This window comes from Ambystoma mexicanum, chromosome 6q, assembly GCF_040938575.1.
Source record: "Ambystoma mexicanum isolate Mex_15411 chromosome 6q, UKY_AmexF1_1, whole genome shotgun sequence".
In the NCBI taxonomy this organism is placed as follows: Eukaryota; Metazoa; Chordata; class Amphibia; order Caudata; family Ambystomatidae; genus Ambystoma; species Ambystoma mexicanum.
The window spans coordinates 149658644-149730732 of record NC_090937.1 but is presented as its reverse complement, the minus strand read 5'-3'; positions in this window follow the sequence as shown (position 1 = coordinate 149730732).

Sequence of the window (72089 nt, the reverse complement as noted above, 5' to 3'; positions counted from 1 at the left end):
TTAAAATGCTAGTAACGGCACCGCCCCAGCAACGCATGGCCATTCTGTGCTCGGCTTCTGATGATCTAGTATCGGCTATAGCCGAGATTGCCTTCAATACCGTCAGGGGGAACGTACCGCTATCCGGCCGTCAACTAGGTGTCTTAAAAAAGAAGAAGCTAATCCTCAAGAAGCTGGGTAACAAGCGTGCCTCCATAAAAGTTAAAAGAAAGCTTTTAAAACAATCCGGTGTTTTCATAGGAGCGCTCCTAGGACTTGCATTGCCTCTGATCACCAGACTTCTAGGGGGCGGTTAATGGAGCACAGTCAGAAGATGTATCTGGTTGACAAGCGTCAGCTGGATGGGCTGAGCACCCATAACAGGGAAGAACCTGATATTCGAAAATCAGCAACCCTGCGAATCGATTCTGAAATGCAAGATGTCCTACGCCGGCATGATTTATCAGACTACGACAAGGTTACCCTCTATTCCGCGATTCTCCAGAAATACTTTAACACATTTTAGACAAGCCACCAATGAGAAGAACAAACTAACATTGTACATGCCCCCTGAAGAGCCTACGAGTCTCGGCAACACAAATCCGGACACTCCGTTTCTGATCCCCTGGTCTCTGAAATCCTGAATACCATTAACCCCCGTTATCGTAAGAATGCGGAATTATTGTTGAACAAGATGACCGGTGAGCAGGGGCTGGTACCCTGGAACGCAAAGGGGGAGTTTGTATATAAAGGTACGCCTGTCAAAGGTTCAAATGTCCATGATTTAGTTCGCAGCATTACCAACCCACAGGCCTTTGGAAGACACAAAAAGCCTAGAGGCTGGGATCTGTTCATGCAATCTGCTGCGGACTTAAACATTCCTGCCACTTTAGTGGGAAACATGGGGCATCGTGAGCTGCTTGAGACATTGAAAGACACTGGTGTTAAAACCACGTCCGAGGATGTTGAGTCCCTAGATATTTCCGTAAAGAGAAGAAGAAAGAAAAATAAACCCAAACGCGAGGCCTGGTTTAGTGTGTAACTGTGTTTTCTCTTAATTTTAAGAACAGTTTTTAACCTTTGTCATATGTATATGTATATGGTTTATGTATCTGTTTTTTATAAGTATACGCACACCTGTTGATTAAACAAATGCGCTGTTTGTAATAAAATACGTGTTTATGTAAATGTCTTTATTTCTATACCCACTATAGCCTGTATAAACAAAGGTTCTGTTTGTAATAAAAGAACATTATTATTTATACCAACCATACGTTTTGCGTCTAATTAAACATGACACAAGTAAGAAGAAGACGGTTGTTTAAAAGTACAAGATGTTTTTTTATTTAGCCCTGTACACATATCTACTGATTATTAACACACTTACATTTCTGGAAAAAACTATATACATTTACAGGTGGCCGGCGATATTTACGTTTGTTCACAAAAGCCGTCACCATCCGATCATTCTGCCTGAGATCAAGAGAGTAAGTTTGCATAACAGCCCGCAGTGCCTGTTTCTCAGACATTTTAGATACAAAGTAGCAAGCATGCTGCCCACATGTCACGGCTTCAGAATGCTGCACCTGTGCTCTATTATAATGTACTATGGGTGCTATATGTTTAACATAGTCCAGTAGATCGCCGTCATATATAGGGTGGCTTGGGAAACACCCCAGACTATCAAAAACAGTTATTGCAACAGCGTCTATAAACATAGCTATCCAATGTGTTCCTTCTTGATGCTGGGGGTCGGTGTTCACAACAAAGCTGATGGGCAGCTTCCCCGGTATACCCCGTGGAATGTTATCACACGAATACACGCCTCGAAATGTTTTCACAGCATGTTTGTCTTTTCGCAGGAAACGCATGATCTGGTAGGTATCCATTACATATCGTACAGCACCTGTCGCTGGTTGTTGAGTTCTATGACAGAGTCAAATAGGGCCATAATAATGAGATTCACAGTACTTGGTAAATTTGCAGCAAACCGGACCTCAAGTCGTAAATTACCATTCCTAATCAGATTATAATGTCCTGATGATGCATTATCGGGTCTCAAATCAAAAGCCATCAAGGTGTAGCCACCATCATAGTCATCACGTGGTATCACAAATCCTTTATCGCGCATGTGCTTGCCGCTGATGGAGACTAGTCCCAGATACTCCCTAATTGTATTTTTCTGTTGAAAACTAGGGCTGTAGGCTTTGGCGGGGATGACAACCCCATCCTTAAAAAGGGCGGCGTAGTTAATGTTGTAATGTTTAAAATTAAAAGGTTTGCTTGCGTAATCCCCTGAAAAAGCGGTGTTATCCACAAAGCCAATAACGATTGTTTTAGGTAGCTGTCCCAATAATAAGTTATCTTGACTGGCGACACGGCTGCCCGCTGGTACACTGAAGATTTTCAAGGAGGTCCTCTCCACAGGGTATTTCAAGTTAGATACTTGTAGAGCATCAGCATGCGCGAGTCTGACCGTGGGTGACACGTTGACCCTTTTAATGAATAAACTCGCTGATACTATTACCAGTTTGTAGGCTTCGGCATCATCACTGTTCAAACAGAAAGCATCTTTATTTCGCGAGAGTTTAATTTTCAGATCAACACCATTCACCATCAGCTTCTCCTGGAAAAACAGATCCGAGTGTAGACGCCCTAGTAAATCAAAGTTTCTGCTACCTGTCGCATACGCTGATCTCTTTATAAAGCCCTTGTTGTTTCCATTTAGAGCATAATCCTCCATATGCCCCGCCGTGTCCTTATAAAAAAGCCCTGCAGTCAGCTGGGTGTCCAAAGTGTCATTGCTGTAGTTCAGAATGCTTTCAATATACGCTCTATAGGCATACATATTGTCGCTCTGTGTAACCATGCGATCACCTAGAGTGATGTCCACCTGGTTGAAAAGGGTGGCCACCGGATAGGCAATCGTGGCCACCTTCGCCGCTGCACCGATAGCTGTCCCATCCTCTTTTGTTATTCTGCAAGTTAGGTAGAGCAAGGTGTCATTCAAATCTAGGTACGTCTCTGTTGAGCCCAATATGTAAAACTCTATGGGGGCTAATGGTGATAGTGCCGCTAGGGGCGCAACTTCCATGAAAAAACTGTTTTCGATGCTTGTCTGTGTCGGGGGCACGACAAAGAGATCTAGTTCCGATTTCACACATTCCCCCGAGGCACAGTGGATAAAGGCCATCTTTTAGAAAATATTGATGCCGGGTCTGTTTTTATTTCGCTTGACCCGTCTGTTCTTTGACGTGTGCTTTCTCTTCTGAGCGGCTTTGGTGGTTGTTCTTCGTTTTTTATGCGGCTTCGGAGGCCCCCGCCGGCGCGAAGCTCGCCTTTTTCTTTTTGCAGGGCTTTTACCCACGTAAACCAGACCAGAGCCCTCTTGTGCTGGTTGGTTGAAACGATTTGCGATGGAGGTTGCTGCAGTAGACACCACATCCTTAGCAATGTTTGTAGCAGCTGTTTTCATATGCGGCTTGGCTAATTCAAACCCTTTGCGCAGGAAGGGCATGGCTCTCCGAAAAAGACTTCTAAAAATACTTCCTAGCCCCTCACCATACATCACAGGCGTACCTTGGAAGTAGGGCTGATTTCCATAACCGGCCTGTCTGCGGTAATAATCCCTATAAGCGTGCGGCTCCCCGTAATTCTTCATGATTACCATGTTCTAATTGTCTCTCTCGCGTCTGGGGCGCAGGTGTAGTTTCACCAGGACCTTCCCGTATTTAAATGAGACCAGATCTCCCTGATTGTCCCTTATCTGGATGTTGATGGTATCAAAATGACACTTAGAAACAGGAATATAATCAGGCTTCATGTTTTGTATATTAACAATGCCGTTATTTTCGCCCTTGACTTGTGCGGTCCGCATCAGGGGGGCGTATGAGTCACCAACCCTTTGGTATTCTACTATATCGCTGTAGATCATGAGGCTGTAAAATCCACCATCAATATCTGCACGTGTTTTGTCCGTATTTTTAGTATTATTTTTTATATGCTGAACGTTCCCCAACACCATCGAGAGTTTCCCGCTACATATAAACTACACGGTAAGATCGGGTGATCTTACAAATACTTTACGGCGTGAGTTATTTAGAAACAGGTGTATATCTGCATAGCGCTCGAGACTCGCGATTGATTTGTTGATAGTATCTAGCAGCGCCTGTATTGTGGGGTAGAAGCCGTGAGGAAAACCCACATTTATCAATTCAGCAGGTTCTCCACGTCTGATGGTGTACCAGGAATCTCTTTTGTCCAGGGGGTCAACCCCGCTTCCCACAGACCTTGTAAATTAACGGGTTTAGCCAGTTTAACAGAATAATCCGATATTTCGTTTTTGGGGAATATATCTAAAGAGGCGTTACTGGGCAAGGTGATATAAAAGCCGGTGTTTTCCATCTTCTTCTTCTTCTCAGGGATCGTCTCTGCTTTTTAGATCCTCTAGAGAGGCCGCGTTGACCCAACTGTTGAATTTCTCAGGCCATCCATGCCATTTTACCAGGTGCTGTTTCTTAGACCCCTTACCTTTACTCTGAATAATTTTCTCAACCCTATAAAGACGCTGGGGATCGTCGATCACCTTTTGTAACTCCTCTGTGTAGAAATTACCGCTTACAACTTCACCAGCATAATCATTCAGCTGATATATGTATACCCCCTCTTTCACAGATGCTTTTGCCACTATGAAAATTTGGTCAGTAAAGGACTGTTGGTAGCCTTTTGTAAAGACACCTTTTAACTTGGATACTCGGACGTGGTCCCCTACGCGAAAGGATGCTTTCTTGATCTTCTTCGATAGCCGTCCAGCATACAGGTTTCGCCACGCTGATAATGAGTTTTCAGAGGTTACAGCCCGAGGAGGCATTTTAATAGACCGGTGGTAGCTGTCATTATACACATCGATAAAAGTCTGTAATATATCCACATAGCGTTGTGTATTATAGGCTGTGAAATATCTCCATAGTTTAGATTTTAGGGTTCTATTAAAGCGTTCAACAACCGCCGCTTTAACTTCCGTGTGGGTTATAAAATGATGCACGCCGTGGTGCTTTAGAAGGTTTTGCAGGGGCCTATTCAGAAATTCTTTACCGGCATCAGTTTGCAATTTTACAGGTACGCGACCCTTGCTGAAGATATGTTTGAAGGCCGCCGCCACTCTTGAACCAGTCTTATCCCGCAAGGCCTCTGCAAATGCATATTTTGATAAAACATCTATCACCGTCAGAATGTACCGCGCACCATCTTTCTGCTTTTCAAGGTTAGAAACATCCGCCAGGTCTGCCTGCCACTGCATACCTGCCGACGCGACCATGGTCATTCTTCTTTTAAAACGTTTTCTAGCATTTTTATGAAGGGTATACGTCTCCTGGCCGGATAGCCATGTCTTAATAGCTCCACGCGTGATGGGGTGTTTATCACGCTGTAATTTTCGATAAAGCGCATCAACACCCCCATAACTCCCAACACCAGATTTATCATAATGGCATTCATGCAATCTTGAACGTGTGTTGTTAGCCATTGATGCACTACAAAAAAATAAGCAGACGCAGGGTTGGCGTATGGCGTTTTATTTAATTTTTCTTTATATTGTTTGGTATACATGTATGGGGTGTCGAACAGTTACCACCCCTGATATTTTATTGGTCGCATCATATAACAGGCTATACACATCAACGTGGTTACCCCGCCTGTAACTCTGTAGACACCAGACACTTGTAGCATTTAATAGTTCAGATAGTTCAGAGGCCTGTAAAACAAGACCTTTAAGGCGTAGGAATCTTGCATACATTTCAGCCACGTGGTGCCTCAAAACGGTTCTAGGGCCCATGTATAAAGAACCCCAGTTGTATCGGAATACAGAACCGTATTCATCACATGCCGACATCTTGATGGTGCTACAAATTACACTTTGACACAACCATGCATCTTGAAATCTCGGTACATCAAAACGCCACAGCCGGGGTGGGGTGTTTACCGCTATTCTCGCCTTCCGCATAGCGTATAAAAGTTTTTCCCCACACAGCCGTACAGGCATCAGATAGCTCTCCACACATTCGGTTTTTCATCCAGAAACGTTACCCTAGAGACAACGGTACACATATAAGGAGCAGTATTTTTGTGTTTTCATCTTTTTAAAAAACAAGCTTTTGCGGAAACGGACACCTCGGCGGGTTACTCCTCAACCTGTACAGGTTAGAAAAGTATCTCTGTATTAAACGGGTTATATGGTTTCTAAAAATCACGGGGCCTGCCAGGCGTAAAGATTTCATTTTTTTCTCAGGCTTGCGACACGTTTGAATTTCCAAGATTGTTTTTGTTAGCAGGCCCCCCACACTCGCATGTACACGCATACCCATGGTTTTATAAACCCTTTTAAGCATCTGATAAACGTTATATGACTTCAACATCTGACATATCGCCCTTATTGCTACAGATTGATAATTCGGGAGTAAACAATCATGAGCATCCTGTTGCGGGTATCCGTATTTATGCCCTTCACACCATCGGTAATAGTCCCGCTTCAAACACGTTTTCACAACAGCCGGCGCAAACGCTTGAGCCGTTACAGTCTCCAAAAGGGTTATATCCTCATCAGAACTTTCAAAACGTTTCAAAGTATCGCATTTCTTACACTTATCACCGACTGGGAATGCTGAACTTTCGATCCTTTTTGAACAGCACACGCAATAATAATTGACGGCGTTAAATGAGTTGTTCAGGCCCACAGCTCCGTTATGGTTATCTGCTGTTTTCTGCAATTCAAAAAGGAAAGAAGTTTAGCTCTTGAGCATGTGTTTTCACAGGTTTTTTTTTTTTTTCCACACACACAAACACCCACATCGTCATACTTCATTACTTACCATAGCCAATGTTTCAGAACCAACATCTTCCAGCATAGAGGAGCTAGTAACGTCCATAAACAGCTTGTCTTCATCGGATGCTGTGTCTACCGTCGAGGTTATTGCAGCCTCTGGAAACAGTTGCTCTAAAACATTCAGATCTTCATACGGGGTCTCCTCCAGAGCCTTAACAGCCTCATCCATATCCACATAGTCTGCATCGGTGTAGGCGTCATCCACACCGGAGTCGATGACACCCGACTGTTTCCCACTCCCAAGATTCAACATATCAAAATGCTCACATAATGTATCCATAGCCGCTGCGTCATCAGGACCCCCATCGACGGATAGCGCCGGTGCCGGCGGACTTTCAGGGCTGTAATATTTTTGAAGGGTTTTCAAATCCTCAGCAGCTGTATTGTCCTTAGAGTAGTAGCTGTAGAGCTTCATAATTCCTGGTATTGAGGTCTTTTGAGTTTTCGTTTTTTCCAAGGCTTCAGGAACGGCTTGTACATCCCCCAATACGTATCTGTATATATACACCCTGCATGCCACGCCCCACCCTTCAAAACCCCGCTCCACACTTCCGGTTCTTTGGGGGGCATCCGGAGGAAGTCCCCTTGGGGCCCCAACCCTTGGGGGGACCTTCCCGATAGCCCCCATGATGTCACATCCGGTGGGACACCCCCGCTAAGGACCCAGGGCCTGTTAAACACACCTACATCACTTCCGGGACAGGATTTTGCCCAGACAGAACTTCCGGGGGAAGCCCCAGGGGGCCACGCCCAGGATATGACGTCATAGGGACCGGATATCCCGCCCTAAAGGGGCGTGGAAAGCTGTCAAGGCTTGTTTGATGAGGAAAGGTATCATTGTACACTACTTATGTGCATTGTGGCGAACCAGAAGAAGGAGTTATGCTTCAGGATTTCATTTCAATGGGATTTATTTAAATAAAATGGAAACATTCCTATCTGTCCCTATCGCTAAGAGGGATTTGCCCTGACTACAAACTAATCTAAAGGTGCTTGTTGCATGTCAATAGAAAATGAGTCCTCACTCCAATAACCTTTTTACTATCTCGCCCTACCACATTAGAAAAAACAACAACATTTCTCCTTGGGTCTATCTCTGGGTATTTGTCACAGATCAAATCAAAGTTCTTCACATTTCACCAAAGAAACATGTCCAGCTCTCTCTTTAGGCTCCTCAGGAAAGGTTGTACATCTTTATATATATTAAATGTCTCAAGGTTTTTGAGGGGAGGAATGACTCCTTTAGTCTTTCTCCACCAACATAGTCATTTCCTTTCCACTACTTTTATGTCTTGAACACACTGATTGAGCCCTGTAGGTTCCCTTCTTCTTGCAGTTTAAAAAATATCACGTAACTCTCCAGGGATCTCTATACCCCTCCAGCTCTCTCGCTTGTTTAACTTTTTTGGTTGTATCTTTGGCCTCTGCCAATCTTCACCATTCAGAGGCCTAGGGCTCTTGTAACCCTCCTTGTCATTTCTTCCCTCCACCCGGGGCAACCCTGGTACCTTTGCTGTCATCAGGTGTGCTCCAGTGGAGTGGTGTATCAGTGGGGACGAGGCCATTCGCCCCACTTTTGGGCATGCCCGTTTCATAAGGATATGCTTTCTGCATACTGCCTGTGGAAGCACAGTCAGCTGTGCTTGCCCTAGGATTGGAGGATCTGTTCCTCTGTTGCCTGCTTGTCTCATCGTCTGTGTGTGGGCCCCCTGCTCACCATAGCTGCAGCGTGGTCATTCAACCAGGTAAGACGTTCTGCTTTCTGTCTCCGTCTCTGCAGTATCGGCCTTTCCAATGCCGGCCTACATGTGTCTCTCGTCTCTTCGTTCCTCCACGCCACTACTAGCTCTGTGGTGTAGCGCAGCTCCATCCCTAAAGGTTGTTCTCAGGTCAGAGGCTCAACTCCGCGTAGGATTCTTCTCTCGGCATTCAAGGTTCCATGTCTCTATATTCTCACTGCTGTGCTTAAAGGGGTGTTTTTTTCTCCATCAGCTGCAGGGTTCATGATGATTTTAGCATTACCTGGGGCCAAGATTAGGGAAGTTATGTTGGTGTGTTCTGAATGCAGAGCAACTGAAATGGCATCAGTCGTTTCTATTCCCATATAGACAGGCAGGCTATTCTTTATAGCGAGCTCGGATAGGTATGGGCGTCCTTGGTCCGTAGAGGGGAGTCAGTGAGGTCTGACTTTCGCAAAACCTTCGGGAGGGTTTTGCTGAGCAGGCTCACATGCCTAGCTTCAAAGGGGGTGCCCCCTCTCCCCCCTGGGAAGAAGGGACCCCAGATTTGTCACAGCATACAATATGATATATGCAAAACAAATGCAATAAAACCACTAAGTGATGTGAAAGTGTATATTCAATGTAACATTCTGAGGGAATGACCACTTACAGTGAGAGGTGTTCAAATGGGCTTAGTTTAGTGATCGCTGATATGAGTGTACAGTTTTCATCAGAAAAAATGTAAGCCAAAGAAGGGATGAGAGATTGTATTATTGGCTGGCAAAACTTTCAGGGAGGCTATTGCTAGTGTGGTTGTGCAACTACATCAGAACCGTCTTGTGGATGTGTGATGGCCATCAAGGCTACTAATCAGATAATCATATTGGATTCCCTTCTGCTGATAGCGGATTGGGGTTCTTGTAAAGCAGAGCCCATTGACAAAGGGTGTTAGAGCCAGGAATTGGATGTGTGAAAAATAAGACCAGAGTATCACAAAATGAGAGTTTGATAAAAGGATCTCTCCCACCCGAGCCTTTCAGAGTGGATTGACCTCTATTGTAAGTGATAGAAGGAGTGTTGAATGTGCATGTAGTGAATTGCTAAATATGCTCCTAGAATAGATGTAACTATGAAAAAACAATGCAAGGCATGCTGCCTAGATCAAAGGAAACATTCAACATTAATGTCAACACTATAGGAGGGCAATTTACAAGGTCAACGTGCATGACCTGTCTGGCACTTTACACAGGCCTAGGAGACTTTTCTACACTGCACAGTTCTATCCAAACTGGCTGATAAAGTAGCTAACGTCCACACTCTTTAGCTTTGTCACTGGGTCACGTACAGCCAGGTTCTATCAACAGGAATGCTGGGAGAAACTAAGGGAAATCTTAAATGAGGGTGGCTTTTGATCTGTGGCTCCTTTGGGAGTAGAGCAAGCTGCCCGCAAATTCTCGAGGCCTGCTAAGAACTGTAAGGGGATGGGAATGGTGGTGTTGGAAGTTGGATTCCTATTGGGATAAGTATGGGTCCTTCTGGGAGTTAATTTGCATAATCAATCCTTGCATACCGTTTTAAACTTTGGATAGAGTTACCATCTCATAATAGAAGGCAGTAGGGCAATGTAGGGTTCAGAAGGAATGAAAAGGTTGCTTTTTTTAGTCTACAGTAGGTGGAGCGGGGGTGATGTGGCCCTTGTCCTGAACTGAGTGCTGCTAACATGTATTATTTAATTATTTGTGGAATGTGGAGTGCTACATGTCACCTCCTGCTGCTTCATAGCCATTGTCGGCCTTGTACTACAAATATGGCCTATCAAAAAATGACATCATATAGCATAATATAACACAATGTATCAATAAAGGATCGTATAACTAACCCACTGCCATGTCCTAATATTAATGGGAGGGATTAGTGGGTATACTTGTAGATGAAACGAACAATGAACAAAACTCCTTAAAGAGAAAAATGGCCATTGGTGAGAAAATTTAAATTTGGAAGTGAGCATTCAAATGAAACACAAGGATGGAAAAAAGTGGAAGTCCAAAAGGAGTGTGTATTTGTGCATTGCTGGGGTAACGCACTCCTCAAGGCCGATACAGGTCTACACTAGAAAAAAATTGGGGTAAATAAATTAGGGGTCTCACTCCTTTTTAAGATGTATGACTGTCAGCCACCCGGATTGTATTACAACCTGTCAAAATACAAATCAATTTCCTACAAAGCAGACTCCCAAACCTGCGTAATTCACCAGCAGCAGCATGACAGAGGAAGTGGGCAGTACCTAGATAGGAAAACCCTTGACTAACTATTTCAAAACCCAGGAGCTTTTACATTAAAACATGTGGAAGCCCAAATTCATTTGCACCAATACCAACCCCCAGAATAGGCATTTACCAAGCAGCATGGAGAAGTACATTTTGGTTCATTCAGTCAATATATTTCCAAACACCTCTTTCCTTGAGAAGTCAATTTGCAGTGCTAGGGTGAGGATATCAACCTGTCTTCTTGTGCTGAGGCCAGCCAGTCCAGCATGCTTAGAGGAAGAGGAAGGTTTTCACAGAAACAATGAAAGGAAGCAACTGTTGTTCTGCTGCTTACATGCCAACAAGGTTCTGCAGCTGTTTCAAAGCACTGACCAAGTCTGAAGTGGAAGGTCAAATAAGCGAACAGAAAAAGTTCATGTCAGAGGTGTTCTGGGCGGCACTTGTAGTTAAGATCTTTTCAAATATAATTTGGATGAATTTGGGAATTTATTTTCTTCCGCGCCAGTCGTCGCTGCAGTGTTCTAAGAATGCTCAGGGTTGTCTCCAGAGATTACTGTGACCCCTCGAGGGGTATCCAAACAGTTTCAAGTTTTCCACAGGGTGCACCCCGGAATTGGGGCTGATGCAGTCCAGCCTAGAAATGTTTGCGTGAATGAAGAATGTAGTTCGAGGAGAAAACAGTGGGGCGCGCTGCTATGCATCATGGGACGGGCGCATTCCTAGCTGTGTTATGTGCCTTGTGCTCAGAAACAGAAATGCATTATGCGATACCCTGATAATATATTGTCTGAGAGTGCAGTCACTGCACAGCTCAGGGTTCCTGCAATGTGACACTGCATTGATAACATGTCTGTACCACATAATGATATGACATGCATATTGTTAGTGTTGCATTCTATGGCATTATAGGGCTACCAGACAGCAGCACTGAGGGGATGAGGGGAGAGGGGAAGGGATCCTCAAGCAACAATGCAAGCACCAGTGACCCTCAAAGAACAATTCTAAAAGGCCCTTCTGCACCCACTTAAAACCGCTACTTCGATAGTAGGAAGAGGTGTGTGACCAGGATGACTCTTTCAGGATAGGGTGGTTTTCAGTATGCAGGCTTCCCTGCTCAGGACACAGCCCTGAGGCTGCTTCCCCAGTCATCATGGTCCCCTGCCAGCATATGTTTGAGGATTCCTGAGGTGTTCACAATGGTTGCTGGTCTCCTCCAGAATATCTGCCTATAAATAACCCTTCCCCCCCCCCCCCCTTGCCGGAGCAGCAATCACCTAGAAAGGTTAACAGATTAAATTAGGGTGAACCTGAAAACAGCTCAGTTACTGGAGACCCTGCTCGTTGCACAGCACGAGGACAATCTTCAGTTTCTTGGAAACCCTTTAATAACAGCAGGCAGGATTGGTTGTAAATAAAGAAATGCAAACGGCCCAATTTTGAAATTCCATGAAGGAAATTGAAAACATTTCTGTTGTCTACTTTGGCACAATCTTCTGTGCACGCTGCCCATTTCCATACCGTCATTATTTGTCTTAATTTTCCTTTCCTTTCCTTTCCTTTCCTTTCTTTCCTTCCACACCCAAACACGATTGTCACACCCACTTCACGAAAGTTGCGCGCTGGTGGCTCCAGCTTCCCCACCCAAGCAGCCACGCACTGGAACGCACTGCCACCTCACCTAAGACTGATTGAATCACACCTACATTTCCACAAGGCTATTAAAACTAGACTCTTTGTCTAAACAGAATATCTATCACGAGTTGGTTTGAACAATTCCCTGCATATTTGTTCTCTACCCTGTAACCATGAGCCCATTGGGCACCCGCCTGTAACTCAAGTCTGCTTATTTGTTCGCTACCGTGTAACCATGAGCACATTGGGCACCCGCCTGTAACTCAAGTCTGCTTATCATCTGTAACAGCGCCTCGATGCCTTATGGGCTGCAAGTGCGCTTGATAAATGCAAATACATAAATAAATACATACCTATGGTCAGCATGGAAATCCATCAGAATGTTATGTTATTTGTATTTTATTTTGCACACATCTCCACCACAGCTGTCTTAAAGTGACAAGCGATTCCTGTGTAGAGGCGAATGGTAACCCCGACAAGTGTTGCAGCAAGACCATGCTTTGTGGGGCAAAAAGGAACCAGGGCCAAGGAGAGTGGGAAAGGAGAAAAGTCTGGGAGGAAAATGTACATACACAGACTTGATTCACAACATGTAGGGAACTGAAAACATAAAAGTGAGTGAAGTTACTTCATGGTAGATTACTTAAAATTTGTATAGTGCTTTACAGCCATTGTTGTGGTTTTGGTGCACTCTCGAGTGAATGGCCCTTCGACAGAGTATGGTCTGAACAGTCATGAAATAAACAGAGCATTACATTGAATGTAATGTAAATAGTATTTATAATGTCAAGCAACGGTTCAATTGATAGCAGAGATGTTTAGTGAAGAAAATGTAAATAGCTGTAGTATGAAGTGTTTTCATGCATGGCACGGATTGGTGTGTCAGTGATTATGAGGCGCAGCATTACATGTGGAAGGTGGAATGGTGACGAGTATACATCAGTCTATCAACCCCAAGGGCAACTGTCGACGGCTGAAGGCTCAGTTACACTTTACATGCAGGTAGAGAGGGCCAAGTTAACGATGGTAAGGTATAGTGGGGCCCTTGCTAGGTTCACCAATGAGCAGGGCAATGGGGCAGTATGGGTTTTTGTTGGAGGCTTATAAAGCACAAGCCCGCCAGGCAGCATTGTACGGGGCTGAACTCTAGGGTCATGTGGAGACTCAGCCCCTTGACGTGGCGGAGACCAAATTCTTAAAAAACATCCTGGGATTGCCCATTTCTGCCCCGAACATTCCAGTGCTTTTGGAAAAAAGGGCTAGAAGGGGTTGAGAAAATCTGTAAATTGCGCTTGTTGCTTTACTGGGCCCGTTTATGGCCAAATAACCACCTGTGCAAATATAAAGAGGCGGTTATGGATGTGCCGTCCCAGGAAGGGAGCAACTCTTTGCAGTGGGTTGTCCACAAGAAAAGCTATTTGGGTCACCAGGGCTTGGGGGAATATTGGTCTAACCCCATCATAATAACATCAATATCCAAGGAGGTGATCAAGATTGCAGTGGGGGCTATGGCCCAGCGTGATATTCTGGTGAAATCCAGGGCCTCTGAGCAACTGGCACGATATCTTGCTATTAAGAAACGGGACGGCCACAAAGAGTACTGGATCATGTCACCTCTAGGTGGGAAAGGGCTGGGTACTTAAAGTTCCGTAATGGAGTCCTGCACACAGCCGCTCTTTGGCATCGATGGAATATTGCCATTCCCGCAACATGTATTCTTTGCGGTGAGGTGGGTGAAACTGTACAACATGATTTATTACTTTGTCCGGTGACTAAGCCTTTGAGGAAGCATTTTCTGAAGTCACTGTTTTTTAATTGCACCTGCAGCACACTAAGCAAAGCTATGGCTAAATGGTTGGACACTGCAGTGCACTGGTTGTCGCTGCTACCTATATATATCTGAGCTGGGCAGGAAAAATCCACTTCAGAAAGGACAAGGAACTAGCGTACATAATGTTGTTGAGGAACCCATTTGTTCTTAAGCTGTTTTTATTTGGCAGCTGATGAATTGGCTCTCGGTTGGAAGTTACTAATGTTCCAAGTGCTTAGGATGTTGCTGCACTTACTTTTTAGTGTGTACTGCTTTTATGAATTTCTTGTTGAAATAAAGTTGAAATTGAATTGACTTAACATGCAGAACACAAGCACAATGTATAACATGCAGTCACATGAAAACTACATGTACATATACATGTGGGCGAATGTCTCAAAAGGATGTGTGTACCAATTGCATTTGTTAGTCCCGGTTTGTGTGTCTGCACTCAGCTACCCTCTGGGGTTAGCAGCTCTGAGTGTACTCAAATTTCGGAACCAGTGTAATGGCAACTCAAAGGAAACTCTTGTGAAACACTGCAGATGTACTGGGCACCAGAGAACGTATGCCCTCTGGCTCATATCACATGCAGACTGCATCAAAGGGCAACAGCACAAAGGCAGAGGAGCCTTGAGCAAGGTGCGCCAAAGCACTGTCAGAATCAAGAAGCATAAATCCCAACTCAGAAGTTTTCCATCAGGGCAATGGTGCGTACAGAATATCCAAATATTGAACAACAGAAGGCCAGGCAACTCTCAATGTGGTAATGTGAGGCAGTATCAGAGGCAGAGCAGAGGGTGGAGGCTAGAACCTGTGCCCCAAACAGCTACACTCCTAATTCTGTTGCATGCACTGAAAGACCAGTTAGCTGACACTCATGCCGCTAAGCACATTTCCAAAATATCTGCCCATGTTCCAGAAGCCAAACATCTCCAACAAGGTGGAAGAGGCCATGTAGAGTTAGGTGAAGCAACAATGTGGTCTCATCTGGGGAAGGGGTAAAGGAAACTTACAGGTAACTGAGAGAGCCAGGGTCTGGCTAGTCATTTCCAGAAAGGTCAATATGATTGGACCATTTCCAGACAATATAAAGCACTACAGCAAGAGGTGGTACAATCTGTATCACTCCTCCTGGGGTAAGGCAACACATCATCACCATTGGGAGTGAAGGCTTTACAAGTGGATGAGTCAGGACATGAATGACTTATGCCAAGCTAGAAGATCTCCATAAATTGACACCAGAGATATACTGCAAGGTTTGCCATCTTGAGTGCCCACAACTTGTTGAGCAAGGGCGACACGCCCATAATGGGCGAGGGGGCATCGACCCACCGGGTATTGCCCCCTCTCAACTATTATGGATGAGCCAGCCCAATAAAATCCGAGCACTCCCTCAGCTATATTTTTCAGTTGAGGGAATGCTCTTAACTGTGAAAGGGAAACCTAGTTTCCCTTTCATAGTTACATTTCCCCAGGCGGCAAGCTCAATGAGCCATGCTGGCTGGGGAACTGCACGTCTGTATGTGCAAGAAGGCGCTCCTGCGCCTCCTCGCGCATACAGACAGAGCAGGCTGGAGTGGGTCGTTTCCGGGTCCATGCTCAGGCCCCTTGCACACATGTGTAGGAACCAGGAAGATTCCTGATTCCGGTTCATGCTTGCAGGGGGCTGGAGCACTGGAACCTCAGGACCTGCAACAGAAGGTAAGTTTGTCTATATTCTTTTTTTTAAAATTTAAATTATGTGTATGGACGCTTGCATGCTTGTGCTTGTGCTGTTAGTTGAATGTATGATGATGGATTCTGGAGTGAATGAGAGAGTGTTTTCTGTGTGTATGTTGTGTACATGTGTGTGTTTGCATGTTCGTTTATTTAGTTTTTACATATATGTATGCATACGCGTATGCTTGTGTTATGTGTGAATGCATGATGGATGCTCGTATGAATGAAACATAGTGTTCCATGCATGTATTTTGTGTAATGTGTGCTTTTATGTTTATTATTTAAATCTGTGTATGGAAATGTGTATGCTTGTGTTTTGAGTGAGTGCATGATGGATGTTTACGTGAATGAAACAGAGAGTGCTTGCTATGTGTAGTATAAATATGAGTGTTTGTATGTTTATTATTTAAATATGTGTGTGGATGCATGCAAGCTTGTGTTATGAGTGAGTATATGATGGGTGCGTGTGTGAACAAAGGAGTGCTTTGTAACGTATTTTAAGGCACGCCACACTCCAGCACAATAAAACATGCCTTTTTATTTTTATTTGAACCCCGGATTCTTTCTTGAAGAAGCACACAACCCGTCTCACACCCACCTTACCAAACACCCTGTGTCACAACAGACCATGAACCAGGCCGGTGTGTAACAAATAAATATTTTTTTTAATTTTAAAATTCAAATGAAAATCAGAGCAAAACAAAGTTTAGGGCAGCAATCACCAGTGTGGTGACAATATAACACATAATGTTATAATACAAGTAATTCAACTTTCTAACACCATCTACATAAACGTTACATAGAAATGGAAATAAAATCACTTTTCTTCACAAGCATAGATGACACATGAGTTATGCACTCCCCCTGCAATACTCCCCCAAACACCTTATAACTAAAATCTATGTGGATGGGAAGCAGTGGCAAGGAGTCAGCACGAAGAGGGAAAAGTGTTTTTTTAAATTCAACCCACCACTCCAGAATGGGAGGCCAAAAACAAAAAAATGAAAACCTTCAAAATGAGCAAAATAGCATACTCGGATTTCACTGGTTACTTGTACATCAGTTTACACTTGCGGTCGGATAGGACAGAAATACATGTGGCTGCACTAAAGAGACAAGGAAGCTTACAGGCTACTAAGAAGGGTACTAAAGCATCGTGAACACAGGTGAGAAGATCGATTTTGGGAAACAATACAACAAAAATCACACGCGGCAGAATTGCAATTTCGTATTTCACACAGGCTTTAAATTGGCAAACAGCTAAGAAAATGGGCTTAACAGTCAAAATCGGAAATCGTTTTTTGGGATGGGAAACACAGACACAGAACAGATAGGATACTGAGGGGAAGGAATGACTCTTTATAGGATGGTGATATGTTTTTTTTTTAATGGGAAACGCAAATCGGATTTTTAAGAAAGCAAACTACACGGGCAAAATCGGTTTTGTTAGCACAATGATTAGTTCTACTGAGACTATTTTTTAAAGACTATAATTGTTAAAGAAAGGCACTTGTCATGAGGAGGTTGAGTTTGAATTACAACCAACTCACTGTGAATCTCTTTATAGGGAAATTAATTGAGTTATTCCAAATGATAAAAGGGACTTACACAGGTAACTGAAGGAAATAGAAAAGGCATGTGCTAACAGATATGTTCAAAGATTCTTCAAAGGAAAAGGTGAACAGAGGATACTGGCAACTTGGGAAATGACTAGGGTTTTGATGGGATATATGATATGATATGATATGGCATTTGTAACGCGCCTATACACAAGTGTTTCAAGGCGCGATGAGGCAGAGAGGGGGGAACAAGGGGAGACAGTCAAACGATCCTACTGGCCAGGTGTCATTCAGATCGCGCAAGTGCATGGGTAGAGGGGACGGGAAAAGTGCAAGGGGGAAAGGGAGAGGGGAAAGTGCAGTACAAAGTGATTAGTAAAATACAAGATAAATAATAAGGGCCAGCTGCTGGCAAGTGCAATATAAGTGCAGACAAGTGCTGGGAAGGGGGGCTGTAGGGATACAGAGACAGTCCCGCAGTGCAGGGGTTGCCAGGGAGGCAGTGCAGGGGAGAGTGGCTGTGCCAAGGACCGAGATTGGTGAGTGGCCCAGTTGCTGATTCAGTACAGTTTCAGTGATTTAGCAAGGGAGAGGGGGGGAGAAAGCAGAAGCAAAGAGGCTGGTTTTGAGGTGCTTCCGGAACCGGAGATGGTTCTCCACAAGTTTCAGGGAGGCAGGAAGGCTGTTCCAGAGGGAGGCCCCTGCTGCGGAGAGAGATCTCCCCCCAACTTGTTGCTTGGAGAAGCGGCTGACCCTGAGGGAGTTGGAGGCGGATGAGCGAAGTGCTCGAGAAGGAAGATATTTAGGAAGAGAGAGTTGAAGGTATTTTGGCCCAAGGCCCCAGAAGGCCTTGTGTACAATGCATAGGGTTTTGAACTTAATCCTCGCAGCCACAGGGAGCCAGTGTAGCAATTTCAGTCCTGGAGAGATACGGTCCCTGGGCTTGAGGTCAAGGACAAGTCTCGCAGTCCTGTTCTGGATGAGTTGCAGCGGGCAGAGAGTAGAGACAGGCAGATTTAGATAAGGCTGTTACAGTAGTCCAGCTTCGAGAGAACCAGGGCTCTGGAGACAGTGAGCTTCTGGGGGAAGGAGAGGAAAGGAAGGATACCTCTCAGGAGGTGCAGCTGGTAGTGTGACTTCTTAGAAACATCAGAAATGAGAGAAGAGAAGGAGAGTGTGGAGTAGAAGATGACCCCGAGGTTTTTTGCCTTGCAGGTAGGAGCAGGAAGAGGGCCAAGAGAGGCCGGCCAGAGAGCTGCAGGGAAGGAGGGAGTGGGTGTGCCGATGAGTAGAATCTCAGTCTTACTGGCATTAAGGCAGAGGTCGTTGGCGGCACACCATTCCTGGATAGCAGAAAGACAGACAGAGATGAGGGAAGGAGAAGAGGAGGCCGAGGGTAGCCTGAAAATGAGCTGGGTATCATTCACATAGCACTGAAAGTTGGGGCAGAGAGCAGAGATGCGGATTATAAGATGTACCAGATACTGGTTGAACAGCCAGGGAGAGAGGTTAGAACCCTGGGGGACATGAATAGGGTTTGAACAGGAAGCAAGGTAAAATAGCGGTATATGCAGTTTTTGGACACTGGGTGATGGGATACTTACAAGCAAGCTTGGGTTTGGTAATTTGGACAGCCAGCCAGTAAGCGGCGGGGCCATGGATCTGGTCATGAGCAGTGGGGTCAAGAGATCTGGTTACTGGGTCAGCTGGACTCTCCTCGTGGGGAAGAGCTGGGCAAAGTCTGGTCATTGTGGACAGCAGGATGGGTCAGCTGGGCAAAGGGTCTGGTCACTGGATACTCCTAAAAGGGATCAGCTGCCTTTCCTCCTTTCTCCCTGGATTATTGGGATGAATATGGTTCTGGATAGGTGGTTCTGCCTGGAAGGGTTCAGCTGCCTCTGGACCTGGTTCTGGAGTCTTGGAATCTTGCAGGGTGAATTTTGATAGTTGAATCTCCTTGTGTCTCCATTACTACCCCTTATATAGGCAGAGTGACATCATAGAATGTTACAATTCTGGGCAGAAGTACTCTGGACGTACCCCTTTAATTGAGAACTCCACTCTCAATTAAAAATTTGAACCGTGCAGAGCCCTTCGCAACAGCACGGCAGCACACTCATTGAACAGGCTTTTTCCACAACTCTCTTGTCGTCCTGATGAAGACCCATACAAGACAGGCTCATTCAGTAGCCCACTAGGGCCGAAACACACCTGTGTAGACCACTTTACCTTTTGTGTGCCATGTATTCACACTGTTGTATTTGTTGTCTCATTCTCTTGTTTTGAAATTGCATGAATTGTCACAACCTCTGTTCTCTACAGCAGTAGGTGTTCATGTATCAATGTCAATATGTACTAACAAATTCGAACTACCTTTCTCAAATATGTATTTTTTACAAGCAACATGTACTTTGTCCATGTCCAACCATAAATAATATGTTCTGTGTATTATGTGTGCCATTAGACCAATAGGTCTCCTCTTGAACATAAAATATTTGTTGAAGAAAAAGATATGACTACTATGATATGTTAATGAGTCTGTGGGGATATTCATTTAGGCAAGACTGACCCTTTTCACTTTTGTTACTTACTATAGAGCCCTCCTGGGCAGAATAGGGTCTCAACCAGGAGCCCTTCTAAATTCTAGTGATGGGTGCTTAGGACTGTGAATGAGACAGCAGGTACTTGCTGTATGTATGTTGTGTAAGTGTGTGTGTGTGTTTGTGTGCTGGTCCGAGATGATTTTGGCGGGTGGGGGTATGAAGTTTGTACAACAAAGGAATTTTAAAAATGGCTTTGTTGCACAAACCGCTTCCCCACCGGCCAAAATCAGTTCTCTGTCTGAGGTGCTGTGGGGCTCAGGGGACAGGAATGGTATTTTTTTACTGGACATTTCTGATAGATGTCTAGTAAAAAATACCATACCTGCCCCCCCTGTTCCGAACAGCACCTTGCATACACAAATAATCCCTTCATGTGTGTGTGTGTGTGTGTGGGGGTGTTTGGCGCTGTGAGACCCAGGGGACAAGCATGGTATTGTTTTACTGGGTATCTATGATAGATGTCTCGTAAAAAATACCATACCTGCCCCCTGATCCCCCAGTGCCTTGCATACACACATAATCACTTTGATTGTGTGTGTGTGTGTGTGTGTTTGGTGTTGTGATGGCCCGAGGACAAGCATGGTATTTGTTTACTGGTCATCTATGATAGATGTCTAGTAAAATAAACCATACCTGCCCCTGCCCCTCAGCGACTTGAATACACTCATAATCACTGTGATTGCGTGGGTGTATGTTTGGTGCTGTGAGGCCCATGGGACAGGCAGGGTCTTTTTTTTCCTGGACATCTATTATAGATGTCTAGTACAAAATACCATACCTGCCCCCCTGGACCCTCAGCACTCTGCAAACACAATTAATACCTTTGATTGTGTGTGTGTGTGTGTTTGGCGCTGTGAGGCCCAGGGGACAGGCATGGTATTTTTTACTGGGCATCCATGATAGATGTCTAGTGAAAAAAGACCCTGCCTGCCTCTGCCCCCCCAGCACATTACATACACACATAATCCCCCAGTGCCTTGCATACACACATAATCACTTTGATTGTGTGTGTGTGTGTGTGTGTGTGTGTTTGGCCCATGGGACAGGCAGGGTATTTTTTTACTGGACATCTATGATAGATGTCTAGTACAAAATACCATACCTGCCCCCTGGCTCCTCAGCGCTTTGCATAAACACATAATCACTTTGATTGTGCGTGTGTGTGTGTTTGGGGCTGTGAGGCCCAGGGGACAGGCATGGTATTTTTTACTTGACATCTATGATAGATGTCTAGTAAATAGTAACATACCTGCCCCCTTGTCCCCCCAGCACCTTGAATACACATATAATCACTTTGAGTGTGTGTGTGTGTTTGGTGCTGAGATGCCCAGGGGACAGGCATGGTGTTATTTTACTGGATATCTATGATATGATATTTTTTGATGTGGCACTTATAGCACGCCTGTACACAAGTGTTTCTAGGCGCAACACAACAAGGAAGGGGAAAGAGAGGGAGGACAAAACAACAATCTTACTAGGTTTGAGTCATTCATATCACGCAAGTGAAGGAAGTGGAAGGGGAGAAGTGCAGAGGAAGGGTGGGCATGGAAGAAGTTCAGGTAACTCAAAAGTGCACCCAGCGGGTGGCTCAGTGCAGGTAAATCAGAAGTGCAGCCAACGGGTGGCTCTTAGGTGCAGAGAGAAGGGACTGTAGGGTTGCAGATACAGACCACAAGTGGTGGGGAGCAAAGAGGCAGTGCGAGGAGCAACTGGATATGCAGGAGCTGGGGCCCAAGTTCAGAGGGTGGCCAGGTGACCAGTGAGTGGAGCAGTCGGGACATCAGCAGGGGAGAGGAAGAGAGAAAGCGGAAGCAAAGAGGAAGGAGTTGAGTTGCTTCTGGAACCGGAGGTGGTTCTGCTCAAGTTTGAGAGAGGCAGGAACCTGTTCCAAAGGGAGGCCCCAACTTTCTGCTTAGAAAAGCGGATGACCCTCAGAGAGTTGGAGGTGGATGAGCGGAGATCTTGAGAAGGGAAATGTTTAGGAAGAGAGAGTTGGAGGTAGTGCGTTCTCAGGCCCCAGAAAGCCTTGTGGACGACGCAGAGGGTCTTGATCGTGATCCTTGCCACCAATCGGAGCCAATGAAGTGATTTTGGGGCTTGAGGCTAAGGAAACGTCTTGCAGTCCTGTTCTGGATAAGTTGCAGAGGACGGAGGGTAGAGGCAGGAAGATTTAGAAAGAGGCTCTTGCAGTAGTCCAGCCTAGAGAGAACCAGAGCTCTGGAGACAGTGAGCTTCTGGGGGAAAGTGAGGAAAGGCACAATACCTCTGAGGAGGTGCAGCTGATAGTTTAACTTCTTAGAGATGCCAGAGTTGTGAGGAGAGAAGGGAAGGGTGGAGTCGAAGATGACCGCAAGGTTTTTAGCCTCACAGGTAGGAGCAGGAAGAGGGCCTAAAGTGCGCGACCACAGAGAGAGAGCAGAAAGGAGGGAGCTGGTGTTCTGATGAGGAGGACCTCAGTCTTACTAGCATTAAGGCAGATATTATTGGTGCCACACCATTCCTGAATTGCGGCTAGACAGTCTGGAATGAGAGAAGGAGAAGAGGTGGCCAAGTGGAGCCTGAAAGAAAGCTGGATGTCATCCGAAGAAACACTGAAAGTTGTAGCGGAAAGCAGTGATGCAGTGGTGCCAGATATTTGTATTTATTTGTATTTATTTATTTATTTATAATGCGCACCTAACCCAGGGGTAGCCAGGCGCAAAGGCAGCAAGAGGGTTGCAAAACTTAGTTACATACAGTAGGGTGAGGTCCAGCTGCGGTTACAGTGCCGGACGTATCATGCCAGATAGGAAGGGCAGAACATATACACTATAGGCAATACTATATACATATTTACATTCAATGAGGTAAGGAGCCACATGGTAGTGGAACATCTGGGCATCGGAAGGTCGTTATGAGTCGAGAGATTTGAGCCAGTGGATAGTCCTGGCTCTGAACTGGTGGTAGGGTAGGTCCTCCCTGCAGGTAGGAGGAAGGGAGTTCCAGAATTGCGCTGCTTTTACTGGAAAGCTATTGCCTCCAGACATTGTACGTTTGAACCTGGGCACCAGAAGAAGGTTGGAATTGGCTGTTCTCGAGGGGCGAGAGAGGGTGGGTCTAGTAAATCTGGCGAGGGGGTATTGAGGGGCTGCTTGGTGGAGGCATTTATGAATCAGAGATACCGATTTAAGGAATATATTGTCCTTGGTGGATAGCCAGTTGATATTGGTTGAACAGCCAGAAAGAAAGGTTAGAACACTGGGGAACACCACAATTCGAGAGAGAAACAGACGAGAGGAAAGACCCTAGTTGGACCTTATAGAGTCGAACTGTGTGAATGGAGGTCAGCCAGGCCAGGGCCTGATCAGTGATTCCCATGTTATTACGGAGGCAATTGAGCAGATTGGCATGGTTGACTGTATCAAAAGCAGAAGAAAGATTGAGGAGAATGAGGATAGAAGGAACGTTAGCAGAGCAGGTCTTCATGGGTGTTCAGGAGAGTAGTTTCCGTGCTTCAGGCAGCTTTGATGCCAGACTGGTGGTCGTGGAGACAACCAACAGAGTCAGTGTTCAGATTAAGCTGGGAGATGGACAGCTTTTCCAAAAGTTTGCCCAGGAAAGGAGTGATGGAGATCAGGCCATAGTAAGCCAAAGCGGAAGATCAGCAGAGGGCTTCTTTAGGAGTGCTTAAGGTAGGAGGGGAAGGTTCCATTAGCAAAGGAGTGATTGCAGAAATGGGCCATTGCTGGAGCAAGGGTGTTGTTGTGGTCCTTGGTGGGTCTTGATGAACAGGGGAGAACTTGTTTTGACGAGATTTGCATAGTTCAGACTTGTCTAGAAACATTTTATGCAGTGAACAAGGGAAAGGAAGAGAAGGGAGGAGGAGAGACAGCCACAGGAGGGCCAGGAGTGGAGGAGGAGAAGGACAAAGAAGAGGAAGGAAGGGTGAACAGGATGTCCTGAGTTTTAGTGGTGAAATGAGAAGCCAAGGCAAAACAGAGAGACTTGGAGGGAACAGGAGAGGTTGAGACGGCAGCAGGATACATGTCCATTAAAAATACCATCCCAGCACCCTGGTCACTCAGTGCCTGATATACACACACAACCACATTGATTGTCTTGGGATCCAGAGGACAGGTGTGTCATTTATTTACTGGGCATGTATGATAGATGGCCAGTAAAAAAAACATGCATTTTTTACTGTGCATGTTTGATAAAGCATGCTTGATAAGTGTTGTTATGTTGCTAAAATTTCATTTGAATGCAACCAGTCTAGCCATTTCTTAATGAGGCATGACATGTTGTATTGGGCATCTTTGGTAAAACAACCATAAGTGTTATTATGTAGCTAGACTGTCATTCCAAAGCAGCCAGTCTAGGCATTTCTTATTGTAGTATGATATTTTGTATTGGACTTCTTTGGTAAAGCAAGCATGATAAGTATTATTACGAAGCAAGACTGGCAATTTGTATGCTAGCAGTCTAGCCATTTCTTACTGAGGCACAACATTGTGTATTGGGCATCTATGATAAAGCAAGCAGGATCAGTGGTAATATTCTTACTGTGCCATGACATTTTGTATTAGGCACCCTTGGTAAAACAAGCATTAGTGTTATTATGCAGCTAAACTGGCATGTCAATGCAGCCAGTTAAGTCATCGGTAAAGCAGGCATGATAAATGTTATTATGAAGCAAGACAGTCACTTTTACGCACTTATTCTAGCCATTTCTTATTGCCGTATGACATTTTGTATTGGCATCTTTGAGAAAGCAAACCTGATAAGTGTTATTTTGTAGCGCGACTGACATTTTAGTACAGCCAGTTTGGACATTTTTTCATACTTTAGCATGCATTTTAATCAGGGCAAGACTGAGACAAGAAATAGGCCCGGACAACGAAGAAAAAATGGGCCACCCCTCGCCTCAAAAATGTGGCCCACCCCTCGCCTCATGACCCTTGACCTCTGATGACATCACCGGAAGTGATGTCATTGACCCCACCTGAAAGGGACATCCCGGGAAGCAATGAAACATGACCTTTCACCACTTGACAAAACAGGAGGTATTGTCGAATAGCATTGTTCCTAAGTACACTACGAAAAATATGGTTATGATTTCACTAATGTGATATACATTTCATACAAGAATGGATCACCATATGTATAATTAATATCTGTGTGTAGAGACACATATCGTCAAATTACTGTGAATGCAAGCAGACGTCCAAGGCCAAATGATAATATTTTATTGTATAGGATTTACGCTTAAGCTCTATGTTTTATAGAACAAATATGCACACAATATCACCCAACCTGTGTTGGTACTCATTTATCGACCTCAGAAGGATGAAAGGCTGAGATGGTTTTGCTGGGATTCAAACCTGCAACCTGCAGATCACACACACATTGCCGCAGCGAGCGCTCAACCCACTGAGCTACCATATCGGGTGTAGAAAGTGAGCAATTATTCTGTAGTGGATACCATTAAACTGGTAACTGAGATTCAACAGCAGACCAGTTAAGTTCTGGTGCAAAGTTGGCCGCTTGCTGCAGCAGCATGTGAATGATGCATGCCAATCAATCATCAAAGCAAGGTAACATTTGTTACCTTGCTTTGATGAAGTATGCCGTTGCGGGTGCTTTTTGTTTGTTTAAAAAAAAAATTTTTTTTTTTTTGGGAAACCGGCCCAGGCATGGCCAGAAACCAGCCCCCAGGCACTACACATGATTTCGGCCCGGCCACGGGCCGAGTGGCAGATGGGCCAATCCAACCCTGATTTTAATGGTAAGGCCAACTGGAGTATGTTCCTATGTGGGGATGGAAGAACAAACATGGATATGTTTTCTTATAGTTTCATTACTGGGATTATGCACAAAGCAAACATGAGTATGTTCTTATATGGGAATAATAGGGTATATTGTTGCAGTCAGCATGGAAATGTATGGGCACAGTCAGTGTGAACATGTTCTATACTGACACATATTGTGGAAAAAGGCATCATGAACATGTGTTGGAGAAGTGCACCTGTGCACTGTTGGTTACTTGCATCTATTGGATTTTTTTCATGAGTTACCGTACACAACCCAATTACAAACTGTTGGGCTTTTTACCCAATTGTCTACAATGTGTGCTCTAATACGCACCATTTTCACCCATTATTTAAAAATGTAAGGCACTAAGTCTATTAAATCAGGCTTGCTGGAGTGCTTAGGAGTACTGAGTTAAGCCTCAACACTGCCAATTTCTGGTGTATAAATCATGGCTGTAGATTGGGTAAACAGCCTGAGAACCTGAAAGGGGAATCACATGGGGCGAGACAGCTCCAATTCTGTTATGGAAAAGAAATAAAATTCAGCAAGGATGTTGGATATCATGTGGTCTTGAACAGTACTTTAAAGCCATGTGCTCCAAGGCCAGAAGACGTACCGTTAGGCAGCTCATTGTTAATGTAACCGACTAAATGAATCATAAGTGACTTTTCTGTCACCGACACTCCATTTTTTCTGCTCTCCGTTTCATCATGAAGAATACCCTGCAGTGTTGCAGCATCACTGATACTGAAGGCCTACTGCCACAGCAATACCTGGTGAGTTTGTATCTTTTGGTGGTGGTGCAGGTGGGATTTTCACTGTGGATTGTGTGAGAAGAGTCTGGGGCTTGAGGGAGACAGCAAGGTAAACCTCTAGCTGAAATGAGCAGGGATTCTAGCTCTGCCCAGATTAATGCCTGATGAACGCCTGACAAAGGCCTTCTTGTCCTGACATAGACGGGTTCACAATAGGAGATTCACAATAGGTCACTGAGCACCACATGAGCTTGAAGCATCACTCAGCCTCCTACCCAGCATTTTAAGTTAAACAAGGCCAAATAGGTGACTGTGATCCCCTTTTCTGAACCAAAAGCTCTTGTCTCTTATAACTCTTAGCTGTTGCTTATGGTAATTAATTGGAGTTTGAAGACTGCCTACTGCTTCCCCCTCATCTGCTAACCCACAGATGTTTGTTTAGCTGCACATGGGGTTCAATGTATCGATGTGTGTGAGAGAGAGAGAGAGCAGAGAGAGAAAGAGAGAGATACGGAGTGATTGAAAGGTGCAGTGTGAGCTAGTGAAATCGGACTTACATGGAGTAGGCCAGTGATGATAATGCAGGGTTGCAGGCTGTTTTGCCTTGACTACATGTTATTCAGTGTGATGTATTTGGCATGCAAAGTACAGCACAGCCCTAAACTCTAGACAGTTGCTCTAGGGGTTGATAGACTATTTATAATAATCGTTCCCCCTCTTGCACTGCAACCGATAGAATACAGCTGAGTCCCACCAAAAATGTGGTCTAGCTTTCACATAGTCGCTAACGTAGCAGCCATCACTATGCATGAACAATGCGTGGATTTCATGTTTTAAACTAGTCATATTTGCAAGTAAATGAATAGTCACCTAATTCTATTCACTATTCGCGTGCAATGTAATGCTCTTTTTATCTACATACTTGCACATATGGTGGTCTTCTGAAGGGCAGTCCACCCCATAGCGCTTTGAAGCCATAACAATGGTAGTAGGTGCTATGCAAATATCAAATAAAATAGCATAGCATGAGTTTTGTTGTGCAAAATTCTCATGTTTTTGTGCTTAAGGGGACACCGTTTTGGGATAAGGATACCATGCCATTTTCCTAATCCATTTCTGTACAGCTGTATGGAAATGCATGTGTCTCTTTCATGTTTCTGAAAGGTTAATTACTAACCGATACACAATCAGTAAAGACATATATATATATATATATATATATATATATATATATATATATATATATATATATATATCTGTCTCTACCGTTGCATCCTGTTTATATTATTGGTGAAAGGCTGTAGGTTCCTTCTCTGGTATGAAAAATTGACACTTTGTCATACTGTTGGAAATCCACTTAGACACCTCCAAAGCTTGCCTCTTATGGAGACTTTCCTTAGCAAGCTCTCAATTATACATGTTCGAATAAAGAACAATGTCTACTCCATGCATAATGAGAATGATCCTTAATATAGTGCTGACTACGGGCTGTCAATCTAACTTTAAATTGCTTATTGCTCATGCCACCATTGCTTGTGAGTCATGGCTCCATCCTAACAGAGAGGTTCATCACATTAGGCAGCCCTCATTTAGGTGGGCAGGGATATTTGTTTGAGATATGACACTTGATTGTGAAAGATGGCAGCTCGATAGTTTGCGAGTAGGCTGGTAGGGGCACACTGGACCTGGGCTTGGGGGATGCTAAGAGAGACCTGATGCTTGCCACACCTTGCCCTGTTATGCCTCCAATCTCTCCGACCTTCCAGCACAGGTGGACATTGCTTCAGTTCCCACGTGTGCCTGTTGTAGGACTAGAGAACGCTCCCCTAGGGCTTATGACTGACAGAGGTTCTGATTGCTTCTCTCCTGCTCTTCTCCCCAGACAGGAGGGCATGAGACAACTCAAAGTTACTGATTTGAAAGGCCTCCTTAAGCTCACATGCTTTGCTGACTGGCTCTTCCAGGATGCAACTTGCACATGAACACTGCAGCAGTTTCAGTAAACATGTGAGGTACTTCACACAATATGTGTGCAGGTACTCCTCTATGGGTTTCTCTACTGAAGTGCAGATGAAATTATTGATGATAGATGGGAAGTGTTGTACTAGTGGTGAAACTGGAATGGAACCACAAATTGAACAATTCACTTTTCATGTATTATGAATAATTTCCCCTGCACTAACCCCTATCATTTCTCTACGCAGCCTTGCATGACATAATTTTGAATCCTGCATACATCCTGACAGAAGGGGGCCCTGCCATATTTAAGTATTTATTTTATTGTCCATTTATAGCACGCTTAATACCAGCGAGTGGTTTCTAAGCACGGGATCAGGATTGGTGTTGGCCCTGAGCTATCCTTCCTCCCCATTAATAAAGAAATGTTTGTTGGCCATGTCAACAAACAGAGTAGGCCAATATGAACTGCTAGTCCAGGGTGCAACTTTTGGGTCTCCAGATGGTAAAGGGTCATGCGAGTCGTAGTCCAAAACATCTGGAGAGCCACAGGCAGAAGAACCCTGTGCCCTCGAGTCTGGCAGTGCAAGGCGTTTGTCATTAGGGATGCAAAGGTTTCCATCCATCACTTTTCTATTTAGTTTTAAAATCAGTTATGAAAATAGCCCGAGACAGTGGGCCTCATTACGAGTCTGCCGGTTTGGGAACTACAGTACTTGTAAGCGTGCTGGTACCGTAGTTCCCGGACCGGCACACTATGAGTTTTGCTCGCGGGTGCCTGTGTGCCCGCCAGGTCACACTGGCACCCACGATCAAAATTATTAGGGAGAATTCTCATAAATGTGCTAATTTCCCTTACCTTAGACACCCACAGCAACTTGCTGGATTTTGAGGACTTGATTGTTTACCTGGAAAAAGTGTGAGCCTTTTTTTCCACTCTTTCATCTATTTTGATGTGTGTTTTAGTTTTGTGTTCTTTGGATATGGAGTTTTAGACAACTCCATAGGCATCATCTTTTCTTGTGTGTCACACAGCACCCTCAGTGCAGTGGCACAGGGATGTCTTTCAGACTTCCCAAGGTTTAAATTCCTTCTCTGGAACTGACTACTGTCTCCCAGTGAATGTAAAGGTAAATTGACTTTGCTAATCTTTTTAAATTGTTAGACCCAGCACACATTGCCTTACAGCAGAGTGCTGGAGGGAATACTTAGTACTCCCTATACCAAGAAAACTCATGTAGCACTCAAATGCTACCCTTTCCGCTCGGAATGGCTAGTGGCAGTGGTATTACCATGATTTTCCCGATGCAACCCATTTAAACACTCCGGTAGCTAAAATCAACAGGAGCCATGTTTTTCAAGTTGGCGTCTGAGCCCCCTCTGTAAAAACAGGTTCCGATCGACTTTTTTCGCCATTTCTTTAAGGAAAGGTCCTTCTAGTGTTTGTCTCTGCACGCCAAACCAGGTTTGGTCCCTTTGTTTGTTTGCCTTTGGCGGGCTTCAGTACTGAAGACCGCCTCTGGCACCTGAGTGTCTGGGGTGGACAGAAAGTGAAGGAGGTGACCGAAACTCCCTGTTCTTAGTCTCCTTGGAGACCTAAATGCACTTTGGCATGATTGGCTGGCTGACTGTCCGGCAAGGATAGCCACCTTGCTGGGTGAGTGGCTGCTCGGCTGGAATGAAAGGGAGAAAACTGTTTAAAAAGCAGGTCTCTGGGACTTGGAAGGCAGAGTTGACCACTGGAATGAAAGAACCAAAGCCGAGCTGAAGGAAGACGACTGCTGCAACTCCTGGACCATTGGTTTGCCCGGTGAAGCCCTGCTGCAGGTCTGAATCGCCTGAAACTCCCTGAACAGAGAAGTCCCTTAAAGGACGACTTCTTGCATTGAGCTGGTCGGAACAACCAACTCGCAAGCCACCAGGAAACCGTCTCTATACTGGTCGAATTTTCTTCAGAGTGCAGTAGAAAACCGGATAGCCAGTGAGGAGGATACCAACTTGTGGACTTTAAGGCACTCACACCTTAAACCAACATTTTGCCAAGCTTATGGATCCATCCCCGTGCAGTGCAGGAACCTCCTGACGTCCCCCCTCTAGTCCCCACAACTGAGGCCCAGGAACAGCGAGATCTGCAGGAACTGCGAGGAACAATTGCCTCAGCTACAGCTTTTCTTCATTACCAAGGTACTGTGCAAACGCGGTTGAGAAATCGTCTCTGCTGCGGTGAACGTTCGTGAAACTTTCCCAACTTTGGAGTCTTGTTCGCTCCAAATCCAACTTATAACTCTTTTTCATGCAAACTACTTCTGAGAACATTGGCAAAGACTTAACCGTTTACTACCAGAACTGTGCTATCTTATCCAAGACACTGGTCCATTGACCTTGGCCCAGGCCTATTGAATTGAACTGCCTCCAATAGTGAACTGAAACTATTTGCCCTGCCTAAGAAAGTATTTGTGATTCATTCTTATAACTTGTGTGTTTTACTCCCATTTAAAGTTACAGAGTGCCATTTTGCTCTCACCTTTGGGTAGCCTAACTTGTACAGAAGCTTATTGGTTTGGTACTGGATTGTATTATAGTGTGATATTGAGCTTCTTATTGCTAGTGGAATGTTTTCTAAATGATGGTGTAAATAAATTAACATTGTTTTACCAAGAAACCTTGAGTAAGTGCTGTTTGAACCACTGTGATTGCAAGTCCTTTGTTTAACACCTTAGGCCTCATTGCGACCCTGGCGCTAAGTATTTAACAGCGCCGTAAAAGGCTGCGGCGCCGTTAACCACTTAGCGCCTTACTACGAGGTCCCTTTGCGGGACCCAACCTGAACGGCTGGTCTAGACCAGCCGTTAAAGTAGGGACCCGCAAAGGGACTCTCTAGGTAAGTACGGTACCGCAATTTGCGGTAGCGTACTTACCGCCTTCCCCAGTCCCATTGAGCCCTATGGGGCAAAAATGGGAATGGGGAAGGGCCAATGTTCAATGGGGAATTACCGCCCCGCCAACCTTGGAATGGGGTGGTGATTCCCCATTGAACATTGGCGGACTTGTTACGATACCGGCACCAACCATGGTGCTAATAGCGCCATGGTTTAGAGCCAGTATCGAAATGAGGGCCCTTGTACTGCTCACATCCCTCTTGCGATAAGCCTGGCTGCTCAGCCCTGCTACCACAAAACTGTTTAGTACAGACTTATACCAAAGGTGAGATTGTGCTTACACTTGTAGTCTTAATTGTGTGTAGTGTTCCCAAAGGGTACAAAGGGTACTGCATGTAATTCTGCGTAACAATAACACGTAGGATTGCACCGGCACCATTCACGGATGGTTCTGGTGCATCCGGCTTCCCCATTCCCAATGAGCCCTATGGGGCTCAGATGGGAATGCGCAAGAATTTTTTCCGGAGCCCTGGAATGGGTAATTACTGGGTCCGCCGTGGTTGTAATATCCTGGTAATAGCCCATTTCAGGGCGCCGGAAAAAAAATGACTCTGGCGGGAGCTGTGCCTGTATTACAGGCATGGCAACCACCAGGATTGTAATGAGGCCCAGTGTCTCCTACGGATAAGTGCCTATAAAACCACTTCTTGTGATGTCATGCCGTGATGTCATTTGTTACGTCCCATCAGATCACATGGTTCAAAGGCTACACCAAAAGGTACTGCTCCACCTCCTCCTTTGCGTGTTTCATAAAATCTGTGCAGATGCCAAACATGCCATACACAAACAGACAGTGGGCCTCATTACGAGTCCAGTGGTAGCCGCGCCGGTAAAACCGGCAGGCTGTCGCCAGACTCGTGACTTTTTCCGGCTGCTGGCTCAACGGAAACACTGCGGGATTACGACCCCAGTGTTCCTGGAAGTCAAGCGCTGGAAAAATGTTAATCGCCATTCCCATTGAGTCCCATAGGACTCAATGGGAATGGGGATAACAGAAGCACCGGCAATGTTAATAACGGCACCGGTGCTTCCCGGAAAGTCTGCAGGCAGGACGGCAGCTGCCCGCAGACTCGGGGTGTTCTGGCCCAGTATCAACTGTGCCTGTAGGCTTACCGGCACCGTTGTTAGCGGACCGGCATGCTCGTAAGGAGGTCCAGTGTTTGCAACAACAACCGTGCAGGATGTCTGTTGAGGACAGACAAAGGATCATTGTAGTGACGGGTTCACATCCCCAAGTCAAATAATACACACTAATAAAAACAATATTAAAACAAAACATTAAAAACCTTAACATAAACTTATATCAGAACATTATGTACACTCTTGCCCTACCCGCCCTCCGTGGCCTATGCTCTCTCCCATGCCATACTCTATTTAAAAACTGCAAGCTGGCATGTGAGATGCATGTGTGATGTATTACCAAGATCTTGGCATAGCATGGTCATGCATTCTGAGCTAACGAAGGCCACAAAGCCGTGGGACATGTGGCAAGTATCACACTGATGGCAATGAAGGAGCATTCACAGTTTCATCCTATAGCGGTTTTGAGTGAGTAACACTGCATAGGGCACAATCATTCAAGTAGGCTCATGTTACACATTTGCATTTGTGTTTGTGTGCAGATAGGGTGACCAGATTTTCAAAGCAAAAAACTGGGACAGCCAACAACATAAAAGAGGGACTACCCCATCGCAGCCCACAAATTACCGCCCCTCCCCCAACACGCCCCCACAACTACCACCCAACCATATTTCCATCACTTCTCCTTTCTTCAAACTGTATATGATCTCATTTGTGCAGTTTTGTCTGTGAATCTTGGCATGTTAATTCAAAACGAGCGTTAGCTCTAATTGATATTACATGGCTTGCTGAACAATCATTTCCAAGCCAGTCTCTGTGGCACTGTCAGTAAGTGTTGTGACTTGTACCTGAGAGGTTGGGGGTTGGAGCCAAACCTCCGACTTCAAAATTCTGAAAGTGTTGTGAAAAATAATGTAATTACTGTAGCCACCCAACAATGCAAACCCCGGACTGGGTTTGAAAAATGAAAAAAAACCCGTGACCCGGGACGTAGAGTGATTTCCCCGGACTGTCTCGGGAAACCCGGACATCTGGTCACCCTAGTGCAGACCAAGTGTCCAGCTGATGTTGGCAGTGATTTTGCCTATCAGTCCTCACGCAAGTTCGAACTTTGCGTTGACAGTGAGAGGATTTGTGAATGGAATACGTAAATCAGCCACTGGTGTCACCAATGACCTGTTCGGGTGAGAAAGGGGGCTATCACGCAGCAAGTCGTCACTATGTATGTCAGGTCGTGGCCCCGTGTCAATCATGTGCAGTGGGATGGTGGTGGGGGATATGTGGCACTCTGGAAATGCTGAATTGTGATGTTTCATGTTTATCCAGGAGGGCCTAGAGGTGATATTGCCCACAATACCAGTGATTAGTAATCAATGCATTTGTCCTTTGCCTGCCTTTTTGGACAGACCTTGGCAAATGTCCGGCGATGCAGGGACACGACCGTCACCCAGGAGCCTACAAAAGAGGCGACACGTTGCCCGAGGAGGGGGGGGAAAGCACAGATTGGTACAGAAGGAGTCGTTTTCAGCGCTAGCAGTCCATACGAATGCAGCAGGATGGGCGTTAAAATAACGTAGGATGAAAAGATCGAATTGCAAAATGTCGATTCCCACTGTGCCACCTTTTGCAATTCGATCTTTCCGATTTTGTTTAAAATGTCCCCTGCAGTCACTTTCATGTATGCGGGGGACACCCCCACATCCCCAAATCTGAAAATGCATAAGTAGGAGTGCCGGGGAAAACCCTGCAAACCCTACACACCTCCCTCAGTATTTTCGGATTCTTGATTTTATATTCATGGCAAAAGTGGAAAAAAACATGTGTACAATCTTCTGGATACGACCTTTTGGGTCGATACCATGCTGAAGAAATCCTCATGAATTCCTGCCTCCATTACTGCTGACACATCTATGTATCCACCTCTTAATTATGACACATCTTCATTGGCCCTCATGTCACTTCCAGGAGGTGCAATTCCCAAGTAAAAGCCCACTCGGTTCTTTCTTGGGCACACACCTGCCGAAGAAAAGGGTCAGGGAGCAGGATCAAAATCATACACCACGATAAACTGCCTTGCTCGAGGACATGATGCTGGGGTCGGGCACACCACTTGGAAATGATCAAACATGTGGTTTATTTATTTATTTATTTATTTAATACTGCGCCTATTACCATACCTGAGTTTGGTTTGTAAGCGCGGATCTGGGATTCAAACCTCTGTTGCTCCTGGTGGTCTTGATTGCAAGACCAGCGCGTTGCACCTGTGCTATCCTCCGTTCACTGATTTGCTCTGTTGTTGGGGTATCTGCAGATTGGCATGTGAGTTTTTTGGCATGATAAAGCCATTTGGATTCTATCAGTAGGGAAGAGCAGCAGATCATGGAGGACATTAGGGTCATAGGTCAGAAAACTAGGGAAGCAATCAGGGAGATAGACCAGAAGACTGTGGATTCCATCAGGCGTGTTGGCTAGGCATGGAGAGAGGAGACAATGGACACATGACAGGAGATAGCAGAGATGAGTGTACACTTGGTAGAAGTTAGGGAGGATGGTTGGGGAAAGCAACACCATCTGTAAATGATATGAGTTGCCTGTGTACATCAGATATGTAAAGGCATGTCGGGCACTGTGACTCATGTGGCCCAGTCCAGAACAACCCGGTTAAGGCTACATGGATGTACGACTCTCTCCTCTCCATCTGGCTCCTCCGCTTCATGGGAAGTTGATGACTGACTTGTGATCATGGGAGGTTGATGACTGAGTTGTGATGAAAATGGTAGATGTGGAAATGGCCGTGTTGCTGGACAGCATAGGAACGATCCAAGAGGAAGAACAACATTGTATGTCATCGCGCATTTATGGTACCACAACCCCATGGCATTCCTGGAGTGAGTTCATAGCCCAGCACATGACAGACAGGCAGACACAACCCATGGATATCTGCCCATTCCCCTTTTAATCTCACATGTTGCATACTCACGCCTCTGATGTCTTCCTCATTTTTCAGCCTATCTTATATTTTAAGAGCAGACATAGTTACCTCATGCAGGTTTTGAAGACCAGCTCAGTTTATTGCACATTTGCAGTGTTTACCCCTGAAGACGGACCATGCTCGGAAATGCATGGGCTATGCAACGCTGCCTTTTTTTGATGGAATGAATAATAGCTAAGGCACAAAAACACGTATTTGAAATATATGGTTTAAGGACAATCTGAAGTTCATCAAAAACGGATATATAGTCGTTTCGTTGCAACTTTATTTAAGGGAAAGACAGAGAGCAGGTTGGTTTAGGAGCAACTCTGAACCTACATATATTTATTCTCCACCTTTGTGTCAAGGGCTTCTTTAACCATTTGGCTCCTATAAATAAGACTGAATATTTCATTATCGATAGATAGCAATTAGATCTATGCAGAGGGTTTGGGTCTACTTGGTCGAAAACATTTCACCTTTTCACATTTGACCACATTTCTTATGCTCTTTTTTTTGGTCAAAATACGGGGGGAGACACCCCACAACCCCCTCCCAATTCCCTCACCCCACCCCATATTTCCGCTCTTATGGGCTTAACTGTTACTCATATGCGGATGATACACACATCCTGATTCGCCTAGATCAGGATCAATCGGAGGATTTAGCCTGTCTCCATGACTGTCTAAGGGCAGTCGGGACATGGATGGACCAGAACTCGCTAAAACTGAATGGGGATAAGACGGACGTACTATTGGTAGGGTGTCCTCCGAACCCTCTATTATGGACCCCTGCTTTTTAGCCTCTTTCATTGGGCCCTCTACCTAGCCCAGTCAGTAAAGTAAAGAATTTAGGGGTCATCCTCTCTGCTTCTCTGTCTATGGCGAATCAGGTTACAGCCGTCTGTCAGCCCACTCATCACCAGATCCGGGTCCTCAAGAGGGTCATGCCTATGATTCCTGAAGCCCTCCGCCCCCCCGTTGTGGCTGCGCTGGTGATCTCACGGTTGGATTACTGTAATTCACTGTACCTGGCACAACCAGTTGGTCTTATCCATCGCCTCCAAGGCATTCAGAACCTCGCAGCCAGGTTAGCCACTGGCTCCCCCTTTGGGGCTCACATTACACCAGTGCTGCGCAAACTTCACTGGCTGCCGGTGAAGAAACAAATTCACTTCAAATCCCTGTGTATCGTCCATCGGGCTATTCATGCCCTGGGCGCCGAATTCTTACAGTCCAAATTTAGCAGATATATTCCAGGTCGGGACCTTCGCTCCATGACCTCCAATCGTCTGACCATTCCTAGAGCCAATCGGGAGAGGCTTGGCGGCAGAGCATTTTCTATTGCCGCCCCCAAACTGTGGAACAGCCTTCCTCCGTCACTGCAAGCCATTGATGACCATCTTGGCTTTAGAAGAGCTCTCAAAACCTACCTGTTTTTATTTTTAGCCTTTCATCGGTTTCCTCGCCTGTGCAGCCTTTCTTTCTACAGCCATGATGCCCCAGGGCGACCGCACGCTTTATAAGTTACAATAACATAACATAACATAACATAACATAACATATATACATATATTTAATTAACTTTGACCGAATTTTGACTAAAAAAAATATCAAAATAATTTGGTCAAAAGTAAAAGGTCCACTGTTTTTCGAACTAGTATGCTAATACCATCCCGAGTGGCGCTGACTCTTCACTAGTACACATCCTGTGGTGAATGGGGGGGCTCTGTGTACATAGATACCAGCACTCAGCACCCAGAGAAATTGCTTTTTGGCATAGAAATCCCCATGCTACCTGTCACCTTTGATTCAGAGTTTGTGGCATGGCATTGCAGCGGCGATACTGCGCGGCAAATCAACAGACCACCTGGAGAACACAGCATGGGGAACTGGCATGTGAAATGCCAGCAGTGATGCCCGTGATTCTCTGTGAGAACCCAGTGGAGAAAAAAATGCAGGGCACTCCTCAATTAACAGATGCCCCCATGGCATGCGATTAGGCTGGGGTATGATCAAGGTCTTCCTATCAATCCTGTAGCATGTCTAATACGACAGGGGGGCAAGGATTCCAAAACACTTCTCACTTTTGCTTTGTATGTCATACTTCACGCCGGAGTCTAGCCTCTAAGGTTTTGAACCTGTGCTACTCCACATTGTCTTGTTTGAAAGATAAGTGCGCTGCCGCTGAGCTATCCTCATGGCCCAAGAGTGTGAGCCAGCGCCAAACGGCACAGCTCTACTCCGCAAGTGGCATCTGCTGCTGCTTCCAAAGCGGCATCCTTCTGGCTCAGGATTAGCAGAGATAGCAGCAATTCACAGGGGTGCAGAATAAAGTATGGGTATCGGACACTACAGAGTGCGCTAACACCACTGTTACTGTATATGTTTGGGCAGCTGCGTTGTCCATTCAAGGTACACGTGCACCCGTAGTTACCTGTAGATTATATCAACTAGAAATGTCTAGATTGGTGTGTCGCGCTCTGCCCAATGTTTGTCAGATTCGCCACATTATAAGCAGTGTATCAAATGTCCAATAGCTATGTAGCATTTATGAACAGAAATCAGTTTTATTTTTCTTCAAGAAAGTCAGCCGACACGTGTTTCGACCAAAGCCGTTTTCAAGGCAGTCATCCAGTATTCTGTGTAAATGGACAATATAGTTATGCTGGTTTATTTGCTATAAAGCCGTTCACCAATATCATGTATGCACTCTGAATTACACATCAGAATTGCTGTTGTAGCTCCTCAATTCGTGATATATTTGATTTAATATTTCAAGTGCTGTCCTCAATTGTAAGCATGCTGCTAATTACAGGTATCAAGCCGTCATGTTCCCGAGCCTAGCTGGTCGTCCAAGGGTTAAATCGCAAAACTGCAGCCGTGAGGCATTGTCTTGATTGAGGGTGTATGATTAGTTTGCACTATTTGTATGTGTTGATGTACCTGAGCACAGTTGTAATCAGAGTGATGCTTCTGGATTTGGCTTTTGTCCTGCACCTGTACCTGTTATGATCAGTCCAGTGGCATCAAGCGGTTTGGCTGCTTACAAGCTGTCATGCATATTGGCCCAATGCTGGATGGTAATCATTGCTGATCAAGTCCTAGGGCCTCATTACACGGTAGGCGGTAATGGTTTACCGGTACCAGTAAGGGCACCGGTACCGGTAAACCCTTACCGCCTTACTACAAGGTTCCCTTGTGGGACCCGACCTTAACGGCTGGTGTACACCAGCCGTTAAAGATCGGACCCACAAAGGGACCTTGGTGCTAATTACGGTACCGCAATTTGCGGTACCATAATTAGCTCCTTCCCCATTCCCATTGAGCCCTATGGGGCAAAAATGGGAATGGGGAAGGGCCATGGAGAAAGGGGGAATTACTGTCCTGCCAACCTTGAAATGGGGTGGTAATTTCCCTTTTCTCTGTGGTGGTACCGGTGTGGTACCGGCGGCAACCATGGTGCTAACAGCACCATGGTTTACCGCATAACGTGTAATGAGGCCCCTAGTCTACCTTCTTACAAGGTTGACAAATGAAGGTTGACACCTTACTTTCAGATGACTCTGATGAGGATGAGGGATTTGAAGGACCCAGCTTGAATCTAGATGGTAATCCTGGTCTTCCTCATTCCAACCATAACAAAGTGAGCTTGACAGCTACATTTCTGAAGACTGTTACTGTAATGAGAGGATGAGAAAAAGGGACCTCTGAGTATCGGCTTGAATTGAGATAGTAATCATCATTACTCATCATCGTAGTCTTCCTCATTCCATGCATAGGAAAGTGACTAGGACAACAGGAGCACAATGGGGTGACAGGCTATATAGATAGAAAAGTGGACCATGCAAGTTTGGAATAATGGAACACCAGTTAGGTTTCATGTGCCAACAGGCATTCTGGGATTTGCGGTGAGACTGGAAATGGTGCTGTGTGGAGCAACCACTTGGGTGCATGCCAGTTACTGTGTAGTACATAATGCTTTCATTCATACTGTGCTACGTTGTACCTTACCAGTGGGCGACCTTTTTGAAGTGGGCGGACACACATGCGGAAGTAATGCTCATTTGCGTATCCATCTTCTTTGTGTGCCATTTATGTGGTGCCATGTAGACATTCCCTTGTCAACATTCTGTCATACACAATGTGATTTTGTGTTTGAGATAGCTCTGTGTCTAGTCCATGGACTTGACTCGCTTTTCCACATGTTGTGTTGTGCATAAATGTCACTTTGTCAATGCTGTGGGTCCCCAGTATGTGGGACGTTCAATGCATATATGGTCATGTGACGTTGCCATGCATCATGAAGTTGTAAGCATTAATGGGCATGGAAGTTAATAGGTGAATCAGTAGTTTACAACTTTGTCTATGGAATCTGGTCCTGAACATTTGGTGGTCTGATTCCCGCTAATTGCAGTGCTTTACAATTGTTATTTACACTCCATGGTTAATTTATCACAGCCACTGGCGTGGACAACAAAAGTACTGTAACCCCAATTCTAGTGGGATTACAAAGCTCCATGAGGCTACTTAATCATGGCTACAGAGTAGACTGACAAAAGTGTGATAATGACCTCTCGGCAAGTTTCTATAGCAGTGGCCAAAGATTAGCCCACACGTGTCCATATTGTCCAGGGCATGGCTGTAGGCCACAAACTAGACACTGTGGCAACAGGCCATGGACGCCAGGGACCTGCTATGGGATCAAAGTGGGGGCTGGGCCTGGCCTGCAGCAGGTCCCAATGTTTGCTCTGAGTGGCATAGTGAGGCTTGAAATATGGTTGAAGCCCATGCCACAAGGAGTGCTGCCAATAGCCATGGTCGCAAGCCGTGAGCAGTGCCCCAGGGTTCCATTAGGGGGGTATAGTAGGCAATAACACAGGCTACAGGCCACGGTCAATGTTTACTGTGGGTTACTTTGTGGGACGGCAACATATCTGAATCATATGTCCCAGGGAGTACGGACAGTAACCATGGCTACAAGTCATGGAGAGTGGCTCAAGTTACAGTTGGGGTATAGTGGCCACTGTACCTGGCATCAAGCCAGACACACTCTACTGTGGGTTGCTTTGGGGGTCCAGCTAAATCTCTGAAGCCCAAACCCCAAAGTTTGTGGCCCCAGGCCGTGGTCACAAGCCACGGATATTGGCCCACAGTCCAATTATGGTGTAGTGGGAAGTGCACCAGTTTGCAGGCTAGGTCCAGTGGCTATTATGGGTGGATTGGCAGGGCCTTGGGCATGGCTGTACCTCATGCCCCAGGCGCTTCAGCCATAGCTTGCATCTCCAGCATGTGTTGCTCAAAGTGACACTGCAAAATACATTTTAGGAAAACTTTATCGTTGTTTCATATATTTCAAAGACAATTTTATATAAACGTACATCTAGAACTGGAACCAAATTGAACATCTTCAGTTAAAATAAGTATTGACATTCACTGAAAAAAACATTATTAAAGGTGTATTATGGCTAAATTGGACTTCCCAATTTTTGTTGTAGATTGTTTGGCAGAGATTGTGATATGGCTGAAGCCCATGTGCCAGGGATTATGGACACTAGCCATAGCCGCAAACCATGGACATTGGCCACAGATGACATTATGGGGGTATAGTGGGTTCACAGGACCAGGCTGCAGTGGACATTGAGTGTGGTTTGGTGGGGCTGGGGTCATGTTTCAGCCTCATGCCATAGGCAATGAAAACATGAGTTGCATCCAGAACATCATCGATGATGCCATATGTGATGTCATCTTTGATATCCTGGGTGTTAGTTTGAGCAGTGCATGGTGGGGGGGCTAGTTATGGTTGCACAACTTGTGAATTTATTTAGTTTTACGATTTTGTGCTGAAACCATATTGTCCCTTTAACAACGTTGTTTTCTCTGTATTTCAAATGTGTTTATTAGTGTAACTTAACCATAATGTCCTTTTGATCAGGTTTTTTTGAATTAAGCATGAGATGAGGTTACATACTTAAGCAGTCTGCTTAATTACAGTCAGTATCCAACATGTGAGATGTTAGTTAATTTACATGGTGTGGGTCATACATGTTCTAAGGAATCACAATGTACATACATACAGGAGCTTGCAGGTAATTAATGTTAAAGCAAACATAAAACCAGTAAACAGAGTATGCAAAAGCCAGGTAATGTTTTGCAGGGAGACCGTAGGCACGGCCAAGGTTATCAGGTAATGGAGAAAGGCACCTGTAGAGAGGAAGTGGTCGTGATATGGTACATGTTTAGGAGGCGTAGGGGAGGGATGTTATTAGGTTAATGTATGCAGAAATATCTGAGAAAAATCTTCTGCTCATGGAGGAAGACGTTCACTTTATGAAACTCTTCTGTTTTTAGAGTCGTGGGGAGGTAGTTTCAGAACGTTGGACCAATGACTGCGAGGGTTCTCCCTCTGAGTTTCAGTCTTTTGAAACTGGGCGTAGTTGGGCGGTTCCCCTGTGATGATCCTAGAAGTCCTGTAGGTACATATTTGGTTATTTAAGAGTTGGGCTGTTCCCCTGTGATGATCTTAGCAGTCCTGTGGGTACATATTTGGTTATTTAAGAGTTGGCGGTTTCCCTGTGATGATCTTAGCAGTCCTGTAGGTACATATTTGGTTATTTAAGAGTTGGGCTGTTCCCCTGTGATGATCTTAGCAGTCCTGTAGGTACATATTTGGTTATTTAAGAGTTGGGCGGTTTCCCTGTGATGAACTTAGCAGTCCTGTAGGTACATATTTGGTTATTTAAGAGTTGGGCTGTTCCCCTGTGATGATCTTAGCAGTCCTGTAGGTACATATTTGGTTATTTAAGAGTTGGGCGGTTTCCCTGTGATGATGTTAGCAGTCCTGTAGGTACATATTCGGTTATTTAAGGTTTGGGCGGTTTCCCTGTGATGATTTTAGCAGTCCTGTAGGTACATATTTGGTTATTTAAGAGTTGGGCTGCTCCCCTGTGATGATCTTAGCAGTCCTGTAGGTACATATTTGGTTATTTAACAGTTGGGCTGTTCCCCTGTGATGATCTTAGCAGTCCTGTAGGTACATATTTGGTTATTTAAGAGTTGGGCTGCTCTCCTGTGATGATTTTAGCAGTCCTGTAGGTACATACTTGGTTATTTAAGAGTTGGGCTGTTCCCCTGTGATGATCTTAGCAGTCCTGTAGGTACATATTTGGTTATTTAAGAGTTGGGCTGCTCCCCTGTGATGATCTTAGCAGTCCTGTACGTACATATTTGGTTATTTAAGATTTGGGCTGTTCCCCTGTGATGATCTTAGCAGTCCTGTAGTTACATATTTGGTTATTTAAGAGTTGGGCTGTTCCCCTGTGATGATCTTAGCAGTCCTGTAGGTACATATTTGGTTATTTAAGAGTTGGGCTGTTCCCCTGTGATGATATTAGCAGTCCTGTAGGTACATATTTGGTTATTTAAGAGTTGGGCTGCTCCCCTGTGATGATCTTAGCAGTCCTGTAGGTACATATTTGGTTATTTAACAGTTGGGCTGTTCCCCTGTGATGATCTTAGCAGTCCTGTAGGTACATATTTGGTTATTTAAGAGTTGGGCTGCTCCCCTGTGATGATCTTAGCAGTCCTGTAGGTACATACTTGGTTATTTAAGAGTTGGGCTGTTCCCCTGTGATGATCTTAGCAGTCCTGTAGGTACATATTTGGTTATTTAAGAGTTGGGCTGCTCCCCTGTGATGATCTTAGCAGTCCTGTACGTACATATTTGGTTATTTAAGATTTGGGCTGTTCCCGTGTGATGATCTTAGCAGTCCTGTAGTTACATATTTGGTTATTTAAGAGTTGGGCTGTTCCCCTGTGATGATCTTAGCAGTCCTGTAGGTACATATTTGGTTATTTAAGAGTTGGGCTGTTCCCCTGTGATGATATTAGCAGTCCTGTAGGTACATATTTGGTTATTTAAGCTCCTCTGTGAAATCTAGGGCTGAGAATTTAGCATGAGGATTCCTTGTGCAAGCCCTGGGCCTGGGTAAACCATGTTCTGTCACACTGTTAGACTTTAATTAAGAAGCATCACACAGCGCTGGCAGTCCACCTGGCAGCCATTCTACCAAGCGATAGATCGATGCCTGCCAGTCGCCAGACTCACACTCAATTAGGGAAGCCAAGTTGGGCTTAGTGGCGAGATACATGTTGTTCTTGCGTGTGTTGATAATGGTCCCCTTGACAAATTCAAATTATTTATTCACATGAATATATGACCTTTTCTCACGGTCATTGTGCATATTTTTAATGGAATAAACAGCACACCCTAAACCTTGTAATGTAATATGGCATTAGTACAGCACCTTTTCCCATTGGTCTGACCTCAAAGTGCTGTAGGTGAACACCCTTGGAGGACTGAAGTCTGAGGTATGAGAGATTGGTCAGAGGAATTTAGAATGTGCGTGTGCATTTAAGCCAGTACGAAGATAGGTAGGGGTGGCTAAGTCCCTGATCAAAACCCATGTAGAGCTGGCTTATGGATGGGTGCTGTGAAGGTTGTCGGGAGAGTATGCGAGTCAAGCAGACTGATTTTGTGTCCAGCTAGACTGAATTTTCATCCTGAGACTTAGCTGCATTCTAGTGGCAGATATGCTGTGCGATGTGCCTTCAAGTAGCAAATGATTGCAGATGTGTGCCTGTGGGTGGCCATGCCTTCAGAGGGATATGGCTATCTTCCATCGAGATGTAGTGTGGTACGTACACGTCAGTCAAGGCCGGTGGAGTGCAGGTCCAATCCTGCGGGTCTATGGGAGTCTTTTCTGTGGTGCACCGTTCTTTCTTGGAATGGCTCATCGATACCCCTGCCTACCTATCTGTGAGTGAAATTCACCCGAGAGGTGGATTAGGTCATTGACGATGCAGGGGGGAAGAGCCAGGCCTCGAGTACCTTCTGGAAGGGGAGGTGATCCTCTATGCGGCAGATGCCAGAACTCGAAGCCCCAGCGCATGGATGCTGCGGTAGACGAGGGGGCTTTGCAGGGCAACTCTGTCACTGCTTCCTTCTCTCCTGGCCCTTTCTCCATCTCCTTCGCTTTCCCTTTCCTTGCCTGGCTATCTCTTATCATGTCATGTTTAATTGTCGTTTCCTTTCTGTTTGAAAACAGGAAATAAAACATTCACTTGCAAAGTTGCAATGCGTTTTTTTTCATATTTGGTCTCACGAAGAAACCAAATATTTGCAGAAGTCTTGGAATGGCCATAAAGTCGTGCTAGAGCAAAAACATGAAACATGATGTTTGTCTCAATTTCCATTAGCACATTTGAACTACAATGACGTAAAAACACCTGCAGTGGAGACTGACTTTTTGCAAAAGCAGCAGCATCTCCTGCAGCATATCCTCTTGTTAGATAGATTGAGACCAGTTGAATCCTTGAGATAAGCACAACCGAAAGTACTTTCAATAGAGGTGAAAGTGATAAGTGAAACAAGGTGCACTTCCCACTCTAGTTGAAAGCACTGCCTTATAAACGTGAAGATGGTCCTAGCTTATGGTGTCAAATGACCCTCATTGCCACCACGTTCACTTAATCTGATGACCATGGCGAATATATATATATATATATATTTAGATGCAAAACACACGTCCTCTATTACTTAGTGTGTCCCGGGGTGCTTTAACCTCATTTGTAGATTTACAATGCAAAAAAGCACTGCCTATCAGGAATTCGCTGTCAATGCCGAATACGTATTAATCAATCCTTCCCACCAGGGTCCACATCTATGCTGCTATTTAGGCTAGTGTGATATTACTGTATCATAAAATCACCTTAATGGTCTACAAAAGCTTTCCCATGAAGCACTTTGGGGACAGATCTGGCTGATCTTTTGTGAAAGGACTAATTTAGCTTTGTGGCAAGGTGCCCTGCTTTGCGCACAGGGGATATATAGTGGGGGCACTAATAGGGCAGGGTACTACCCCAGAGTAGGAGATGATGGGCCCAGTTGCAGTCACATATTTATGTGACTGTGTACCTTTGTAACTTGTAAGCCTAAAGTATTCTTGCTCTCGTGCCCTGATACCCTCGGGTCTGGCACGCGCTACAAATAAAGAAATAAACAAACAGAATGGGGAGGATCCCATAGTCACTACTGCTTAATCCCCTTCTCAGGGTAGGGGGCAGCTGCATGAGGACCTTTAAAAATTCGATCTCTTTAAGGGACTTAGGTCTTATAGTAGAAATTAGTGAGAGCATGGCATTGGGACAACCATACCCTCACCATGCTCAAAGAATAGGGCTTGTTGCGTACCTGGATTCAGCAACATTGCCACTTTAAGAAAGCTGAGCCCACAGAATAACAAAAGTGTGTAACAGAGAATGGAAAGTCCTTCAGTGGAAGTAGCGTCACCTGTTAGTTTTCATTTTACTTTGACCTAGACAAAAAACATTTGTATGTTAATAAAACTTGATTAACCCACAGAATTATGTCCAGACTTTTTGTGGAGCCACCCATCTCTATGACCGCTATTTAATGAAGTTGTATGCTGGTGTTTAATGGGTGTGATTCCTCAATCAAATCACTGTGTTCACAACTGCAGTCAAACACACATACACAAGCTAGCAACAAACTGTACAATAACATTGGACTATAAATGCTTGTATTTGAAGATGGTGTGGCAGGGAACCTATGAGCAACCTATGAGCAATTTCCTCGTTTAGAACAGGAGACTCAGCCATAGGACAATGTTCACTGTCTTTATTGACAGTTAAAATGACAGGGATAGTAACATGAGCAATGCACAGTTCTTCACAAGCTCTCACTCTCCAGGCACATGTCATCCCATTTTGTCTACTAGTGACGTCACAAAACAAAGCTACATCCCAAAAACCTACCATGGGTAGCGATTGGTTACATAGGCAAACTACATATGCAATCTATAAGGGATTAGTATGATCATTGGGTAAGCCATATCTGGTGGCTCTTCCTGAGACCACCTTTATGTGTTAAAAATACAAAGTTACAGGTTACTATAAAGATGACTGTCCAGTGCAACATAGCATACACTTATTGGGGAAGGTGTTTAGGGATTGGATAGAAAGGGTCTTCTCAGTTTGGAGCTTTGGACAGTTACCAGGCCAAGTGCAACTATACAAGGTAATGGGAACAACCCCGAAGGTGCTGTATGTTCACAATAAGTTACCATCTCCGATCTCCTAGACACTGAGACATAACATTGGGCTTTGAACCTGTACAGGAGTTGTATCTTCCTGCCTGTGATTCGATGGGAACAGTCTTCTCTGTCTGACTCAAATTAATAGGCTCTGTCTCGTAGATTCAGGTCACGTGCGTAAGGACCACAAAATAGAGCTCTCTTGCTTGTAATTAAGAAGATTTTTGTCTGTGTCCCCCACATGTGTCCTATCTCCTCTGTTAACTGCAAACTTTCCTTCCGTATTCATCCTGGGTGAGTCTGTGCACGGTGTCTGCATGCTTCCGCAGAATCAGTCTGTCAGCCTTTCCCTGCATTCTGAAGTACGTCCTGCTTTTCCCATTCACTCCAATATACCTATAGCTCCCATCTTTATTCGCATGACCATCCATGTTAGGCGCAATTTAGCATAGACAAGCCTTTCATATGTATTCTTAGGCATCTTGCGGTTTCTGCGTAGGAAAAAGGTACAGGTGTGTCAATCCTTGTAACAATGTGAGTCATAAGCATTTGCTTTGTGTCTATCAGCAATAAACTAAAGTGTTTGTGTAGCTTGGTGCAGGGATGCCTGTGTACTCCATGTCTAACGTATCTATGTCATGATGTCAGTCGTGATGTCATTGGCATTCTTCGAGGTTGCAAGTTAGTCGACTTGTTCGATGATGACATCTGTATCCCTTCAATACTGTCATCTGGGTATGGTGTAAATGGTTGTCTGAGTGAGTGGCGTTTTTCACACATGCGATACATCAACAATTTTGAGGAAGGGGCCAGACGCGATGTACATCTCTCGTTTTTCTGCCCCCTGGCTGAGAGTGCGATGGGTGTAAATGAGGGCCACGTTTAGGTCTCCCTCTTCATTGGCTACTCCTTTGTACCTACACAGTACACTACATTAAAACATACGTTTTAGTGTGTCTGTCAATATCTTCAAAATGTGGAATGTTCAACTTTAGAAATGCCCTTCCTTGCAGTACCTGACATATTACCGGCTTACAGATTCCACTTAGAACTAACAAAAAAAAGAGTTGAACAAAATATTGCTAAATGATTTGAAGTACTGTTAATTCACAAAGATTTATCATTTAAATTGTATACACATGGGGCAGTATTATGGTCAATGTGCATACAGCCAGAAAACGTTTTTGCATGTATAATTACATTAGAAGCAGTGAAAATAAAGTGCAATTGCATTTGCACTGGCAATTATCTAGGTGCCTACACGATAACAGTGTTTGTCCATTTGCAAATGTATGATAATAGCACTCCATGGTATCTTGGAAAATTTCATTTGCAACAGGTTGCAGGTCAGTCTGGTGGGGTGATGTTTCCTGCTTGTTATAAACCCAACAAAAAACCATTCATATGGTCACAGCCTTTTGAAAAACAATTTTGATAATATTTTGCGTCACAGGAATGGTTTTATTGAACAATAATGGGATGAGATAACATCATTTGTGTGTTAGGTCATTAAGGAAACTAGAGAACAACAGTATGTTGAGGTGTAACAGATCACTGTGGCGCTCGAGCCTGTCAGTTTGAGAGGATAGAACTATTACAATTAACTGGTGGCTGCAGCATAGTGGAACTTGTATAGACACCTCCACCTATACGACATAGACAACAAAACCAGCAAAGGTTGAGTTCCACTAGTAATTTGCGCTGCTAGATTAAAAAATATTAGAATGTAACTAATAGTATAATGACAAGTCAAAGTCCAACAAAATTAGAGTCACACGAATGGATGTCAAATGGATCTTGTATTCAATTGGTTTTCATTTGCCAGAGTAATTTGCCGACACGTGTTTCGACCCTATGCAGTCTTTCTCAAGGCAAAAATCTGGAATTTCATACACAACCATGGTAAAAAACCATATATCAAACAAATTATGTGTCATGATCATTAACAAAAAAAGATACAAAATTTGAATTGTCAGATTTACATCCATATGGATTCAAAGAGAAGGATACATGAGATAACAACATACACATTCAAGGTACAATGCAAAAGTAATGAAAAAATCAATACATTACCAAAATGCTCGTGACACAATTGTGATACATGTTCCAGGTTCATATCATGATATGGAGGTTAAGAAAACAGAAAACACATAAGCCAAACGCACATCCCTGTTTTACACACACATAATTCCATGAATCGGGGCCTTAATGTTTTCATGAAATATAGCAAAAAATAATTTCTGTTTGGCCTTGATGGGTCTGCTTATCAACATTTCCAAAGGCATTCCGCCGTTGTTCAACCAATTTAAGCAATTTTTCTTCCAGACCATTAGCAGTCACTCCTCCTGATCCTTTTAGCACATGTCGTAGAATCGGAAGCATGGAACCCCCTTAGCCATAATGATCTTTCTAAAAAATGACGGGAGCTTCCATTTTACTGCCACCAGTAAAGAAGCTAATCCCAACTCATGGCGTATAATCTGTATCGGGGTACCTCTCGGCAATCCCAGTGTCCTCTTCCAAATTGCCTTTCCAATCTAATCCAAATCCCTGTACACAAAAAAAAAAATCCTTCCACTCCATACATCACAATTGGAATCACTTTTTGTTTTTAAAAGGTCACTAGTGGCACATAACAGATGCAACCAAACATTTTCTGGAGTAGCAACCCTTGAGAGGCTGCTGTAGTCATTTTATTTTTTTTATTTTAAATCATTCCTATATGGGATCTCTGACCCTGATACATTCACCAGGCTACCCAGGTATCTATACTCCAGGACCCTTTCTAAAACAATGTTTTCAACCCTCACCTTCATCATTTTTGTTCTAGTGGTTTGTTTAGGGGCCAGGCACATAACTTTTGTTTTTGTAGCATTTATTTTAAGTCCATTCGCTTGGCAATATAGTTCCAGCCCAAGTAGTTGCTTTTTCAGACCCACCGGCGTCTGGTCTATCAGAACCAGATCATCTGCGTATAGGAGCCATTGGATTACTTGGCCTCCTATCTTCGGTGGGAATAATCTGGTCCTTTTCAGATAGGCCTCGATATCTGCCAAATAGAGGTTATATAGGGCCAGGGCTAACATACACCCTGTTTCAAGCCTCTTGCTGTTGGAATCGGTTTAGGCAGAAGCCAGGTTCAACCTCACTTGAATTGAGGTCTGATAGTGTAAGCCCTTTATTAGATTGAGTAGGTCAGAGGGGAATCCCCATTTCTCTAGTTTCTTCCAAAGTCTAGCCCTAATGACAGAGTCGAAGGCTGCCTTGAAGTTGATGAATACCAGGAAAATGGGCTGTCCGGTGGGTTTTACTTGCTGTTTAAGTAGGTCTAAAGAGGCCAGATTAACGGCAGGGCATAGTCCCGCCACACACCCTGACTGAAAGGTATCCATTATGCCCTTGTCACTCACCCAAACCAATAACTTGTTTAAAATCAATCTCGCAAATACATCCAGGAGCGCTAGAGGGCAATAGTTTTGAGGTTCAGCTCGCTGGCCTTTTTTATAAATGGGTACTAACACCAACTTCCTCCACAAGTGCGAATACTTTTCTCCCTCAGAACTAGCTGATACATAGTTGATAGTGTATCTGCCCATTGCTCTGTGTGCGCCTTCAACATGTCATTTGACAACCCATTCAGGCCTGGCGCACCGGAGGTGGATAATCATGCAATGATATTTAATATGTCATCTCTATCAAAGGGAAGGGACCACAGGTCATTTGTTATATTTTGCGTAATTGTATCGCTCTGCTCTCTGCTTGTAAGTGCATATAGATCTCTGAAATGGTCTATCCAATTTTCCTCCAAGATCATATTGGCCTGTAGTTCTTGTTGTTCCATGACCTGTTTCAGGTTTAATATCGCCCATATTGCTGCACTGTTCTTGGTTGCCAATGCTTTCATCATGTGTTCTGCATCTCTCTGCAACATTTGCGTTTTGTTTGCAGGCAACCAGTTTTTTAAGTTTTTGCTTAGGGGTTTTAATTTTTTTCATCTTTCTACCAGATCACTTATCTGTAAACTCAAGATTTCTTGTCTGATTTCTTTCTTTGTTCTCTGCCATTAATGGGTCGTAGGCATGGATATATTTCTTTTGATTGGCCTTTCTACCTGGGCCTTTTATCATACGGACTGAGTGGATAGAACAGATGAGTGGGCGGAACACACAGAGCGGATCGAATGAATATGAAGGATGGAACGTGTTGAACACATTAAACGGATGCAAAGAATATAAATGGGTCTATGGATTGGATGGAGTAGATCATGTTGATGAAGGGTCGAGTGAATGGAATGGATAGAAGGAATAGTAGATTAAATGGATCTAATCAGACGAAATGGATGAACAGACGAAGTGGAATGAGTGGACAGAATAAATAAAATGGATTGAATAGATGGTACAGATGGAGTGCTGAATCTAAACGGCTTTAATGATAACCACCATGTCACACTACCACGCTTACTCTCCCCTACACACCACCACTCAAATAGAACACAGCGATACTATGACACATTCGCTATAGCTGTTCTTATACTAACACCCGTCACATACTCCCCATCATCCTTATTAAACACAGCCTAAGCATCTCCTCAGGCCTAACGCAGCCAGAAATCAGTCTGGCAGTCGGGGTGTCCACCCCCCAGAATGAACACATACAACTGACCAGCCCACCACCACACCTACCACTAAGAAGCAGCTATCATGCAACTGCCACTCCGGCTGCACACATATCCGGTGCACCCACGCACCTTATGATTCTCTCTCTCTCTACTGACCTGAACTACGGTTCCCGAGGGCGTTCAACCTACCAGCGCTTTGAGATCATACCAATGATACATAAGGTGCTATATAAATGCCAAGTAACATAACATAACATATATTGGTCTAGACTTAATGGGTAGCACATGATCTGGGTACCTAATACAACCAATTGCTGGTTCAATAATTCAACCATAGTCAGTGTCCATCTAAAATGTTTTTTTGCCCCGAGGATACCTTCAGGTTTGCCCCATAAATGTGTTTTATATACTGATTGCCCCTGTGGCCCGACTTGTCATAACCAAGTCATGGTCACTGTTGTTTTAAGGGATCGCTACTTGTTCCAATACAGAGTGGCCGCCTGGTTCCCTCTGCACCAGGTCGTTCTTGGGGGCGTATCTCCCTTTTGTGTACGATTCACAATTTATAATTCTCTAGATTCCATTAAAGCAAGCCATGCCTTTGATCTTGCTCTCTTAATACCTTTTCCCAGCATCAAACAGGAGATATTTAGATCTCCAATCATAATGATTCCTTCTATTGAGGGATCTAGCATACACAAATCCAGTAAACGATGAGCACCTCCCAAAAATACTTCTGTGTTTATTCCCAGAGAGTTCCAGTATAAGTTAATAATGCCCCACGAGACACCTGTTCTACCATTCTATATGTCCCAATCCAGTCTTGTTAACTGGGAGAATCTATTAGGGGAGGCCCAATGCATCAATCTCAATCCTTGGTCCTTTCTGCAATCAGCAAGTAGCCCCGCCGTCAGTCTGCCTCATTTCCCCATACTGGCCTGTACTATGGCAAGAGCATACCCATCCATAATTACCTCTTCTTGCAGCCAGGTCTCCTGCTAGCAAAAGATATCTAAATCGCTCAAGAGCATTTTCCTTGCCGCCACAAGTGGGAATGACCTTGTGTGTTCCAGGTGCCCATCCGAAGTTCTGTTTTAATTATTTCCATTTCTTGCTAATCTCACCCCGAGTTGGTTCCCAAAATCCCCCGGAGCCAAGCCCAATCTTTGGACTCCTGCAGCTTTTGCGTTACTTTTATGTGATCATTAGCCCCTGGGTAGCCTTGCATACATGGTATCTTTAGTGATAAATGTTGTGTCACTTGCATACACTCTGGCTCCTGGAATTTGGGAGTAGCAAATCCTTTTACTAACTGTATATCCCACTCATTTATCTCAAAAACACACAACCAAATGGCCATAGTAGAGGGCCCATCTCCATAATTATAGCGCCTTGACTAAATTCGATGATACATGCGACACTGTGGCAACAATCTCTATGCACAATTTCCACTTGATCAATATCTCCCGATTCTACAACTCTTAATTGTGGAATGTTGTGCATAAGGTTTAGCACATTCCGTCGATTCAGTGGCACAGGTTCATAACAATTTGTCAGATACTCCAAGAGAATAATCCTCTTGTATGTGGTTACTCCCCTGCCTTCCCCCCATTCCAGACGAGGACTTGTGGTAATTCTTGCATTGAAGTTGAGACATCTCGATTACGGAGTACAGGTTGTAATGTTCCGATAGCATCTGGCGGGAAATTAGATGCCCAGTGAGCAAAGGATCCCATTCATATCCAACAGACCATTCCTGTACCATGTGCAGGGCAAGGCATCTCTGTTCCATTGTTTTAAAATTTCGTGACCCAGATCCAATAGTCCAAAGCCCCCCTTTACCCTGGTTCAGAGTGGTTGGGTTTGTTGTTTCCAAATCAATTGCAAAGTTCCTCACAAAAGCCCCCTATGTGTTACAAATTTGATTTGATGGAATCCCAATCTCAGTAGCCATATTATTGTCCACTGAGTAGGTGGACAGATCCATAGGTTCTCTGTCATATCTGGCATCCGAGCTGTTTCTCGTTTGGAGTGTTTCCACTCACTCTATGTCAGGTTGTTGTTCACCCTTCACTGTAGCTCTTTCTTCCCTCGCTCCTCTCGATCTTTTCTTCTTGATCGGTTTTACTTGATTGGTTCTTTTCTTGGCTGCCAAGATATGTCAGAACCTTCTGTATGCAGTTTATTGCACTCCATGAGGCAACTTTTGTTTTTCAGTTTTAGTAAGTTGAGTGCCCGATCGACCCAAAACTGGTTTATTCACAAATATTGGGAACACCAGCAGAGTGGGGTTGATTCCGTCCCTATTGTAGGATCAGTCCCATCTGCCATTTGGTCTTCTGTGAGCTCTGGATCTTTTTGTTCCCTTAAGTATTCCTCCCTGTCAGATGCCGGCTCCTGAGTATCAGTTGTCAGGATATGTAATCCTGTCTCTTTTCTCCCAAGTGGAAGGATCTCCCTTCCTGCGACATTGGCTCTAGTTAGGTGACTTAAGTTAGTAATCCCTGGGAGCGAACCCTGTGTGAGGACTATGTCTCTTGGAGGTCCCAATTTTCCATCCAGGCTCTCAATCATTACCACTAATGAAAGTAGCAGGGTTGAATTAATCAAACTTTTTTCATTTAATGCCCCATAAAGTTTTACCAGGGCAGAGTAGTTTGTATTTATTGCCCCTAGTGTTAGTTCCGTCAATGTGAGTACTGGATTTGACAATCCAAACGAGCGCCCTGGCGTTATTGGCAAAAAGGAGGCTGACAATGATGACAAAGTTCTAGATGACATTGTTGAGCCACCATAAAGTGACGGGGAAGCTGATATGTGCGTCTCATCTTGATCATGCTTAATTGCGTCTTTATCAAGAGCCTCCACCAGAGTTTTGGCGTTCCCTTTACTAAAAATAGCAGTGTCCGGAATACAGCCAGGTGAGATGGATTTGCAGAAGTGATTGTTATGTCCATCTTGGCAACAATCTCTCTCCTTGCTGTCCCCCCTGGTTCAGCTCCGGTTGAGAGTGCAAAGTTGTATTGCTCTTATCAGCATGAACCAAGGACCTTACAATCTGCAAGTCAGTTATAGGCTGTCACAATACACTTATATCAGCCAATAGATTTTGATTCTCCTGCTCCACTGAAATTATGTTTGTCTACTCATATTCCTTGTTAGGGATCATCTTCTGGGAATCTGTTCGCCTAGACTCCTCTATCAGCGTGGAGTCTGATATTTCATCAAATTAAATTAATTGACCCACAGGGAAATTCCTAAATGCTACTTCAGAGTGTGTTAAGTCTATCACAGATACCGTATTTTCCTGCCTCTCAGGCCCTGTTCAGTGATTTTTCTGCAGTAAAGGGCGTATGTCCTGAATGCCTCGGGTAAGGACTTCAGTTTTCAGTGCTCTGATCTTGCCTATCCTGGGCCCCGCTGCAATTAGTGTGTCCCCTCAAGCCATCGGGGTATCTGATTGTTGATTGTCCTTTGGCATTGAGGTTGTCAGGGTCTATGAGTAGGACCTCCCCTCCGTGTAGGACGGCTACCACATCCATCCAAGGCTGTGACAGTTTTCAGTGTACAGGGTATACGAGAACCAACATACTTCCTTGCTGAATAGGTAAAGTCTTACCCAAATCATCTTTGGTGTCCCACTTCTTGCTATGATGACTCCTTCAGCATGTTATACGTTTGTCAACCTTCCACCAGCAGTTCCTCTTCCACTTCCGACTCCCGGAACACGTAACACACAGCTGCACACTGCCACACTCCGCCAAGGACGGGGATTATAAATCCTTTGCGGAATACAGTCTTTATAACGACATTTTTTTGGTGACATGCACATATACCGAAGCTTTTACAACAACTAAACATAACAAAAATGGATGTGGAGGATGGATAGAGGGTTAATTCTTGTGGGGAAACGGCTGGGGCGGGTTTTTAGGGTTGTGAAATTCTTTATGTTTTTCGTTGTAAAATTTTCGGTATAAGTGCATTCTACATAAAATGTGTCGTTATAAAGACATGTAATCTTCCTTCGCCACCTCCTCCCAATAGAAAGCAAAAACAGACTCCCGTCTGCAGTAGATTTGCTTCACTCCGCTTCACAATGGAACACACAGACGCACACGTAATATGATTTGATTTTTTCATTTTTTTTAAAAAGCTGTACATGTGGTCCATGTATAATTTAAAAAAGGTGGAAGGAGCGCAAAGGCAAATTAGCCCACAGACACTCAAACCACACCTTAACACAAATCTTATAGCACAGTATCATCGGTGAGAGTTACGTTGCAATTAAAGAGACACACTTCGGCCATAAACAGGTGCCTAAGACTCAATTAGGAGTCAACAAGGGGGAAAATATTCCCAGTAAGGGGCACCGTATGAAAAGTAATTAAAAGTCGGAGTTCAAAGGTTTAAAACTCACAGTACTCCCATCAGCCTCAGAAATAGACAGTCAGCCTTAACAGTAAAAATAATCACCAATCACCAATCATAGTGTTGCGACATAATTCAGTATGATTCAGTAAAAACAGAATTGAAAACAGACGAGTATGAATCCGTAAAATAGTCAATATGAAAAGGAAAGGGAAACTCTGTGGACAGTTTATAGTCAATGTGAAACTGCAAGCCTTCTCATTTCACAAGCAGCGGTTTACAAATTTGGACGCATAATTCAGAGACTCACCACAGTAAAACAAAATGGCCCAACGGATGAGAGGTATTGAATAAGGGGTAATGACTTGCATCCCTTCCGCCCCAAATCAGCCACCTTTGTCCACCAGAAGAACACTGAAAACACTTTCGCCTCGCTTTCTCTAGCCCCTCACTTTAAGTAGTCTTCTTTTCCTTAAAGGCCCAGCAGCAATAAGCAGCCAGGACAAGGAGCACAAGGCACGTCTTTGCATCATTGTGTTACCAAGCGAAGTACACACTGAAAACACTTCCGCTCTCTTGTGTTTGGGAACTCCTTAACAGGATTCCTAAGGCCCCCCAATGAGCATGGGATCTGAACAGTGGCCAGATTCTCCTCTCCATCGGTGGACTGTCCTGGCATTTGTCTTAGAGGGGATTGAATCACAGTAGCCTCTCTACCAAAGTTACAGACTTAGGGAAAAGGAAAGAAGCAGGAATGTGGTAAAAACCAACTCCCCAGATGATGATACTGGTTTATAAAATGGCGGGCCCGTCAGTAATGGCTTATTGTGAAAATATCTGGCTGTCCTTATGATATTGGGGTCTGAACAGTGGGACTAGGTGGTGCAGTGGCCTGTTATAGAATGCATGGGACACTAGACTGAACATTTGGTCGGGAACTAGTCCATATACTAGTCCAGGCACCAGCCAACACAATCAGTAATAGCTTCTGCTGTTTCCTCCTGCTCCTTATCATTTACCAATTGAGGGTACAGCAGGGTGGGTGCCGACCTCTTATGTTCACTTTCTAACAAGTTTATTTTTCCACATATATTTAAAATCTGATCTCTCAATTTCTCATTAGTTGTTGAGTCCTTTATGGTGGTAATGTAGGTAAATTACTAATATTAGATTCCATATTATGGTCCATATTGCCTGAGGAATGCATTGAGAAGAGTCAATATTTTGCGTGCGAGCAGAAAAAGTCACAAGATAAGGAACTGCCATCTTTTGAAGCATGCCTGTTATATTACAAGCGAGAATGAATCCCTGACTTTTTCTACAGAAAAGACAGGGTATCATTGAGGGGCGGAGTTGGACTCAATCATAGGCAATCTAGTCACACGTTCACACTTAACATTTCCTGATGAACTGCCTTTTTGCGTCGTGTTCCCATGAACTGTGAACAGGATTCTTGAATGTCGGCCTTGTCACAGGGTGCACACGCTCTGTGGCCATTGCGAGAAACAAACGGACGTTCTCTGTGTTGTTTTCCCACCCCTCCATTTCCTTCAGGAGGCTGGAGATGCGTTATCTTTGTGAGAGTGATTGGGAGGGACTCCTTAATGCTATCACATGTGTCTGCCTCTGGTCTCCATTGTCAGATGGCTTCATTCCTGACCAGAGATGTTCTAGATGCATGGAGAACACCTTCCATTTCCGGGCTGATTGTGGGGATCACTTGTTGTACCACCCTAAAAAAACTCACGTTATAAGTAAGAATGTCAGGGGTAGGAGCAGTAATATAAGTCTGATTTTACAAAAAAGATGTGTTAGTTGGAGAATGCTTATTATTGAGACGTTTATTTAATCTTTAAGACGATGATGTGCTTTAAAACAGCTCTTCTTTGGAAGATATGATACTTGAATACACATTCTAATAGACATAGCCATCTCCTTGTAAAACCCAGTTTCCCAATCGGTTGTTCTTTTTGATTCCACACACAACTTTCTCTTGCCATCCCCTATGTATATTATTAATTTGTCTGCTGAAACTCAACCATCTATTATACTTACTCCTTGATTGTCGACTCCCTGGATATTAAATATAGTTCTGTATGCTCCACACGCCAATACTAGACATACAGAACTTGTTTCCAATAGGATTTTGGATTTGGTACTTTTTATTGTTTATCAAACATAGTCCCACATGTTTGGATGGTGTTATCCCTGACAACGTTTGCCTTTAAAAAAGTATTATTCGTCCATTTTACTGCAACTGCAACATCTTATCCTACCTTTATAAATCCTGACACTTGTTCTGAGAGTGCACTGAGAAGCTGATAAATATATGGTCTGGCTCCATCTTGCATTGTCGATTTCTTAACTTGTTTGGTAGTTCCGGTATTGTATTGTCTTCACACATAGAAGCATTGCTTTTTGACATTATGAGTTCACGGTGTATGGTCTTCCCATGGAATATTTAGCATAGAGGGACATTCCATCGAATTTTTTGCATCTAAAACATTTGCATTGAATGCATTTTTTTTAATTTTTTTGTTGCGGGGGGTCCCCAAGCCCCGTTTTTTACCCTTTAAAACCCACCACAACAAACATTAAGTCCTTACCCTCCAAAAACATGCATTTGATGCACATTTTTGTGATGCAAATCCCTCGATGCAAATGTATTTGATGGAAAAGTATTCCATGCAAAGTCCAGATACCTGAGTTCACATGACATGCTAGGGCCTGAATTTGAGTTTCAGAGATTGAGCTCCTACCAGTCACACTCTGGTCTGTAACCATCGGGCCATGCCAGATCAGACTTCACTGCGTTCTTAACAATGTTGCAGCGGTCAAAGTTTTCATATCAGCAGTGACTACTTGTGTAGCAATATTGGCTGGTCAAAACAAAAGAGGTGATGATTGGAAGGTTTAGAATGAATCGCAACCTCTGGCATTGCTCTAGGCAACTCTCCAGAGTATCGTTCTTCGCCTAACCACGCCATTACAAAAGGGGAAAGACCATATGCAAATCTGACTTGGCCCCACCCCAAAAAGGGCAGACCATCCCGAGCTGTTTGGTCACATCCCTTCTGCTCGAGACCACAAGCATCCCCAGTCATTTCGGCCTCGTTGGGCATCATCAGTGAGGAGTAGCGTGCGTCTCTAGGCTTAGCAGGCACGGGACCCATGTCTGGGCATACCTGTCCCAACCGGGGTGACTAAACAAAACAAAGGAGGTGATGGCATACCATCCTGGCATCACTTTACTCTATTGCTGCTTTAAAGGGATCAAGGCTGCTAGCACTGATAGAACCTACTTGCAGTGATACAAAATATGTTGTTTGGCAGACCCCTGAGGAACTTTCAATCTGCTAACAATGGACTTTACCAGGCACTGTGGAGAAGCCTTTATAAGTGGCAAATCCAGCCTCCTGATAACAAAATGTTATTACAACTCATGAATTAAGTAGATACCAAGTATACCTTGCATATCAAATATGCTTGAGCCTGAACTTGCCTCCCCCAAAACGCTGGAGATAGATATGGGGAGTTCAGGCAGTTTGGCTTTGAGAACAGTGAGTAGACAAAAGGCATCTTTGACATCTTTTCCTGCAAATTGTGGATAGCCACAGTAACCTGAGCAGTAGACTGTCTAGGGTGGACATTATAACTCAGTAGAGACGTTTGAGCACTAGACTTTTGACTCCACTTTGCACTGCACTTAGATATGTGTGGTGGATTCATGAGTTAATTTGCCGCAAGATCACAGGAAGGAGAGGTGTTGCCCACAACTCGTGCTTGGACTTGATTGTAGTTACACCCAGATAACTTGCATCCGAGAGTTACTCTTCCATTTTATTGGTTGTAGTGGGTTACGTGCATTTTATTTATTTATTTAATAGGTATTATACCTATACGGACCCTATGGGGACTTGCTGTTGTTCCCACCCAACGACTCACACCAGTGGACCACAACTAACCCCACCACCTGGGTTGCAGCATATATACAGCACGCTGACTGGCTCCACCCTAGAACACACCTTCAACTTATAAAGACAAACCAACCAAGACGAGTATTGATAAAATTTGCACTACAAACCACACAACCACTGTGTGCAGAGAACCCTGCCCATACCAACGATCTGGGCAGCGTGCCTCTGGTCACACCCATAGGCTTACTCCAGAGGACCTCCACCTACCCAACCATCTAGGGTGCAGCATACATCCCAGAACCCTGACACAACTACCAGGAACACCTAGTTGCAACACTAATATGCAGCCAGCCACCCTTGCACCCTGCCCACGCCCGCCAAACACCCCGGACAACCAGAAACACACACTTGTGGATAAAATCTTTATTCATCATACCAAGGATCTGCCCCTTCAATCTGGTGCCCAATTAGGTCAAACATGAGGGGCATAAGATCTGGTCAACCCAACACACAAGGGCCACTGGAGATAAGGTGAGTTATTGAATCACTCCTCCCATTACCTACGGGGGCTTGCGCCACACACAGACATTGGAATCCCTTGTGCATGTGTGGAAGCAATTTCAGCAGGGCGGAATGAGGAGTTGAAATTGGACATGCGTGCAACCGTCACACTACCTGCGCATGCGTTCAACCCAAACATCGTACCACAAGGGCCAAGGGTTACCAACACGCAAGCGCGGCACAGACTAGCGTCCCAAGACCCTTTACAACAGCGCGCATATGCAGGGAGCAACTAGGCAGTGTATACACGGTTCAACTCATAGAGTATATATAAAGCCCAAGAAATTCTGCACATCCACAGCATTTCCAGAACAACCGATCGGAACCAGACCAGGCCATTAGGCCAGGTAAGCCACACAGCGAACACTGTATTAAAACTCCTCTTCACACTTGCTCACATTTTCTTTACCATTTCCTCCAGCTATACCATGGCACAGCATGCTAGATTGCCCAGCCTAGGCACATTATGCTAGGTGTCCTAGGATATCCTCAACATGGGCCCAATAACTAAGCCCCCCCCAAGACCAACCACTTCCCAATGGAGTGCCAATCACTAATGCTTATACCCAACTCCATGGGACCTCCTTAGCCATGGCACCAAGCTAGAACAGACTATATCAGAGCCACACATGTGCTCTCCACACAGGGGAGGAGGATCAACACCCCCAGCACACCTCATAGGATGGCATATAAGCACACACACCCCAGTCTGAACCTAGGAGACCCTGATAAGGGACCTGGCCTTCACCCATATACCGTAGCTACACACCTGCAACTCCGCAATAGAGGGGAACCTTCCCACCACCCCCAATACACCCAAGAGGATGGTCAGAGACATTCACCCCCGGAGCAACATATAGGGGAGCCTGCCCAGCCACCAGCTTTACGCCACCCAATCACACTAGCTACCCAATCTTACTGCCAACCACACTTGCATGCCACAAGTTGTACCAGCACCCATGATCTGCACATCAGGTCCCACTATCACCACACCACTTGACTCCATCCAACTTCTACATTTTAGATAATTTCCGAACCGGGCTGGTGTCAAAAATCGCCACAATGTAACCCTGCAAGCTGAGCGTCAACATAGAGCCGTCAACAGGCGCACAGGTCCACATATTAGGTAAGGCCTCCTGTGTCAGGCCAAACAAACCACAAGCCCCATGTAAGGCTTCAAAAGGTGCAAAGCAATTAAACTAACAACAAGTAGCAACCTTCGATCTTGCATTTCTCCTCTTCCCTCCCTTTCTTTTCTTCCTTCACCAATTGAACTAAATGTTGTAATCACTATGTGACAGTTAATCCTTGTAATGACCATTTGTGTTTCAAACTATATGCAACAATGGATATCAGTAATTTGTAAATTAACACTTTTTAAACCATGCTACAATTTGTAATCGGATGCTAATAACCACTATCACAATGAATCACTATATGTTATACAATTGAAACAAAATGTACAAATTCAGCCTTGATAAAGAACCCGAGAGGTCGAAACACGTGTCGGCTGATCACCCCAAACGCATAAATAAAATGCACGTAACCCAATACAACCAATAACATTTGAAGAGTAATTCTTGAGGGCAAGGTATCCAGGCATGGCATTATAACTACTTGAAGAGCCATCCATCTCCTTTGCCTCATTCTGCATTTCTGCAATCCTAGCTTCAGTGTTGGCCGCAAGGCTCTCCAGCAATGGAATGGAGACATTGAATTGAAGAAGAACAATTGACTGCACTGCTGACTGAGGGTTAATTGCTTATTGATTATCATTAGTGGAGATGCGCAAAAGTAAGTGTTCTACGTATGTAGATAGTACATTCTTATTCTGCTTCCACTTGGCCAAGTCTTTTTCAAACATTACCCAAAGGTCTGGATGCTGCACACAAAGAAGATACACACAAGTTACCCCGCCTTTACACATACACGGGGGTGACAACCAGTGTCTAGGTCACAGAACTATTGTTTGTTACTCAGCAGGTACAACATGCCAGGATCTCTTTAAAACATAATGTATTCAAAAGCAACATATCAAATCACAGGAAAACATAAAATGCAAAGAAAATACACAAATACAAAAAACAAAGCTCAATGCTTCATGCAATCCCAGATAGTGCATAGACACATTTATAGAGATGTTAGTAGCATAGTGAAAGAGCGATTCATGATATATATCGAATAGCAGTTCACTATTGGCGTCATTTAATACTGCTGCCATCCGAGCTCGACAGTAGGCTCTTGGTATTACAGTGTTAAGGTATCAAAGACAACTACTGGCCATAACTCTATTGTATCACCATTGTATTACTGCAACAATGCGATACTAACATGCACCGTCAACACGTACCCACTATTGTTCAGCGCAATCTCCAGGGAAAAACACGTGGCTCCACCAGCACAGAGTACTACTTGAGCTAAATACTCCAACTGGTAGTCTGCCTTTAATAGCTCTACTGGAGCTCTGGAACGTCTACCAGCGACTTACAAGCACATTGCCATTGCCGCATTGAATCTTAGAGGAATTGCCAGGTGGGCGAGGAGAAACAAGGATAAGAAGGAATTAATCCTCAGGCTGCTGAAATGAAGATACACAGATCAACAACAACAACAACAAAAAACAACAAAAGACACACATAAGTTCTATGTTCTCAGCAAATTAGCTCTTCCAGGACACCACTTCAGAACCTTTACACATGAATGAGGACTAGAGTTTGATGGGGGGGGGCATCATTGTCAGTTTCATCACCCCATCCAGTCTTGCTTAGAGCTAAAGGTTGTATCAACCATTTCTGGCAGCTCCTGCCACTCTATTGGTCTGTCTGCTTAATTCCAGGCACCGCTCTATGGTCTCTCTGAACTGCCATGGAAAACTCACATGAAGATTGCTGCTTGCAGCAACCTGCAGAAATAGGACATTGCGGGGTTGGAGGAAGGGACTGCATGCCACACTGACTGGCATGGAAGCAGCATTCACAGTCTCCCCACTCAGCAGGCAATACATTCATAAAACAAATGTGAGGTTGGATGAATGGATGGGGGATATTGTGAATGGTTGATTATTAGCATAGATGAATCGGTAAGGGCATGGTGCAGGACGGATGAATTACATATTTTGAAGATGACTGATTGAATCAAAGCTGAATGGCATAAGACAGGGTGAAATGTTCTGCATGAATGTGGTGTTTATATTTATTTAATGGGTTTTTTTTAACACACCTAATACCATACCTGAGTTCGGTTTCTAAGTGTGGATCTAGGATTCGAACCTCTGTTGCCCAGAGTGGTTTTGCTTCCAAGACCAGCGCATTGCCCCTGTGCTATCCTCGTTATGGCTCAATGGATTGTTGCATAAGCATAGAAGGATGGCTAAAAGCATGCCAGGATGGGCAAATCAATGAGAATGTGAGAATGGGTGAATGTGTGAATGTGAGAAATGCAGGGCAATGTCCAGTGCAAGGCTCTGCCATGTGGCCCAACTATTCACCATTCAGTAGCCAAGAAGGTTGAGGATGTGGGACACTGTCAGCAAGGGTGCAAGAGGAACGGTGCACGTGCACAGTTAGGAGAACCCCAGAACGCAAGAGGATTCAGGCAAAGCTGCATCTTGCTGTCCCTTTTTCCACTGTTTGAATTTGCCGGGAGAGTAATGGGTGCACTGATGCTTATTCTCCCAGCAGCTCTGAGCCAGGATGTATGAAGCTAACACTGCTGTGTGGTGCCACCACAATAGCAGCGAGGACTCTCGGTGCTTGGGGGCTGGATGGCACCTGTGGGTGCAGAAGCATTTGATATGATTTCAGTTGAGGGGCGATGGTGAACATGTTCACTGGAGGCACATTCATATTTCCCACACTTTAGTGTGAGGGATGCTTAGGGAATACAGGCTGGGCAGATACAATTTATTTTGAATAATGGTTTGAAATGGTACATTTTACAGCACATTTCTTTTAGAAAAAAGGGCTGAAAAGTCCATTTACATTTGGTTCAGATGGGTTACACATGAAAAGAAAACCAAGACACAAGGTAACCTTGTGGGATGCATCAACACACTCATCCAAGCCCTGCAACAGTACTGTGCATTGCTGGCAGCAGAAACATCAGAATGGCCACTGGAAAGCATGCTGCTCGCTCAAACCATCCAGAAATGCGCAGTAAAAATATGAAAGATAGGCTGCCATCCACTTTTGCCTATTTTAGTGAGCACAGGAGATCACTGCCTAAAACCACCATTGGGCCATCCACAAAGCAGCCTGAAACCACTTGTAAAAAGCGATGCTGATTGCCAAGAGCAACACAGAGCTGTTTGGGAATTGATTTTCTTGATTGTCAAAATGTGCTAAAATCATGGCTCACAAATCACCAAAAAGATCCAACCTTCTTGTTGGGTGTTCCACAATTTTCTACTGCAAGAATCCACATCAACACAGTGGGCCTCATTACGAGTCCGGCGTTAACCGAGGCGGTAAAACCGCCTGGTTAACGCCGGACTCGTATTACCATTCCGCCTCCATGATTCCCGGAATTACCGGGGCATCACAACCCCGGTTTTCCGGGAATCACGGAGGCGGAATGGTGTAAATCCCCATTCCCATTGAGTCCTATGGGACTCAATGGGAATCGGGATCATGGAAACACCGGCAGCATCTTGTAATGCTGCCGGTGTTTCCTCGTCCGCCTGCAGGCGGGCGGTGTTAAACCCGCCAGGTCAGACCTGGCGGGAACATCACCTCCCGCCTGCAGGGGTCGGGATCAGGCTGTCCGGAAACAACGGTGGCGGCGGGTTTACCGCCACCGTTATTTCCAGACCGCCACGGTCGTAATGAGGCCCAATGTCATCAATAATCATATGCTATCAAGCTAAATCCCCTTTTAAAGATACTGATGTAAAGACAGCTGTCAAAAATGGGTGCAATACCGGTACTCACCACTACCAGAAGCTGGCGTTTTAAAAACATATTCTTTGACAAGTTGACATGGAACCCAAACTATGCCAAAGAAGAGAATTCCATCAAAATGCCACATAGAGTGCCACACAGCGATTTAATTGTTGAAAAAGACTTGATTTAAAGATATGTTGCGTATTGTGAGTTATAAATATATTTTTTTACAAGGAAGTACGTTACAATTGATCAGAAAGTAACTTGATGCAGTTAAAACTCCAAAAGGCTTGCTTCCCATGAGAACCCGTCACACCTTTTCCCTGGACAAAGGAGACTTCCCCTGCCCCAGGTCAAGAGATTGACAAGCCGGTGTGAACAGGAACTAGCCAAGGCACTCTGGACTGATGCTCTGCTGCCTGGAAACAAGACAATGGATTCTTTCAGCTGAATAGAATATGCTGATTTGGGTGTGCCTGGTCAACAACTGCTCTGGGAGAGACAGGACATGTGACCATCTGACTCACCCAGCTGTGGGGGGCGGACCAGACTGAGATGTGAATTGGATGGAAAGCAAATTTATGTTTTATAAAATTCAAATTGTACCAAGCTGACCAAAATGTTAAACTTTGAGACGGTTACAATGAAAAATTCACTCACAATTTAAGACTAAGCTGGACGCCGGGTGATGTTCTGAGACCAAACCCCGGAATTTATTAATATTGCAGCTGTAGTGTTTTTGCTATGAACATAAGAACTTACAGTAATATGCCCAGAGAGGATCTGCATGCATGTATCAAATTTGGTGCAGAACCAATATTGGAAAACCCACCAAAATCGCGAATAAGTTGTCATTTCTGAACCAAAGCTCCTAGGAAGATCAGAGTTGTACAAGAATGTACCTTAAGTAATCTGTGATGTGTATATGTATTATGAACAAGTTGTGCACCTTGGAAATATGTTTGTTATAAAAAAATTGATTTTCTAAGTAAAAGCAAAGGGGAGTTTCTTCCCTAGAGCGTAAATGGCAGCATCATGATGACACCTCATGACATGCTGATCCTTTCTCCAGTCAGAACCCAGAAAATTCTCTGACCTATCAAATCCTTAGCGGGTTGGGCATGTATAAATCAGCCTCCACACCCACTTTGAAAACACATAAAAAGAGACTGTTTAGGACAGATAAGAAACACTAATTTTTCCACTACTCACCAATTCCTGCGCAGCAACCTGCCGGAAGACTCCAGAATCCAGATAGATCCAGAGACCAGACTCTAGAACCAAACTCCAGAACCCAGAATCCAGAACTTTGAAGCAGAAAGGCCTAATCCTAAAGGTTGAACTCTTCTCAGCAGGCCTTCAGAATCTTTTGCAACCTGACTCTCACCTTTAACAGCTGGGCTGAGCTGTTCTATTCTAGCTAAGAACCCTGTGCTAGAACCCAGATCGGGAACCAGAAAGAAGTGATGTAATCCAAGACCCGTCAGATCCAGTTCAAGAGGCCGCAGACCGCAGTGCAGTGCTGAACGCAGAACCCAGAGGGCCGAGACCTGTCCGGTGGCGAGATTGAAGCCAAACCCCTTGACCAGATCTTTGACGAGGCCCATTCCATTCCAAAGCCTAGGAGTGAGTATCTAGTCTAGAACTGTCCATAACCAATCTCTTAGTTTGAAGTAATCCTCTTCCATCCATTTCAACTTGTTCAGAACTGCATTATAGAATCTTGTGTCAATCCTGTTGATTTCGAATCTGTAAAGTGCAATCTGTCATTTGAAGTCTTGACTTTATTTCATCAAAATCTACCTTCACAAAAACATCCGTAACTTTTGAACCACTCGTCCTAGAAGCGAGATTTAAATGTCATTTTAAAGCTAGGGTCCTAAGCTTTCCAAAAACCCAAAATGACATTCCAATTCATTATAGTTTTTCCGTAATCGCGGTTTACGCACGCAGAAAAATTGCTGCGAATTGCAATTTAGCTCCATTTTACCACTTGTAAAAATGGCTGTTTCTTGTTTGCAACTTCTGAATTCGTTTCCAGTTTGATGATCATCCATTAATCATTGCTAGTGCTGACCTGAACCAATCCAAAGTAACTATCACTTATTCTGAATATCCTTTAGTGAATTAAAATCATTCTAGCATATTTTTCCATCCATTGCAATCACATTCCAAAGCGTTTTGACTTGTGTTTTAAAATCATATCTGTTTTCTCTAATCTTGCTGGGGGGACTGGAATTGAACTGCATTCTTGATTGTATTCCTGAAACCTGTGCGCCCTCATTTCTATCTCTTCATATTGAATAGGGGGTTGGGGGGAGTGAGTAGTCACAGGGGAAAAAGTGACCATATTATCTTTTGATTGAAATCATATCAAGGTTTATTTCTGTGTTGCATTCTTTCCCATTATTGCATTTCCTTGAATTACATAAAGTATTCTCTGCTACAGTATCCTCCATATTCATACTCCTAAGTGATTAAAGAGTGTGTCAATTTTGTAATATTACCCATTGTTGATTACCGTCCATATTCATAAGTGTGCTTTTCACACATTATTTTGTTCATGAAAGTGTGATATATATATTATTTAATTCTTCAAATAAACCTGTTAATTTGCAAAACAAACCTAGTTCTTGGCTCAGTGAGGTCAGGGGGATTCAAAGAGAGGGGCGTTAAATAAGGGTTCATCATCCAGATTCAAAGAACTTTGATATAAAAATATCTAAATAAGGGCTTCCATTGGGCATCCCATCCTAAGCATTGACTTAGTTGGATTGCTGGATTGAAGTTACTTACAACCTACAGCATACATGCACATATTACACATTGTTAATTACGGCTGTGCTCACAACATAAGCCAGCATTGTAACTGTTAATCATTTTAATGATGTCATACCCAAAATATATGCTAGAATTCTCAATGCAATACTTTCATTATTCAGTGCCCACAAAATACGCCACACCCGCACCGTAAATCACCTCATGGTGACCATAGTCACAATAGTGACAACATACCCGGTGCAAGACACTTTCATGGTGTGAGTCACCACATTGTATATCACCAATTCCATTGTAAAATGTTCAGTAGACTCCAACTGTGCCCACACTATATACACATGGCCTGACAATTATTTTAAAGTTTTCTTACTGTACTGAAGAGAAGCAAAATACAATACAAAGGTTTTAAAAAGGTTACAGCAAGTGGAATTCTGGAAGGCTGACACCGGTGTTCAAGAAATACCACTGCCATTACCACAGGTCGGTGGTATTTCTGTAACTGAGCAGGTATTTTGAAACAACTCCAGAATCCTTTGACAATTATCGCCAGGGTAATTTCACCCAAAATAACCGCATTGACTAAATGAAGCCATAATGAAACTTGTACGGCTTAAGTCTTTTCTCTGAAGCCAAATTGAAAGTGTAGCATATTTATTTTAGAAACACATGGGAACTCCATGTTGTTCCTAAATCAACCATGGCATGTTTGGAACCCGTGGGGTAGCACACATCCGGTGCGAGTAGCCCCTCCTTTTCAGCTTCTCTAGTTGCATCCTGGGATATTTAGAAAGCACAAGAAGTCCCAGGATTCAAAGCGAAAACAAGAACTGAATGAAACAATCCATCCGACATGAAACAGTGTGAGGGCTCTGCCTGTGCCGTACACTTGTTGAAAGTAAGCATTTGAGTCTAGAGGTTTTCATGGACAACTCCATATTCCATATTTGTGAAAAAAATAGCTATTACCAGTTTCAGAAGCATACGTATGTATATTCAGTGAAAAAACTTTGTTAAAGGGACGTTATGGTTACAAGTACAACCGAAAAACCCCTGAAATTCGCCAGTTATGGTAAGCTAAGCAACCATAACTCGTGCCACCACCGTGCACTGCTAAGAATAACACCCATGACATCAAAGATGACATCACAAATATGATCTATGACATCACTGATGACATCACATGTGCATTTAATTTTCATAGGAAGTCCCTACAAGGGGTTGTGAATATAATGTTGGCAAAAAAGTGTCAGGGGTCATCTGGAGATGTGTGATGGACTACATACTTGATTATGCAATGTATTGCTCCAAAGAACATTCCATTGCAGTGTTGTTTCTAGAACAGGAACCTACTCATACAGAAACATAGGCATTGGCTGCAGCATACACCATAGAGATGTAATATTTCTAATTTTCCCATGTTGGATAGTAAAACGGTGAATGCTTGTGTATCACACTTTTACATACTGTGAAACATATATTAAGTAGGTAATAATGCATCACTTACTACATACTTGTACTACTACACACAAAACATTAAGAGACCACAATGTACACAAATATGTGGCTTGTACAGGGAGAGTAAAGTAAGTAAACAAGAGGCAGTATCATGAGCCACTGTGTATAACCAACATGATTATCTTTACGCATAGAAATCATTGCTGTGTTTCAGGCCTGCTTTTTCTGAATTATAAGGAAAGTACTGTAAGAACATGTGAGAATAGCAATGTCTACAAATGTAATACCTTTTGAATTTTAAGTTTTTGACTGTCAGTGAAAAAACTCACCTGGCCTAGATATGTCAATGAACAAAAAAAGAAGGGGCTAGACATGTGATGTCATCAATCATATTTTTGATGTCATGGGTGTTATTCTTAGCAGTGCACGGCGGTGGCGCGAGTTATGGTTGATTAGCTTAACATAACTGGCGAATTTCAGGGTTTTTTTGGTTTTACTTATAACCATAACATCCCTTTAACAACGTTTTTTCACTGAATTTGATAGGTTTTTAGTAGCGCAACTTAACCATAACGTCCCTTTAACAAAGTTTTTTCATTGAATTTTATAGGTTTTTATTAGTGCAACTTAACCATAACGTCCCCTTAACAAGGTTTTTTCATTGAATTTCATAGGTTTTTATTAGTGCAGCTTAACCATAACGTACCAATATAAAAGTTTTTTCATTGAATTTCATAGGTTTTTATTAGTGCAACTTAAACATAACGTCCCCATAACAACGTTTTTTCATTGAATTTCATAGGTTTTTGTCTACGAACATTTGACTTCATTGCAGACCTTCCGGACAGTGCCACATGACCATATGCTGGCGCGCGGCATGATGACGTGTCCGAGAACCCGTCCACACTTCACGATAAGATCTGTGTTTCGCGGACAGTTGGGAACTGCATATTCTACTGATCTACGAACTTTCAACTTCAAAATTTCCCTTGCACAGCTCCAACACCTATTCCTACTCATCCATAAACAATCTAGTACACAGTACATATTTTTAGCAAAACTAATATTTATCTTACAATGAAATCAGCTAATGCCATCCCTCCTCCCCAAAAGACACCACCACTGCTGTAATCAAGGAGCATAAGAAACACTGCCCCCTACCTTAGAAATAACACACGCGCAACATTTTCTCCTGTCCACCTACCCTTCCATATTAGTGTTTGGTGCCTCTTCCCTCATTTTCCTCCCCACCTTTCATTCTAAGCTCACCTGCCAAAAAAAAATAAAAAGGCATCCAAAACAATAAAAGAAATGTTCCTTTAGGAACCACCTTTCACAGTTAAAACATAGAACTAAAAAAAACTGATAGACTACATCTACTTTATATTTCTCAGAAAAGTACATAGATCAATAAGATTTTCCAACATTTCCATTTGCATTTTGTGTTATGCTAATGGTGATATTGTGGCGTTTATCCTCCGTTCCAGGGTTGGAACAGTGGATACCGACCTGGCAGCCCAAGTTATTAGCCCAAGCAAAGCGAGGGTGGATAACGAGGTCTCCAGACCATTATCCCCCCATTCCAGCCCCTGTAATGGGGGATGAAGGCCATTAGCACCCTAGGTTCCCAAAGTGAGAAACCGGGGTGCTAAAAAAAGGATTTTTCTTCCTACACCGGGACGCCTCTGGCCTCTGGTGTCCCGGTGTAGGAAGGAAAATCCTTTTCCAAGATGAAAAGGGAAGGCGGGGTTCCATACAGGGCCCCTCTTCGCTTTCCATGACAGCCTGCAGAAGGCGAAAAGAGAACCATATGACCATATTACCACGAGCAGATTTTCTTCCCTTTCAAACCTATCCCAATTTGGAATAACTTTACCACAAAGCCAGTCCCAGGTGGTCATGGCCACTTTAACCCCATGTGTTGTCCCTCGTGGTCATGGCCAGTAGCCTGATTGTCCGGATCATGACCTTATTCCATGACCAGGACAATCTGGCCACTGCCCCTGGCCACAGGCTACACCTCAGTCACCAAAGGTAAATCACTATTTTTTGTACCTACATTATGACACTTGTAAAAAAATAAATCCATTCAGACTTTACAAAAACATTTATATCTAGATCTATAATCTTTTTGCAAACCTTTGTGTAGATTTGTCAAATGGCACCACATTTATAAGCCTTTACAATATTTTGGGACCCCCCTCTAATTTTGGCCCCTCTTGACAAAATCCCACCAAACTTTGCAAAAACATTTATATCTAGATCTATTATCAGTTTGCTAAAATTAATGTATATTCGTCAAATTGCACCTCATTTATAAACCTTTACATTATATTGGAACCCCCTCTAATTTTGCCCCCTTTACAAAATCCTACCAAACTTCGCAAAAACATTAATATCTAGTTCTATTATCAGTTTGCCAAATTAAGTGTACCTTTGTCAAATGGCACATCATTTATAAGCCTTTACATTATTTTGAGACCCCCCTCTAATTTTGCCCCCTCTTGACAGAATCCCACCAAACTTTGCAACTCATTCGGAATCAGGACGGGGATATAATTGCAAATTTTCATGCAGTTTCATTGAGTGGTGCCAAAGTTATATGCCATCCAAAAACTGCCCCAAAACATCTAAAGTGTCCCGAACTTCTCAGGACTGTTTGAGAACATCCGAACTGTTCGCAGACATTTGCGGCTAAAACCACCTGTTTTTCTGCTTCTTGCAGCCATATTCCA